Source organism: Apium graveolens, chromosome 11 (genome assembly GCF_009905375.1).
Source record: "Apium graveolens cultivar Ventura chromosome 11, ASM990537v1, whole genome shotgun sequence".
NCBI classification, from domain to species: Eukaryota; Viridiplantae; Streptophyta; class Magnoliopsida; order Apiales; family Apiaceae; genus Apium; species Apium graveolens.
The window spans coordinates 180,031,116-180,103,204 of NC_133657.1; the positions used below are offsets into that span (position 1 = coordinate 180,031,116).

Sequence of the window (72,089 nt, forward strand, 5' to 3'; positions counted from 1 at the left end):
ATCCATATTCTCGAGGAAAACCTAAACATACCTTTGCTATCCTTTTGAGTACAAACTTCTTCCCCAGCCAAATTATCCAATACTTGATTCATAACTTCCTCTTGACACTTTCTAATTTTTTCCATCAATTCTGGCTGAAAAGTGATCTCATACAAATGCTCTTTATTATCTTCTGGCACTCGAACTTCAATTTCCAGCTTTTGCAATTCTTTTGCTAATTCCTCAGCAACCTTGATCATATTCAATCTTTCCTTCCTGCTCAAGGCATCTACTACTACATTGGCTTTGCCTGGGTGATAGTTAATGGAACAATCGTAATCCTTAATCAGCTCCAACCATCTCCGTTGTCTCATATTTAAGTCCTTCTGGGTGAATATGTACTTTAAATTTTTATGGTCCGTATAGATCTCGCATTTTTCTCCATAAAAATAGTATCTCCACAGCATCAACGCGAACACTGTTGCTGCTAATTCCTAATCATGTACTGGATACTTCTGCTCATGGGGTTTTAACTGTCTAGACACATAAGCAATAACTTTATCATGTTACATTAACACACAGCCCAAACCTTTCAAAGAAGCATCACTGTAGATCACGAAATTTCCCGTTTCATCTGGAAATGTTAGCACTGGTGCTGTCACTAATCTCTTCTTCAACTCCTGGAAACTTTCTTTGTATTTCTCAGTCCAAACGAATTTTTCATTCTTCCTTGTCAGATTGGTCAATGGAGTCGCAATTTTGGCAAAGTCTTTTACAAATCTCTTGTAGTAACCTGCTAATCAAAAAAAACTTCTAACTTCTGTCGAGGTCTTTGGTTGTTCCCATATGGATACAACCTCAATCTTTACGGGATCCACTTTGATATCATCCCTACCCACAATATGACCCAAAAACTGAACTTCATCCAACTAAAATTCACATTTCTAAAACTTAGCGTACAACTGCTTCTCTCTCAGCCTTTGCAAGGCAATCCTCAGATGTTCGGCATAGTCTTCTTTAGTCGTTGAGTAGATAAGGATGTCATCAATAAATATAATAACAAACTTATCCAAGTACTCCTTATACACCCGGTTCATTAAATACATGAAAGTAGCTGGCGTATTGGTCAATCCAAATGACATCACCAAGAACTCGTAGTGTTGATATCTGGTCCTGAATGCAGTCTTTGGTATGTCCTCAGGCTTGATCTTCAGTTGATGATAGCACAATCTTAAATCAATCTTTGAGAAACAGCACGCTCCTTTAAGCTGGTCAAATAAGTCATCAATCCTGGGTAGGGGATACTTATTCTTGATGGTTAACTTATTTAACTCCCGATAATCAATACATAATCTCATACTTCCGTGTTTCTTTTTCACAAATAACACTGGTGCACCCCACGGGGATACACTTGGCCTAACTGCTCCTTTATCCAGAATTTCCTGAAGTTGCTTAGCTAGTTCCTTCATTTCTACTGGGGTCATACAATAGGGAGCCTTTGAAACTAGTCCTGCTCCAGGAATTAGATCAATAGAAAATTCGATCTCACGGTCTGGTGGAAATCCTGGCAACTCATCTGGAAAAACATCCGGAAATTCCCTTACTATTGGAATCTTGCCCAGATTAGGTGCCTCTTTCTCAGTGTCTACAATATGGGCTAGGTAAGCTTCGCATCCATGTCTCAACAGTTTCCTTGCCTCTAGTATCGAGAGAAATTTCTTTTCCCGCTTCTGCCCTTGATATTTTATCCTAACATTATTCTCTGTATCCATCATAATCTTCTTTTCCTTACAATCAATATTTTCCTTATGCTGGGATAATCAACCATTCCTAGAATCACATCGAATTCCCCTAACTCAAAGGGTATTAAGTCTGCCGAAAAAGAATGCTCGTGGATCTCTAGTTGACACTTAGGATAAAATTGGCTCACTGAAACTCTATCCTGATTGGCCACTTCTACGGTCAAGGGCTCAACTAAGTCTTCCAATATTAAATTCATTTTATTTACACATTCTTTTGATATAAAGGACTTCAACGCTCCTAAATCAAACAAAACCTTAACATGTACAGAATTAAGAGAAAGCGTACCTGCAACTACATCCGAGTCCTGAGCATTGGATCTCTTGCTCATTTTGAAAGTTCTGGCTCTAGCTGTGCTGGTTGCCGATCCTTGGGATGCACTACCTCCTACGCTGCCTTGAGTAGCGACCTTACAATTTCTGGCAATATGTTTTAACTTTACCACACTTGAAGCAAGTAACGTCGGGTTTCCCTGAACTACACTCCGGCGCGTAATGGCCTTTCTGATCATATTTGAAACATTGGACGACCTTTCTACATTGGCCACTGTGCCACTTGCCACACGACTAACATTCCACTACTGGCTTGATTGACTGGGCGGGAGTATAAGCAACTGAGGTGGCACTTGGCCTTACCTGGGGAAAACCTTGCATTATGAATCTCTTGTTCCTATTTCGGCCAAATCGCTTCGAAAACTTCTGACTAGATTCTTCTTGATCCGCCTTGTCAGCAACGCTTTCAAACTTTCTCTTCTTGTCACCCTTTTCCTTGACGGCCAACTTCTGATCACTCTCAATTACTAGGGCGGCCTGAACCACGGAAGGGTACGTCTTGAGTTGCAACGCCACAACTCCACTACGAACTTCAGGCTTCAATCCTTGTTGAAACCTTTTTGCTTTCTGAATCTCCGTACTCACATATCCAGGAGCTAATCGGGCCAATTCCGTGAACTTGGCCTTATATTCTGACACACTCTTTTCACCTTATTTTAACTCCAGAAACTCAACTTCCAACTGACTCTGTAAACAATCTGGAAAATACTTCTCCAAGAATAACTCTGTAAACAATCTGGAAAATACTTCTCCAAGAATAACTCTGTAAACTTGGTCCAAAAAACAAGACCCTCTCCTTCCAAACCACGAGTGGATTGCCACCAATAATTCGCTTCACCATTAATAAAATATCTCGCATAATCCATTTTGGAATCATCACTTACTTGAATGAGGGTAAAAGCCTTTTCCATATCCTTAAGCCAAATTCTAGCAGCAACAGGGTCTACTTCGCCCTTAAACTCTGGGGGTTTGACCGACTAGAAGGATTTGAAACTAACGGTTTGGTTCGGTTCCCTTTGCCAGTATTGTTCCTGATGCTGCAGCTGTTGTTGTTGGATTTGTTGGTGCTGTTGTTGTATGAATTGTTGTTGTTGTTGCTGCTGTTGCAGAAATTGTTGTTGCTGCTGTTGGAATTGTTCTTGCTACTGAGCCATCTCATTAGACAGTTGGCGCAACAAATCTAGCAATTCACCCATGGATGGACCCCCAACAGAGTCTCTACTAGAGAAATTGGACGGGATATTCTTCTTGGGTGGCATTCTCCTGAAACACAATAAAAAGTTTAATATGAAAATTTTGCCCCCGGGTAGCAACATTTTTATGCGTCAGGAGTACGCTGCCACAATAAAATATTCCCATCCTTATTTAATTGGGGTCCACCCATGATGCACGACTAAATTTAACAAAACCAACAACAAATACAATAATAACAGTAATAGCAATAATAACAGTGCAAAAGTTTTATAAAAACCAACAACTACTTTTATATAAAAGAACTACAATACAACAGCAGTGCAAATATCCAACTAAATAGCTATAGTACAATGCTGATAATAAAACTGAGTACACAACAAAATTGGCTGTCATAATAGCCTCCGCCTAATACATGTTATAACAACATAATGTACATATTAAACAACTACAGAACTCTTGATGAACCAACTCTGAGCTCTGCTCATCACTGCTGCAACTCTGCTCTAGCAACTACCACTGCCACCAATCGATCCCAACTCGAACACCAACCAGTTGACCAAGTCCTAGTACTGAATAGCCCTAAACTCAGAGCTAATAAAAGGGTCAATAGATCTAGCTCGCTCAACAATAGTCTGAGTCAAAGTCTTCACTCGGGCCTGGATATCGGGTGAGGGAATAGGGATGCCCTGAAAGGGTCCAACTGGTACTTGATCCAGATGTACGGCTAGCTCTGGGCTCTGCTCTCTAATAAAAGATATGTTCACCGCCCAGTAAATATGATAGGGAATCGTGGAAGAGGTACCTGTAGGAGTAGAAGGAGGGACTGAAGGTCTAGGGAAAGAAGAACTGGGTCCGCAACCCGGTGGAAAATCCCTAACAGCTGACACTGATCTCTGTACCCAACGATGACGGGCCCTAGGTCCAGGTATATCTCTCAAAACAAACTGAGGCACCGGTGGGGGAGGCAAATGAGTCTCATCAGCTACAACATCTAGTGTCCTCTCTGAGTCTGAACTTTCTGAATCAGATTAGTTATCCCGGGATGGAGAACTGGATATCATTATGGGCCACTGTCAACAATATACATATACATGAGAGACACAATAAGGTTAAGGCAATTCTATCAAAACATCAATAGATGTCAGGGTAACGCCTTCGGAACCCTCGACTAACTCTTAGGTTTGCTCCTCTAAATGAGTTGCTAACTCACATCTTAGGACACAATTTCTATACCTTTTTAACTCAACTCCAAACCTAAATCAGGGACTTGAACCTGTAGCTCTGATACCAACTGTGATGGTCTCAACCCCGGGGTCAGGAGCTGATGTCACTAAAATATAACAAACCACAATTATAAATTATAAATTTAACATTATTATACCAACACAACCCCAAAACCAAGATCCGGTCCAGGTTCAAGTATTATTTAGGTTACAAAACTACAACTAACTTATTCAACAAGCCTGACACTCTAACTTATTACAACAACTCATCAGACCACATGGTCTGATACAAACTAACTCAGAGGAGCCGGGACCGGAAGGGGCTGAAACTATGTTCTGACCGGGTCTGATAGGTCTTCTAGGAATCTGCAATATATATATATATATACATACACAAAATAAGCTGCAAGGGTGAGCAATCAATTGCTCAATAGTACTACTATATGAATAGCAAGCAAAATAGTGTATAAAAATAGTTATAGGAACAGAACTCATAACTCATTTACAAAAATAAACTGGATATTAACATCTAGCATGTTGTATAAAACGTATCATCAGTTGTGTGTTGTGTGAATACCAGAGTCAAATTTTAGCATGCTATTTCCATATCTAAATCCACCGTTCCTTTACATGAACCACAAAGTCATCTGTTTCGTTACGGGAACCGCAAAACCAAAATCAGATATATATTTGACGAATGCTAGGGTCAGTTGATCAGTCTATCCTACAATAAACCTGTTCTGGAACTCAGAAACTAGTTAGGTCTCTGTCACGCTGGACTAAGCGGTTCAAATAGAGCGCGCAACCGACTTAGCCTCTTACGCAAACCCGTTGGGCCGTTACGGGAATCTTACGCAACCAACCAATATCTGATCCGTTTATCCAATTTCCAAAATCACTTATACCTATCTCTTTTAAAACAATTATATCACAGCACACTTTCCAAAACCTTTTCAATTTTATTCACAAGTTAGAGATAGGCACTTTCAGAAGTTATTTTCCCCCAAAACATAATTTAAACGAATATTTTCAAATACAGGGGATACGTAACTCAAAACGTTCTGTTCCACTACGAGAATAAAATAACAGTTTATTTATATATGCTGAACCATAAAATAATGGCCAGAGGTACTTGCCTCGCGAAACTTTTCAACTAACACTAGCTCGACTTCAAATTGACTTTAACTTTCGAGTCCTTCGACTGGAACCGGAAATATCCGAGTGAACGGCGACATACAGGCGGGAAACAGACGGAGGAACACGGGGAAACATGGAGAAGGAGGAGAAATTGAAAGAAGTAAGGAGACGAGCAGTGGAGAGATTGAGAGGACAAAGAGATTGAAGAAAAGAGAATGGGAGATTGATGTTAGTTAAAAAAAATAAAATAAGAATAGGAGTATGAATTAACATTTATTCTGCTAAAAAAAACGTATGTAAAAATTGATGCCACGCAATCTCATTTTAAGCCATATGTCCACACTTCTGCCTACAAGCCGGTTTTGTCCCGAAATTTGCAAATTAACGGACCGAGTTGTGAGTAAAATTAACTCGGAAAATTACCAAAATAGTCTGAAAATTCTCAGAATAATTAAAAACACACAAACTAAAATTTTTATAATTTTTAAACCATTTTTGAAATGCAACTTATACCCGCATTTGACGATTAAACGAATCAACGCGCGAGCTAATTTAATTTCAAAAATTTCCAAAATAATTTTAAATTTCTCAAAATATTCCAAACTTAATAAAATATGAGTTTCGTAATTTTTGAAGCATCCTGAATTAATTACCGATTTTATAAATAAATGTAATCAGAAATTCATTTAAAGATAAATAATTAATGAACTATTGATTTCTAAATTTTATAAAATCCCAAAAAAAATTATTAAAATTATAAAATAAAAAAATAATAATTTTAGAGACAATTCAAATATTTATGCAAATAAATTTGCAATAAAACCACTTTTAAAAGTGAAAACAAATTAATATAGCTCAATAATTAATTATGCGAATAATCCATGTACACGAATAATCAAACATAAATATTAACAAAACAACACCCAGTTGACAGACCCAATACACATATGCTATTTATTTAATCCATCAATAACAAAAATACACGAGTCGTTATAAGAAATCGTTCGCTTTTGTCAAGGTAAGGGAAGGACAAAAAACGAAATTTGCAGTTATTACCTGAAGGATGAAGCCACTTATTGGTGGGAGTTTGTCAAAGCAATGGAAGGTATAGATGTTATTACGTGGGATAGATTCAAAGAGTTGTTCTTGGAGAAATATTTTCCTCAGTTTGTTCAGGATAAGATGGAGTTAAGAATTCTAGAGTTGAAGCAGGGAAATATGTCAATAGCGCATTACGAAAGTAAATTTGCAGAATTGTCCAGGTTTGTACCATCTTATGTAGACACAGATAGAAAGAGAGCTAAAAGGTTTCAGCAGGTTTAAAACCATGGATTATAGAAAAGGTAGCTATATTCGAATTGAAAACGTATGCAACAGTGGTTTAGAAAGCCATGATTGTAGAAACAAAAAGTGAAATGTCACAAAAAGAAAATGAAAGTAAGAAAAGAAATTCAAAGGAAAATGAAGGATAGTTACAAGAGGGAAAGTTTCAAAAATTTAAGAATCAGAAGAAAGAGAAGTTCCAGCCAGGGAAGAATTCCAATTTCAAGAAGCAAAATATAGGCAACGGTGGACAAAGCAACCGTCCAGCCATTGTGAAAGGCATATGTCATAGCCTATTCGTTTATTCGAGGATTTAACTCAACTCAAATAAGAATGTAATAAGTAAATAGTGAATCTATCGTCAGAGAGATCTCACAGAGTAACATCTGTCAAAGGGTTAAGAAACATTATTCATCTACAGACTTGAAGACTTAATTCACTGGAAGAAGCTCAAGAAATTGATCAAGCCTCAGTGATATAAATCAAGATTGTGGATTTAATCAAGTGACAAAGATCTCGTCAGGGTATCAATTAATTACAAGGATTGAGTCTGAAGAAAATCAAGAGTATCAAGGTCAAGGCTTGAAGAAACGTCACAGAAGTTAGTCACTCATGAACCAGACAGTACATCGAGTGTCAACATTGAAGTGGTGGAATTGATTCATAATTGACAGTAATTTTCAGAAGATTTTCAGAAGAATGGTTGCTGCTCAAGAATAGTATTAATTCTCTATTAATTAATTAAATCAAATAATTTAATTAAGAAAATAAATTATATCTGTAAAGATTAATTTATTGATTAATTGAATTAATTGATTAATTAATTCAGAATTAATATTAAGGATTTTCAGAATTATTATTAGATTAAAATCTATTAATAATTCAGTAAGACAATTTGATTTGAACTACTATGACAATCGGTATGACAATTGATAGTCATACCGAAAGTCTTGCTAGTTCATTCTAATTGTCTTGCTAGCTATTGGGATTGTCTTGCTAGTTCAAAAGGATAGTCTCACCGAAAGTCCTACCAGTTCAAATGGATTGTCATGCCAGTTCATTTGATTGTCTTGCCGAAAGTCTTGCTGATTCACTGGATTGTTTTGTTTACTTAAACAACAAAACACAGCAGAAGACAATCATGCAATTATTCAACAAAAACACAAGTCAAGAACTCAGCAGAAAAAAAAGGCTCAAACATTTTATTTTTCATCTGCTTTATTCAAGATCAAAATTCTAGATTGAAAAGTTAAATCCAATCCACTAGAATTATTTATCTTGTTCTTGTGTATCTATCTAGCGGATTAAAATCCCTAGAACTTAATCTCAAATCGCATTTAGCATTTGATCTTTTAATTGCAAAAATAGAAAAAGTTCATGTCGAATTTATTCTAGATTTGTAATAATTGATTTGAGATTAATCCCTTGTAACCGATACCGTAGTTGTAACACCTTTCAAGTTTAATAAAAGTTTTATTTAACTTGAATTTTGTTTCACATTTTTATTCCGCATTTTATTCGATTAAACGGTATTATTTGCATTCAACCCCCCCTTCTACAAATAAATTGGGACCTAACAATTGGTATCAGAGCCTTCTGATTAACGTACAAATCTAGATCCTAGACTTTTGTGTTTCTTTCACTTCTTGAATTTTTTATTCACTCAAAAATTCATAATAACTACACAAAAAGTTGGAACCGTTAAAATTCCACTTTTCGATAAAGAAAATTATGTTATGTGGAAGAAAAAGATGCTACTGTTTTTACAAGTGGCTAATCCCAAATATTTGCAAGTGTTAAAGAAGGGTCCAAAAATTCCTATGGTTATTGAACCAGAGGTAATAGAAAATGATGTGGTGATCACCAAAGCGAGAACTTATGTGAAAGATCCTGAGGATTTCTCTCCTGCTGAAATAGAAGAAGCCTCCCTGGATGCTAGCCTTCAATTAATTTTAGTAGATTCCCTTAATCCCTTGATGAATAGACATGTGATGAATTGTAAAGATTCCAAACATATCTGGGAAACTATTGAGATTATTAATGAAGGCATAGAGGAAGTTAGGGAGAACAAGCTAGAAATCCTAACCTCTGAGTATGAATACTTTAAATCCAATCCAGGTGAAGGAATCACTGAAGTGTTTGAGAGGTACAATGCATTGATCAACAACCTGAACATTAATGGTAAATACTATTCCATCAGGGAGGTCAACAAAAAGTTCCTTTTAACACTGCCAACTCATCTCGAACATAGAATCACTGCCATAAGAGAAGCAAGAGATCTGAGTGAGATTTCTTTGGAAAGGCTCTATGGTGTGTTAAAGACTTATGAGTTGGAGCAGATTCAGCAGAAGGAAGTTTACGGGAAAGGAAGAGTGGTCAGCACGTCTACTGCTCTAGTAGCTGATGAACAACAACAACAACCACAATATCAACAACAATCTCAACAGTCAGAAAGAATGGTACAGTCTTCCAAGGTTGAAGATAATGTGATAGTAGCAGAATTTGATCCTCCTACTACAAATCAATCAGGAGATGATTATTATTCCTTAGAAGAACTGGAGCAATTGGAGGATGAGTCAATGGCCCTGATTGTCAAGAGATTCTCAAATGTCTGATTCAAAAGGAATCCCAAGTTCAAGTACAAGTCCAACTACAATAGATTCCAGAAAGGTGGATCTTCATCCTCTAACACCAGCACTGGTGGGTATAAAACAGGGATGGTTGATCGAAGCACCATTCGATGCTTCAACTGCAATGAGTTGGGACACTTTGCCACAGAATGCAGGAATCCAAAACAAGCAAGGAAGAACTCTTACGATTCTAATCAAAAGAGTAAATCTGAAAGGGCTTACCTGGCAAAGGGAAGAAGCTGGGATGATACTGACAGTGAAGATGAAGAAGTTGGGAATCTTGCTCTCATGGCTAGTGATGCAAACACCTCATCGTCAAGAAAAGAGGGCATTAAACAGGTACAACCGGTAGTGTGGATTCTTGACAGCGGATCGTCAAGACATATGACCGGAGATAGAGCACCACCCAGTGGTTACCTTTGGAGATAACAGCAAAGGTTTAACGGAGGGATATGGCTGTTTGCTAGCTGGAAATGTTATCATTGAAAATGTATATGTTGTGCAAGGACTTGAACACAATCTGCTTAGCATTAGTCAGTTCTGTGACAACGGCTATAATGTTTTATTCGACAAGCTGAAGTGTCAGATTCTGCACAAGAAAAGTGAAAAACCCTCCTTAATGGGAATCCGGAAAGGAAATCTGTTCGTAGCTGACATGAACTCTGGAAGCAATCCTGAAGTCAATTGCTTCTATGCAAAGGCATCGTCAGATGAGAGTTGGCTATGGCACAAGAGACTTTCTCATCTCAATTTCAAAACAATGAATTCTCTTGTAAAAAGAGAATTGGTAAGGGGTCTGCCTCAGCTGGAATTCTCTCCAGAAGGACTATGTGAGGCTTGCCAGAAAGGAAAGTCAAAGAAAGCAAGTCACAGAGGCACTGACACATCTTCCATAACTGGTGTTCTACAATTATTGCACATGGATTTATTCGGACCAGTTAATGTCCTTTCGATGTCAAAGAAGTGTTATTGTCTTGTGATAGTTGATGACTATTCCAAGTATACGTGGGTTTTATTTCTTCACTCTAAGGATGAAACACCACAAGTTGTGATTGATCATATCAAGATGATTGAGTTAGATTCTAACGTCCCTGTTAGAGCAATAAGGTCAGATAATGGGACAGAATTCAAGAATGCACTTCTCAATGAATTATGTACAGATAAAGGGATTACCAGACAATTTTCAGCTCCTAGAACCCCTCAGCAAAATGGAGTGGTAGAAAGGAAGAATCGTACATTGATTGAAGCTGCAAGAACGATGTTAAGTGAATCCGGTCTTCCAATGTACTTTTGGGTTGAAGCTGTAAATACTGCATGTTATACTCAGAATCGAACTCTAATCAACAAAGACTTCATGAAAACTCCTTATGAGATTTTGAATGAACAGAAACCTTCTATCAAATACTTTCATGTATTTGGTGCCAGATGCTTCATGCTCAAGGATGGAGATGCGCGTCGTGGTAAATTCGAGGCAAAGGCATATGAGGGTATTTTTGTGGGATATGGAAGAAGATCATACAGAGTATATATCATTGATCAACACAAAGTAACTGAAAGTGTCAATGTTACATTTGATGACACTAAACTCCCTAGTATCCAAACTGAAGATCCTTCTGAGAAACTGAAGTTTGATGATATGTCAGATTCAGAATCAGAACATGGTCAAGAACCTGAGGTTGTTGCTGGTGAAGAACCTGTTAATCTTGATGATACTCAAGGTAATAGTGATGGAAACTTTGGTAACAATGGAGATACCACTGCTACTGATGGAGAATCTTCAAGTCAACATGGCAACAACTCAGGGGGAGATGCTGAAGGATCATCTAGTAGGACACAACATCACAATGAATTTCAAGGCGAATCATCAAGATCAAATCTTCCAAGACAGACTATCTGGAATAAAGCTCACCCTTTTGAGTTGATTATTGGTGATCCAGATGTTGGAGTCAGAACTAGACGTGCTACTCAAAATGAATGTCTGTTCTCAGGATTTCTTTCTGAGATGGAACCTAAGAAGATTGAAGAAGCACTAACTGATCCAGATTGGGTGATTACTATGCAAGATGAACTCAATCAGTTTGAAAGTCAACAAGTCTGGAAACTTGTACCTAGACCTACACACAAGAAAGCTGTTGGTACTAGGTGGGTATTCAGGAATAAACTAGATGAAGATGGTGTGGTTACAAGAAACAAGGCAAGACTGGTAGCAAAAGGGTATTCTCAAGCTGAAGGCATTGATTATGATGAAACCTATGCTCCAGTGGCTAGACTTGAGGCCATCAGGATATTTCTGGCATTCGCAGCATTCTCAAACTTTAAAGTTTATCAAATGGATGTCAAGAGCGCCTTTCTGAATGGAAAGCTGGATGAAGAGGTATATGTAGAGCAACCTCCTGGTTTTGAAGATCCAGATCATTTGGATTTTGTCTTCTTTCTTTTCAAGGCTATCTATGGGCTAAAACAGTCTCCAAGAAAATGGTATGACACTCTCTCTGAATTTCTTATTGAAAATAGCTTTATTAGAGGTGTCATAGATAAAACTCTCTTTTCTAAAAAACATAAGAATGATACTATATTAGTCCAAGTCTATGTGGATGATATAATATTTGGGTTTACTAATGATAATCTCTGTAAGAGATTTGCTAAGTTAATGCACATCAAGTTTGAAATGAGCATGATGGGAGAGCTGAAGTTCTTTCTTGGATTACAAGTAAATCAAAGGTTAGATGGAACATTTATTTATCAATCCAAGTATCTCAAGGAACTCCTCAAAAAGTACAATCTAGAGGATTCTGCATCAGCAAGGACTCCATCAACTACAGCTGTCAAGCTTGGACCATGTGAAAACTCCATTAAGGTAGATGTCACAAGCTACAGAGGTATGATTGGCTCGTTACTCTATCTTACTACAAGTAGACCAGATATTATGTATGCTACATGTTTATGTGCAAGGTTCCAAGCGGATCCTAGAGATATTCATCTCGTTGCTGTTAAACGAATCTTAAGATATCTTAAGGGAACACCAAATCTAGGTATTTGGTACCCTAAAGAATCTGGTTTTAACCTTGTTGGATATACAGATTCAGATTACGCAGGAAGTGTTGTTGATAGGAAAAGCACCTCAGGGAGTTGTCAATTCCTAGGAAGCAGGCTAGTCTCATGGTACAGCAAGAAACATCAAACAGTTTCCAACTCAACGGCCGAGGCTGAATATATTGCTGCTGGAAGCTGCTGTGCTCAGATCTTGTGGATTAGGAACCAGCTACGAGACTATGGCTCTGTATTGAACAAAATTGCTATTTTATGTGACAATACAAGTGCAATAGCCATCACCAACAACCCTGTGCAGCACTCGAGGACAAAGCACATTGACATCAGGTATCATTTTATTAGAGAGCACGTCATGAGTGGTACTGTTGAACTATTTTTTGTTCCAACAGAAGAATAAATAGCAGATATTTTCACTAAACCACTTGATGAATCCACATTTACCAGATTAGTTGGTAAATTGGGCATGTTGAATAGTTTTAGTGATTAATTTAGTTAATATCTGAGATCTGTTCTTGAATGAATTTACAAATGAATTTTTCATAAATGAAAAATTCATTTGCAAATTTATTTTATCATTTTATCATATTTCTTGCTTATTTCTATGGAATTTTTATTATCTTATCTTATTTATTTACTCAAATTGTTAATTTTAATGTCTCAGAATATTTTATTTTCTCTAAAAAATATTTTTCTATGAATTTAATTTGTTAAAATTCAAAAGAAATCTATTTTTGGACTGAAAATATTATTATCTCTGAAATATTTTAATTATTTTAATTTTGTAAATATTTTATGAATTGTTACTAAGTTATATAAGTCTTTATTTCAGTACATATTTATAAATATGTGTGTTTCTGTGTTTAAAGCTGATATGACAATCGGCAAGACAATTGAATTGTCTTGCTGAAAGTCATTTCAGTTTAAATTTTGTTTATTATGTTAATCAATATAGTTTTATACTGGCAAGACAATCGGTATGACTATCAATTGTCTTGCCAGTTATAAACCTTATATATAATTATTTTCCTTTTAGTTTTTTTACTGGTATGACAATCGGTATGACTATCAGATTGTCATACCAGTTATATATATTTAGTATTTATTATTTTTATTACTCCTATTTCTTCTATTTTCTAATTTGTTTTTGCCTTGTAAGACTATCGGTATGACAATCGGTGAGACAATCCCGGATTGTCATACCAGTTACACTACTTAACCTGTTTTTGTGTGTGTTTTTAAGTTTCATCAGTTCATTTTCTTTGTTTTTCAAAAATTTCAACAATTTTTTTTCCTTCTTTCTCTCTCTCTCTTCGATTCAACCACAGTCACCATTGTTTCTTGCTCGAGTTTTTACTCAGCATACAAAAATCATCACTCCTGTGATATATACATACAAGTATATACATACAGAAGTGTTGTTGGATTTTTGTTAAAAGAAATCAATCAAATCAAAATCAGTTTCTTTTTTTTGATTTTGGGTATTTTTTTATTATTTTATTTTGTTTTTAATTTCTGATTTGTGTCTTTTGGTTTTTCAAAACTGTGTTTGTGAGTTAGGAATATTAACGAGATACATTCCTGTCTAAATTTTTCGATTATAATTAATTTAATTCGAATTATTAAATTAATTTAATTAATTCGAATTTTCTTAATATTATTCTTAAAATTCTGAAAGTGTGTGTCTTATTATTATTTTAAAATGACTCTCAATTTCCAAATTGTCGCGCATAATCAGGTTGGTTATTTTAATCCGGAAAAATGTGATGTGGAAAAATTTAAGCCTTGGATTAGATTTTTAAATGACCATTCGATTGTTAGCTCTGCTATTAAATCAAATGTGATTTTAAATGTCGATCTGCTTAGACTGATTTGCACAACCTCTACTGTGGCCGATGATTCAAAATCTTTTTCATTCACCGTGGCAAACACATAGTATGTGGTTGATGAAACAGTAGTCAATCAGGCGTTAAATTTTCCATTGGACAATTTCTGTAATTTACCCTCTGAAAATGATATCACAAACTTTTTCCATGCTATTCACTATCAGGGGGTGATCAATTTAACCAAACTTTCAAAATCCAATTTGGTGTCTGAATGGGATATTTTCTTCGATACACTTTCTAAGGTGTTTGCCAACTGCACTAAATCCAACTTTCACAACATCACTTCCACTCTGCAGTATATTGGTCTTGCGGTTGTTTTCAATCAAAGGATCAATTTTGGCAAACTACTTTTTCCCATTCTCTTGAGACGTCTCACTACTGCTTTACGTGATCATTCTACAAATCGTAGGGTATCATGTTACTATGCTCGTTTTCTCATGCTTATAGCAGATCATCTTCTCACACCTGAACACAAAGCCCTTTTTGTTAACTCTGCAGTAACCGAACCCCCTCCAGTAAGCAAAAAGATTTACACCCGCCAAGACACAACCTTTAAATTCATGCAAGTTCCAGTACTTGTATCTGCTTTCATGGCCACTTATATTCCTTTACCTATTTTCAATCTTCCCGGTCATGAACAGCAACCTTAACCTCCAGTGGTTCAAGCCACCCAGGCTCCTCGAACATCAGATGCTCTTCCTTTACAGGTAGTAATTCCTCACTCTCACTCCATTCCTACTTCTGTTGAAAGACCCTCAGTGGTTGATAGGGCTGACCATGAAGTTGTAGAACCACAGCTTCAATCCCAGGTCATAGAGCCAAACACAGAGTCACATTCTATCTCAACCTCTCCCCCACTGTCTAAAATGTTACCCAGGAGATTAATAGGAAGTAGTGCATTGTTAAATGTGAGTGAACCCTCAGCTCTGCCTCCTCCAAAGAAAAGAAGAACTTATACTGAGGCATCTGAAAGCCCATCCTTGTCCTCCTAACAGGACATGGACTTTGAAATGGCCGATGAACAGTTACTAGAGACATTCTCTCAACAGGATGAATCTATTGAAATTCGCCATAGGGCCATGGCATCTTGTACTGAGTCAAGCACAATTCCATTACTCACAATGGAACCATACATATCCACAGATGATACTCAGGACACAGAGCGAGGAGTGCACATAGAGTCTGTTACAGTGCCTGCCATAGTTACGGCAGAAGAGCAGTCACATGCTTCTGAGGGAAAATCTGACTCTCAGCCACCTTTAATAGAGTCATTTTCTCCCCTCCCAAATCAAACACCTCTGGCTCCCTCACAGGATTCTCCACTCGCAGATTTATCTGGAGAAAGTGGAGGGCAACTCGGTCAATCTATCCCTGAAGCAATTCAGACATCTATTTCACATGAAATGATAGGTTTGACTGAGGATCGGGACTCGCGAATTCCCATTGCACCACCACTGACCTCTCTTGAAGAGGCTAGGGTGATTTTAACTGCAGGTACAGAAGAACAGCAACAGGAAGACTCTTCAGGAGCAATTATATTGAGAGAAACACAAGCACGTGAGGTGAGTGAACCAAACACGAGTGAAATTCAGGTGAGAGCACACACAGACACTGATACTGTAAACCTGTTAGCTCAAATTGCTGCTCTAAAAGAAGAACTTGCTAAAAGCCAAGCTGAAGCTCAAGCATTCAAAGCACAAGTGGTTGAACGGTCTTCTTCTTCCACCTCTGTCAACAATCAGTTGGCACTCATAAGAAATGATATCTCAGATCTCAAGAACACTGTCACACCAAAGCTCAATTCCATTCAGGAAACTCCAACTTTATCATCTGATGACATTTCTGACTTCTGTTCTCTACATACAAGGATGACTTCTCTTGAAGATTTGGTTGAAATGAATCATTCACTGGATTCCTCTAGATTTCTGAAGATAGAGACAGGTATGGAACATTTGAATGAAGGGATGAAGCACCTGTACTACATGATCAAAAATTCTCACTGTCCCAATGAAGAACAAAGGACTTACTTTGAAGGGCCGTCTGGTGGAGGCTCAGGCTCGGGAGGTGATGGAGGTCATGAAGGATCTAAGGGAAAGTCAGTAGAGGATCCCTCAACTAAGGGGGAGAAGAAAGGGAGTAGTGGAAAGGGGAAAGAAAAAGATACCTCTGCTGGGGACAAATGAAAGGCTGATGATGTCTATTATAGTGGAGAACAGGATGACTTTGACATTTTTGACATTCCCACTGAACCAGTCTTGGAAGATAAAGATGGTTTATTTGAAGCTGAAGAGGAAAGTGATTTTGGAGATTGGGAAGAGGAAGCTACAGTGGATCCTATCTTTGAGAAAGAGTTTCAGCAGCACCAGTCAGAGATGAAAAGAAAAGAAGCTGAACTCAAAAAGGTCTCCCAGATCATTGACATGAGGAAAGACATACAAAGAATAGAAACTCTTCAAAAGCAACGTCTTCATGACATTAAGGCTCAAGAAAGGAGAAGAGATGTCAGACTGAAGATTGGTGAGAAATGGGATGAAGCTAGGAGAGTACTTGATATGCCTCAGCTGAGCACTAACAATGATAGACAGTTCCTACATCTTCTTGACAAGCTGGAAATCTCAAATCCTAACAATGACATGTGCATGAATGCTATCAAGACTGAAGTCTCAAGGATCACAGCTGCTTTTGATAGATCCCTAAATGAGATGAGCATTTTTGTATATTGTCAGAGTGAAGGATCTTTCAAGGTGTCACTTCATCTGTTTGAGAATCGTTCTTTGTCAGAGATTTGGGTTCTTCTCAACAAGATAAAAAGAAGCTCAGAGTTGAATGAAGTTCTTCGAGAAAGGCTTAAAGAGTTTGCCAGCAGGGCTAGTCCTCAAGTGGTCAACAATCCTCATCAGGTGAGATTCTTTAAGTCTGATTGTCTTCAAATCTGTCAGCTAGATGTACAATCTCTTAAAGACTACTCAGCTAAGCATCTGGTCTGGATGGAACATCATTTAAGAACTGCTGGATACTCATCCATGTTGAAGACTCAAGCTGCTGATTTGATTCAAGCTTATTGTGAAAATAATATTAAAAGGTACAATCAGATCAAGAATAAGCTGAAGTCAGTTGGAGTTCAACCAGTCAGACCAGCAAGCTTCACTTCAGAAAAGGATCGTGTCTTTGACAAAGAGTTGCTTCAAGATTTAGAAGAAGGTGAAGTCAGAAGAGAAGACAACTGAAATCAATTAGCTCAAAACTCAATGTAATATGATTAGAGCTTTATGAATCAAGATAGTCTAATGTAGTTATATGTTCAGGCTAGAGGAACATCTATCTTGTATTCACTTGTAAATTTCTTTTGGAATCTGGAAAATGTTAAATATAATCCAGAACTTTTCTGCTATTTACTTTGCATTACTGTTTATATCTTTTTCTTATTTGTTAGTTGAGTTATCCTCTAGGTATTTGTTGTTATTGTCTAACAAGCAAATAGGGGGAGATTGAAAGGCATATGTCATAGCCTATTCGTTTATTCGAGGATTTAACTCAACTCAAATAAGAATGTAATAAGTAAATAGTGAATCTATCGTCAGAGAGATCTCACAGAGTAACATCTGTCAAAGGGTTAAGAAACATTATTCATCTACAGACTTGAAGACTTAATTCACTGGAAGAAGCTCAAGAAATTGATCAAGCCTCAGTGATATAAATCAAGATTGTGGATTTAATCAAGTGACAGAGATCTCGTCAGGGTATCAATTAATTACAAGGATTGAGTCTGAAGAAAATCAAGAGTATCAAGGTCAAGGCTTGAAGAAACGTCACGGAAGTTAGTCACTCATGAACCAGACAGTATATCGAATGTCAACATTGAAGTGGTGGAATTGATTCATAATTGACAGTAATTTTCAGAAGATTTTCAGAAGAATGGTTGCTGCTCAAGAATAGTATTAATTCTCTATTAATTAATTAAATCAAATAATTTAATTAAGAAAATAAATTATATCTGCAAAGATTAATTTATTGATTAATTGAATTAATTGATTAATTAATTCAGAATTAATATTAAGGATTTTCAGAATTATTATTAGATTAAAATTTATTAATAATTCAGTAAGACAATTTGATTTGAACTACTATGACAATCGGTATGACAATTGATAGTTATACCGAAAGTCTTGCTAGTTCATTCTAATTGTCTTGCTAGCTATTGGGATTGTCTTGCTAGTTCAAAAGGATAGTCTCACCGAAAGTCCTACCAGTTCAAATGGATTGTCATGCCAGTTCATTTGATTGTTTTGCCGAAAGTCTTGCTGATTCACTGGATTGTTTTGTTTACTTAAACAAAAAAACACAGCAGAAGACAATCATGCAATTATTCAACAAAAACACAAGTCAAGAACTCAGCAGAAAAAAAAAAGGCTCAAACATTTTATTTTTCATCTGCTTTATTCAAGATCAAAATTCTAGATTGAAAAGTTAAATCCAATCCACTAGAATTATTTATCTTGTTCTTGTGTATCTATCTAGCGGATTAAAATCCCTAGAACTTAATCTCAAATCGCATTTAGCATTTGATCTTTTAATTGCAAAAATAGAAAAAGTTTATGTCGAATTTATTCTAGATTTGTAATAATTGATTTGAGATTAATCCCTTGTAACCGATACCGTAGTTGTAACACCTTTCAAGTTTAATAAAAGTTTTATTTAACTTGAATTTTGTTTCATATTTTTATTCCGCATTTTATTCTATTAAACGGTATTGTTTGCATTCAACCCCCCCTTCTACAAACAAATTGGGACCTAACACATTGAAAATCAATTGAGTCAGTAAATGATTCATTTACCAGAATGCCAGGTATGTGGAAAGAGACATGGAGAAGTTTGTAATAGATTGAATGTGGTATGTTATAAATGTAATCAGAAATGACACTATTCAAGGGAGTTCCAGAATTAACCAGCTAGACAGTAAACACATAGAGAACAGCCTACCAGAAATCAAGCAGGCAAGACTCCATCAATTGGGTTTACATGTTTTAAATGTGGGAAACCAAGGCATATAGCGAAGGATTGCAAAATACCATCCCTAGTTAGTAATGCACTTATAATCATGGGATCTACTCCGATAATGAATTAGCCCCCTAGAGCTAGAGTTTATGACATGTCTATGAAAGGTGCTATTCAGGATGCTGATGTGGTGGTAGGTACGCTTACTGTGAACTCTTTATGTGCTAAAGTATTAGTAGATTCGGGAGAAACTCGATCGTTTATTTCTCAAAATTTTGTTGATAAGTTGAATTATCCGGTTGAATTATTAAATGAGATCATGAAATATAGAGCTAGCGAATCAAGAACGTGTTACTGTTAACCAGCTATGTACCAATTGTGAGATTGAGATTTTTGGAAATAAGTTTTGCATTAATTTGATACCTTTTAAGTTAGGAGAATTTGACGTTATTCTAGGGAATGGATTGGCTTGGATTGACTATCTAAGAATGATGCTTAGATAGACTATCGTAACAAGAAAGTGACTCTGAAGATGCCAGATGAGAAAGTGATAACGTTTAGAGGTCAACGACAAGTAAAGATTTTTTTAACGATGATTCAAGCTAAAAGATTACTGCGACAAGGATGCGGGCATTATATCTCCCATGTGATAGATAGAATTCAGGAGCCAACAAAACTTGAAGATATTTCAGTAGTCAATGAGTTTCCAGACATGTTTCTAGACGAGTTACCAAGACTTCCTCCAGATAGAAAAATCGAGTTTGCGATCGACTTAACACCTGGAACGGACCCCGTATCCAATTTTAATAATTATTAAAAAGAAACTTGGACCTCTGATTCATTTCACTTGATAATTGTTTAACCTCAGTTTATTATTTATACTACTTGCTGAGTTAGTTAGCTCACCCTTGCGATCCATTGTGTTCATTTCCAGTTAAGAAGGAAACTGTCGGTAACGAGGATCCCCAGGCCAGTACTCGGACAAGGATTCCAAGTTGAGTGTTGGAGAGTGCTATCAGGAGTATTATGATATGGTTATAAGTTGTTGCAAGTTTGTAAGGACGTTTTGTTGTAAGTTATAACTTTAAATAGTTGGGATTTGGAACGTTGTTATATAAGTTAAGATTGAGGCTTGTTTTATACTTCAACCTGTTGCGATCCGTGGATGTTTAGGGTCATTGCATATAGTATCTTATATACAGGTTTATATAGTATTGTGACCCCCGAGTCTATGACCCGGATTTTGAGGGCGTCACAGTAAGGACCAATTAATATTCGTGTAAAAAACCAAAATACCCATCATTTGAGGCACAAATATCCCAAATGCAATTTGAGGATATTCCGCCTAAAATACCCACCGAATACAGGAGATGCGTGTTCACCTTTTTGAAAAATAGCAAAGGAATGCGTGTTCAATTTTGTCTTATAGTTTCCCTTATTATTCTATATATGGGTATTTTGGGTATTTTTTCCTAATATTCTATATATGAAGCGAGTGTAGCGGAAGAAAGTAGTTGTTGTAAGAGAATATATTTAATTTTTATATTATAAAATTTTATTATTTTTGTAATATATTCAATTGATAAGCACGTTTCGAAAAGAAAATTGTATATGAATAATCGGGTTCGAAGAAAATATTAATTAAAAAGAATTAAAAACCGGGCCCGGATGGAAGTAAAATGGGGGTGGTGGTCCTAAATGTCACTTTGGGGTTGAAAATAGTCATAAATGTCACTTCAAAACGGTATATCGTATAACGTTTATGCAAAAGACCTAAAACGTTAGACAAAGTGCCGTTATGAACTGACATTTCGTGCTTATTCTCAAAAGTGATATTTTGGGTCATTTAAGACTGAAAAATGACATTTTGATCCCGTCGAGTATAAAGTAGCAAGTGGATGAGCCGAACAAGAAGAAGAGATGATGGCACTTGCACCTTCCAGTAGTGTTCTTGTCTTCCCCTCATCCTCTCTCCTCAACTCTCGCCTCTCTCACTTTCCCTTCTTCTCCAGGTACTCTCTCTCTCTCTCTCTCCCTCTCTCTCTCTCTCTGTGTTTGTGTGTGTACAAACATGTTATAAAAAAACAAATGTTGTTTCCTGTGTGTGTTTCAGAAAGCAGCAGGATAAGATAAGCTCATCCAAATGTGGTTTACCGATGAAAATTGTTGCATGCTCATGTATTCCTTCAATACCCTTTTTTGAGAATGGCCTTTCAAGAAGAGATTTAATGTTGTTTGGCATTTCTTCTACTGTTGTTACAGTTTCTTCACCATTTCCAGGTCACCCCATTATTCATTCTTCAATCTAATTTCTGTTTCACATTTTATTTTTTTGTATTCAAATACTAGTGTTGTTAGGTTGTTCTTACTAGCATACTACAATTTGCAACATATGTTCGGTGATTGTTGGGGAATAAAAAGGGATAAGGGAATGATGAAGTTATTATAGTAAATCTCCCCCCAGTAAAAAGTAATACGACACTAGCAAGGAACAAGAAAATTAATCCCTATAGGGAAAGATCTAGGACGAGAAGATTGAGGGGGTGATTTTTTATTTTTGCAGTCTATTATATTAAATATTTATAAATTCTATGTACAATTTTAATGTTTTGAGGGGGTGATGTTTTAAATTACAAAAAAAAAAATCTATCAGATTATAAATATGAAAATATAATTATATATTAATACTAAGATCATCATTGATGAGTTCATTTACAAAAAGGAAGTTTAGCAAGGTCCGTGATAAGAGCAGCTGCTATTATGTATTTTACTGCAGTTAGTTAAATCGGAAATCATGTTAATTTTCATGGGCTGAAGCTATTTACCTAACTAAAGGTACTCTGTCACTACTCACTAGTAATGATACTAAAATTTGCCCATGTAAGCTTAGCTCATTCTTAGGCACCGACAGTATGTACGCCTCTCTTCTTTTGGAGGAAACATATGTATCGAGTATCGTCTACTTGAAATTTGAGATATTGGTTACTACCTATCTCTTGAGCAATATGCTAAATTTGCGTGCATATGTGCCTGTAAAATTCGGATGATTATCAAATCATATTTTACTAGTGCAACACAATTTATCACACCTATAGTTCCATTCCAGTTGATAGGAAGATGAGATGCTTTTAAGCAGCCTAACTATATTTTAAAATTTGTAAACAATATAAATCAAAATTCAAACTTCATAAAGGACAAGATATGTATAACCAACATACTATGTTATTATTTGTTTTTGGTCTTTCTTTAATGTCGTGAGAATTTTATAACAATGTCATTGTCATCTCTATCTGTATCATAGAAATCAAGTTACTAATGTTTTAGGTTATGGTGCGGAGGAAGAGGTCAAAATGGTGTCAGTGGTCGATGATATAAATGCTTATACCTATTCATATCCTGTTGAGTTTCCTTCTAAGAAGCTGACCTTTAAATGGTAAGTAGATATTAACATAACATTCATCCATTTGAGATCAATTTTCTTTGAATTGTTTATTTTATGGCCTTAGAATGTCACCACTTAGGAAAGAACCGTCTTAAAGTGGGCGTTGAAGTTAATGTTATAGTGTATATTAAGGCTCAAAAGATGACAAGTTCCAAAAAGGTGCTAGTTTGCTGATCTAAATGTAATTGGTTTGATCACCTTTCCTGATCCTGCACATTATCGGGAATCATGAATACAAGTTTCCAAAATTTGTGGTCTCAAGCATCTAGCAAAAGTGAATGCTTTTTCAGTATGAAATAATCAAATAACCACAGTTTTCAGCCACTTAAATTCTATCCCTTTTCTGGACAATGCTAATTTCCTCCAAGTTCACGGTACCCAAAGTTAAAACCTAGAACTCTGGACCTCATATTTGAGCTTACCCAGTAATTCTAATGTTTATATATCTAATCTTATTCAGTAATTAAGCCAATTTCCTCTATATTTTGCATTCCTGAAATGCAGGAGTCTGACATTTTTGCATCTATTTGAAGGGCGGAGTCCAGAAAACCTGAACGCTATTCGTCAGCTGCGCCACTTTCACGTAAGTATAAAGGCCTTCTGCAAATGCAACGAAATTCAAAAGAAATATGCGACATCATTGTTTTATGTCTATAATCTGTTTTGAGTTTTCTAGTGTTAACTAGTAGAACAAGTAATTCATAGAATTTCAATTATAAGTTGACAGTATGTAGCACTACTAGAAGATTTGCACCAAGGCATTCAAATATGTACAAGTATCACTTTAGGTGTTTATGCAATCAAATTATTTTTGTTGGAATGACCTGAAAACATGCATCTTCTAACATGATACAGCTGATGCACGACAACGCATTGTCTCGGAACGTGTTGATCTTGTTGACAATCTCATCCTTTCTGTTTCGGTAATGATTTTATATTTTCACTTTACCATTTATCTCGTGATCATGTTTTTTTCTCACTTTTATCTTGTTTTCATATGTAATATTTTTTAAATCAGATTGGTCCCCCAAATTCACTATTCTTAAAATCAATGGACAAAAGTACGTGGAATGCAAAAGATGTTGCAGATTCTGTTCTATCTGACAAGTCCGCTTTGGTAAGTATTTCAATTCCAGAAATTATCAGTTTTACAGTATTGTTAATAATGATAGATTTAAACGTGAGCATTTAAACAAAAAGTTAATTATTATGAAATTTGGTACAAAGATACATTTAAAAGAAGATATCTCTTATATTAAAGTGATAATAAATAATAAAGAGTACAGATTAGTGTGTTTATAAAGATTGAGAGTCTACATGTGTTTTATCGCCCAAGGTCAGGGAAGGCAAATTTCTTTTGTAACTATGAACATTATTGCATTATTTCTAAAGGGTCAATAAGAACTCGAAATTGCAGGAGGTATTGGTATTTAGATTACTTTGAGCTCTAAACAGTCATGTATCAATGTTGAGTGCTTCTTTCTTGGCATGCATGCACCACTGTTTCTCTGAACAAAACTGAAGCCATTAATCCTTTACAGACTAACATGCTAAACTTGTGTACAGAGAGTTACGTCAAGTCAGCGAAAGGCTGAGAGTTCGATTCTTGATGCACATTCCTCTGAAGTAAGTTTACCAATGTGTTTAATAGTAATGTACTAGTGTCTTATAATGAATGTTGCAGTTCAGATGCTTAGAGCATCTCAAATGGGGGAGGCCCCTTATCAATAATATCATAAGTGGCATAATTTTTAGCAATTGGTGTACTCCACTTGTAATATGTAAAATTAAACCCTTAGCAAAAAAAATAAATTAGCTCTTATGGATGGCTATATCTAGCCAATCTCTAAATGCTGGTAGCGAAAAATATATAGACAATATTTATAGGCAATATCATTGGAGTTGTACCGCGTTTTCGTTATATATATTTGAATCAATCATTATAGGCAATGAAATATATTTGAATCAATCAATATAGCCAATGAATATAGATAACGAATTTAGCTAACCCCGTTGGAGATGCTCTTACAACCCAAACATATTACAATGAAGTACACAAAAAATTAAAAATATATCTGGAGGTATTAATTAAATGACAAGTTAATATTTATTGATTTAAAGAGTATTTTTACGATTTAACAAATTTAAATTTGATAATACAAAAAAATACCATTTATTCTAACTCAATTATCATACTTCATAAAAAAATAGAAAAAAAGTTTCTTATATTATATTTGCATGAAAGTAGCATTTACCATATTTTTAAGTAGTCATTCTACTGATGAATTAGGTAATATTTAATACAATTCACTGTCATCTAGAGTTTGCCAAGCTAGATTCATGTCCAGCTAATATGATAGAGGCATTTCTCCATAAACAATGTAAATACATATATTCAATATATAGATATTCTTAATTTTACATGAGAGAACAAATGACATATACATGTACTGTGTAACAGAAAATAATAATTAATGTGTACCAAAGTTGTTAAATCTTTTGGTTATAGGTGAACTCTCAAGAGAAAAATCTCTAAAATCTCGAACCAAGAGAACCATTTAAAAGTATAAATTAAAAAATCAGGAATTTTTTAAATAATCCGACATGTATCCTCCATTCCAAAAACTGAATTATTATTATATTTATAACCATATATTGAATATGTAAGGATTATGACAAAAATATGATTTTTTTTTAAATCTTAAACTTTCAAGAATCTGATTTAAAGTTTTAGAATTTTTGCATGAATCTCTTTTAATATCAATCAATAATTGAATTATTGATTTAATAAAGGGAATGCATTCTTTTTCCAAAAAATCTCTTTATGAATCTCACTTTTCTCGATTTTCTTTTTAAGGGAGTTCTTTCTTGAGCCTCATTCAATATACAAATATGTAATTTAAAATATTATTTATTTATAAAATTGATGGGACAATATATATCTAGGGGCCTTCCAAAAATTATTATCTCGTCATGTTTTAGAAATTACTAATATTTTGAACTCGCCAAGTCGGACAGAGATTATTATTGTATAGGTTATCATGTTATGGAGTTTTACTTTGACCTATAAGGCATTAAATCCTTATGTTTACTTCTATCTAAATTTGCTCCTTATTGTAGGTTGATGGTGAGACATATTGGTATTATGAATACCTTATTCGGAAATCACCTACTAGATCAGTGAGTTCTCTTTTTTTTTTAAAAAATAAAAATTAAAAATTATGCCCCCATAAAAGTGCAACTTCTGGTAGTGTTATTATAATATTCTTGTATAACAATGCAGGCGGAAGAATCAAATGTATTTAGGCATTATGTTGCTTCCACTTTTGAACGAGATGGTAAGACTTTATCTCATAGACTGGTGTTTGGTGTTAATCTTTCTTTTGTATATTTGCACTTCAGAGGCTGTTCATTAAATTTTTAATTCCTTGTACAGGGTTTTTATACTCTTTGAATGCTTCTACTCTTAGTAAGCAATGGAATAAAGTAAGACTTTCTGCCTTTTCTCGTCTTCTTTTTCTTTTTTCTCTACTAGGGATGTGAGAATACTTGCATGTTTTATCATGGTTGATACTATCTACTTTTATACGTATTACAAAGTTTGGACCTCAAATCTTTAAGTTATACCCCGAGTTATTTGAGTTTTTTCGTGAGAGAAGAGAAGAGTCAGAGATTTTTTTTTAAATATTCTCCCTATAAAAATTTCTTCCCAAGAATGTGATGATCGGGATAAAGCTCTCACATATCTTCTTAAACAATTTCCTCCATTTTTTTCGAAATTTTATCTTCTCTTTTACAAAAATCCTTGGGAGCATACCAGGGAACATTGCTACAATTTCTTCTTTTCATTTCTTTGCCAAACGGCCCATATTTACACGCTTAGCAATTGGGTATCCCAAATTTTTATTTGTTTTAGATGCTGGATACCCATTGTAGCAATTGCTTTATCCCCCTTTTTTCCTGAGATACACATCTGCGGATCAATCATACCTATTCAGTAAATTCAACTCCCAAAGGCTAAAATCAGCCAATATTTTAATTATGGTTATTTTTGCCATTTTTTTCCGACATAATTGGCTATATAAATTATTACGGATAGGAAGGTAACATTTCTAATAACTATGACAATTAAAATAAAATCATTGAAATTGCTTATTTTTGGTTGGAAATACTACCTTTGCTCCCCTTCCCTTGTAGTCTACATTAAGATAACTGTTTTCCATATTAGTCTGAACTGCATTAGTTCTCTCAAAATTTGCTATCCATGTGAAAGTTAAAAGGCCGACTCTTCACATGATGCACATGTACCTGGACTAACAATTTTTTTTGCTAAGTAATAACTAACAAAATTTAGAAATGCAGACTGCTGACAGCTTAATGTTGAAATGATCAACTGTAATAAACTGGTGTTATGATAAAAATTGATCTGTCATGGAAAATATGTATTGGGACATGGATGGCTTCGGCAGCTGCTCATTTTTTAAACTCTGGATTTATTATCGCTCTGCTTTTTTGCAATATGAAACTATAAAATGTTGAGATAATAAGAAAAAAAAGGAGAGAATGTTCTTAAACATTTGGAGCAAGACTGGTGTGAATATTTTGGTAATTTCCTGCAGATGGGTCCTGTTTTGGAGAAAGCTGTTAGTTCTTTCCGGGTTCTCCCTCCCACTGAAAGCTATGTTCCCCCATTCAAGGATCCTTGGAGATTTTGGTGATAAACTATTATATTTTTTAACATTCTTCCACCTAAGCCATTGTACTCTTTAATATCAAGTAGATGTAAAAATCCTCAAGCTGAGAAAATTCTAGTGGCAATCATGTTGCAGTTTTGTAGATATTGCTAATATCATAATAGAGTAATATATGTTATTAAATATTTGACTATTTTTTCTGTAGTTTTCATATTGATGAATTGTATTGAAATACAATACTCACAATAAATTGCCTTTTTTCATTCAAGAAAGTTTATCATATAATCAAAGAACACGCAACGTGAATTTACCAGGGAAGGGACTAGAGAAATTAATCTGGGATCAGCCAGTAAATAACTATTGCTTGTTAAGAAAACTGGCATGCATTAAATTGCTTATATAGTTACAATAGCAACTAAATCATTTACAATGAATTTGATTGCCATTGTACTGCATTCACTATCATATCATTTTATCGTGCATATTGTCACGGCTTTAGAATAAAAGAACTGTACCATATACAATTGTGAATAAAACAAATATTGAAGATACCCGGACTCTGGCGCAAGAGAAGGTAACATTTAGTTATGCTCGAACTCTACAAAAAACAAAGAGCCACTCTCTATGTTGTCAGAGAAAGAAAATTGACTAGACCTGCAGTGAAACTTTAGCAGCATAGATTTTCCAGAAAGATACCACAAACCTTTCTTAGCATCTGAATTCAGAAAAAGTTTCACATAGTACGTGATTTACAGTAAAATAAGCGGGCATACTGGTAATATAGAACTTGATGAAATTTTGAGTCGTCAGTATATAAAATTATGAACAAGATTGATGAGGCCGCAAGCTTATTTTAAGTCTACAGAGATTTTCTAATCATAACTACTAGCACTTACTTTGGTACTGGTAGAGGTGAGGCTTCACTAATGACTACTGAGACGTATAAACAATTCATTCATTTTCTGAGCAAAGAATGGTAGATATTTACAATATTTACATTTACTTGTGACCTAAAGAACAGAAAAAAAGAGGCCGGGCTGAATATAGGTGTGACTAACTACTGCTACATTTCTACAACACGATCTTCACCAAGGAGTTTTTGCTGCAAATCCCAAAGAGGCTATGTCATAGCTTAATCTTGTGATGTGGTAGAATATTCAAAAAGTAGACGTTTGTAGGGAGCAGATTGCAGAAGTACTCGTAGGCGGCTTGTAAGTTTGTAAATTAAAGTCCATTGCATGGCCATCTCCGAGTCCTTCATTTGTCTAACAATAGAGGCCTGCAAAAAAACAAAATGAAGGGCACATATATGTATCATGCTTCAAGACCAAGATGTAGAAACCTGATTATTAATCATATATCATACCATGCCTTGGCGAAAAAATTTAGTAAGTTCCATTAAAGTTAAAGTATCATCATTCTTCAATAGTCTAGCAAACTTGGAGTATATAAACCATCACTCATTAAGGTAGTTATATAACTTTCACTTATTACTATTTGTTCAATCTTACACCAATCAATACCAGGCAATGAAGTATGGATGCGGACAGAAAGATGGACAACATTTTGTATCACACCAATTTTAACATAAACTAATAATGTAAGATGTGAGGAGCATGATATGGATCATATATATATTCATAGTAAATTTGCCACATATAAACAGTTAAAACATAAAAAACAACAGTGGCAAGAGCTCGCATAACAAAACAATAAAAGTAACAATTATTTGTAAGAATTTAGAAAAAAAAACAATTATTTGTCAGATATATACTGTACTATGCATTAAGTGTAGTCGCAGGAAGTCGGAACTACAGATGAAGCCATTAAATCTACAGTACCACTGGTTAAATAGCCGTACCATATTAAAAAGTAGTTAAAAATATAAATGTTAAAAAATATTCATAAAGCTTGTTCTTTAAACATTTAAAAACCATATCCTGCTGACAGCCATCCAAAACTATACCTGTGCGTCGGTATAGTAGCACGGACATCATTGATAAGGTTCTAATCTCGTGAAGCATAAATTTATAGTTATTCTTTTCTTTTTGAAAATTGTGCCTCTTTGTTTTAAAAATCATATTTTTTGCATAATTTAATCCCCCCCCCCGGGTTGCACATTCTGATGTAATTTTAAGTTTTAACAAACAGGACACTAGTCAATACAGTACTCTAAAAGCCTAGCCATCCATGAATTGAAGTTCTGCGGGATAAAGGAACAACTGGCAAAGGTATTGAAATTAACCTGAAGGCGTTTCCCAAGCTGGACTTCAACTTCTGTACCGAATGATATATTGTTGGCAAGAGATTTAAGAGGATCAATGGTAGGATCCACAGAAAGTAAACTAGGAATCTGTGGAGCATATACTAGCCTCCACCTTGCTTGTCCAAATTCTCCCTTCCCTTCTATTCTAGGCATAAGAGTTTCAAGCGTAGCGGTAGCAAGCTTCTTAAATGCAAGCTGACCATCACCTTCCAAGATAGACTCTGCCAATTGACTTTCAAAGACTCTAGCAGCCTAGTCAGAAAAAAAAGTTATCAGTATGTTACAAATAAGATGTTAATCACTGATTGACTTTTCACTGGAAGAATCATATGTTGGTATGAGGAAAGCTAACATAAAGGATATTGTCTGCGCAGAATCACACTAAATTCCACAAAAAAGTACCATCTGCTTGACGAATTCGGTTAAAAAATAAAACAAACAAGAAATGATGGAAAATATAGACAACAAAATTGAAATACAAGTATTACATACAACATTTTGTAGTGCCCCGAAAACCTTATATCAAAAGATCACGAGTTTTACATTTTTAAAAATTGCTAGTACTCTGTCTATCCTATGTCACTAGCAACTAGCAAACAAGCTCAGCATACATATTACGATGCCTGCCATACATATTGCATACAAACCAAGAAAATTTAATAATAATAAATATAACATTAGGATATCTCAAAAAGTATTCATAGATATAATAATAATAATAAGAAAATTATTTCCTCAACTCTTTTAAGAATACACGAGACGTTGCAAATATGGTGGGAATGAAGGTAGTACAACATTCAATTTTTTTGGATACTGAGTGAATATGTACTTAAGAGAGTGAATGTTGCGATTCAGGAATTGTTGCCTTCTTGCCACACACATTGATGTACTAATTTCCACAGGATATATTATATAATACACTCATTAATGCCCAAAAAAGCGAGTGATTATTTTTTTCAAAACAATATACCAGGTTTAATGTTGATGCATATACCAATTTGTACAGCATACGGAGAATGGGAAACAATAATGTGATCAAAGTAGCTTACATCTACCGCTATGAATAAAGACAATAAGTATTTAGCCAAAACCAAAACCCAGAGAACAGTCATAAAAAAATTTGGGTTTTAAACAAAACTTTAGTGTTTTACCTAGAGAAAGCTACCACAACTTAAATTTAAATGTAAACGAAAAACAAGCTGAGAATCTGAATGAAAAAAATTCATACAAGAGATAATACTAATATTGTTATAGTACAAACACCAGAATTGAGCATAAATGCATAACATCTATTACCTCGGTGGGGGAAAGGACATCCTGTTCCACTGAACGTGTCGAGGTCACTACCAAACTGTCCTGCCATTTGCTAGCTCGACTTTGAATCCTAAATTGCCACTCTGATCCAACCAAAGCTAGGTCCAACAATGGATTTAGTCCATTTTCAGGCTCAAACTTTGCAATATTAAGATGCTCCCGCTTCAGCCTCACCTAGATTAGAAAAAGTCACTTCCAGAATTATCTTCTCGAAGAAAATTGTAAGCCCTTAAGAGATGGACAGCAAGAAAAAAAAAAGAAGCCACATCGACAAGCTTTCACCTGTGTTGCAACGAGATTGACGTCACCATTCTCAAATGTCAGGATACCTCTAGGTTTAATCCATTCGGGATGAGCTAAGCCATTTAACTCAAGCTCACCACTAACCGCAAAGTTTAGAATTAGAGGATAAACTATCCTCAACTCTGGTCCAAGAACAATCTTCAAGTCACTGAGGCGAATATCAATTTTGGGCTTACTACTCACATGCCCCATTTCCTTTTCAACTTCAGCCTCTTTATCTACAAAAGACACATATTTGATCTCTAAGAAGGTTAAAGAGTAACAGAGTCTTTAAACTAAAATTTATTACATTTGCAATTCATGTAATCTTCTTGATTTTCTCAATTTTGAGTGGCATTGACAACCATTTGATACAAAAATCCATGATTCATTGTGCTTTTACCAATACTTTGCGGGGATAGGTCATAACCCCAATTTACTGCACTCTGCTCTCAGCCTTGTCCTACATCACCAGAACTTTAAATACTAGGTTGCCTTGCCATACCAAGTTAGTATCTTTTATTATAACATGTTTCACAACACCTCACTAGTGCTATACACATCAGATCGAGGATGAGGAACCAGTAACTTTAGACACTAGAAGTCCTCGGGACCTTGCATGATATAGAAGAAGGAATACACAAAAGACTTCTAATGAGTGATTTGACTTCGATAATGATAAACATCACACAATTCACATATATAAAGTAGCAATTGTATAACCATGTTAGTTTTTCATTAGATTTCTTCTCATGACTCAGCTTACCTGATAGCTGATTAAATGAAGTATTTGAAGCAGCAGGCTTCAAATTTAGAAAGCGTGAAACATATTTTGAAGCAACCACCTGATTGTAACCACTAGGAAAATTTGATTGATTGGAGACATCCCGATTGATTTGAGCAGCTCCGCCGCCCTTGTCATGTGGTAAATATGCTTCTCCACGGCTCAATTTGATCTTGCCAGATATATTTGGCTGCATTATGGAACCCGTTATTTGCAGCTGGGTGTCAACCTGACCACTGCAGTTTCAGAGGCAAGTCAATTCTCAATGGATTCATGAAAGGGAAAAGAGAAAGCTAAATCACATGAGCAGTAAAGTTTACATCAGTCTACATGTGTGTATCCGACAAATTGGCTGTACATCAGACTACTAGTCCGTGCAGTGCAATAAATGGTGTAATCCCAGAACCCGGATATATTAAAATGCAGAAGTAGTTTAGATAAAAGCGCATAAAGAACATCACAATAAATTTTAAAAACTCAATCAAATATGAAACTGCTTATGATTGTTCAATTAGAAAATAAACACTTCATTTAAAATATTATATCCACTACGTTTTAACAATGAATGAGATTGCATCTAAGAAATATTATGCATAATATTGTTTTAAAACTACGTCGTTTTATGCACCTAAACCATGTGCAACCTAATTCATTCAGGGCGGAGGTAGTGATACACTATAAAACAGAGATTGACCATAGGTGGATGCAAGAAATTCTTGCAAATAGCAAATATTTCATTTCTTTGGAACTTGGTAGGTTTATGCACCTAAACTATGCGCAAGGCAATTCAGTTGGGACGGAGATAGTAATAAACAATGTAAAAGAGACATACCTTAGAATATTCTTTGCACGGACTTCTAGGTCTTCACATTTCAAGTCAATTTTATCACCAAGGGATGCTTCTGTATTCCTAAGAGGGAGATTCCCTTTCAGGGATAGCTTTCCTTTTCTGCTCACCCTACTCTCCAGTGAATTGATGCACAATCTATTTGAGTCCATACGAAGTAGACCGCCAAAGTTTGTGAGTGGTTTCCGAAGCACTGGTGAAGATATAGTTGCCCTGTGGAATGATGCAGATCCATCAACCACTGGTTGTTCAACTGTACCTCTAACCTATATATGTTTGGACAAGAAAAAGGTGTTAAATGTTATGCAGCTGGATTACAATCTACTTGAATTTTCGACAAGGCTTTCTCGATGAAAGCTAAAGCACTGACCAACCTGAAGCATAACTTCCGCATTTCCATTTAGCCAGTTGGCATATGGAGATAAAGCAGTCAGCAACATCATGCCACCATCTTTGATATCAGCATCAACCCTAACTTCTCCAGCATCCAGTACATTCCAGTTCAAGCCTTTAAGACCTTCCGCTAGCTGAGTATCCCAACCTTCTTCAGTTCTATCTCTTGTTGCTTTCTTATCTCCAACTTCATCTACAGATCCTTTTCCTTTCTCCTTGGCCCAACCCGGGAACCATGTTGCTTCCTTATTGTCTCTTTCTAGTTTTTCTTCTTCTAACAAATTACCTTGTACAAAAGTTACAGGAATGCTTCCTTGAACATGTACATGACCATTTTGGATGATGGGTTCAAATTTTGCATTAAATAAAAAACGACTAGTTGATGTCAAGGAAGCAACAATTTCAGCTCGTCCAAGATCAATACCTCCCATAGCCCCATCCAGGAGCCTCACTTGCACATCACATTCTGGTTTGGCAAGACTACCTCTAAGATCACCTTCCATGTGCAGTATACCCTTTATTGGTGCTAAAAGTTGCCGCAATGGATGAACAGCATCAGTGGCTGAAGATTCAATAACCTGCACCACTGTGGGGACTAAACTGACTGGAAAGTTAAGAACAGCAAAATGCAAATTGGTTATGGGCCCTAACAAAGTTCCATCTGCATGTACTGTGGCATTATCCTTCTGAACAAACATTTTCTCTAGACGCAGGCCATCATCGTTGCTGTACAAGCCAGCAGCTAGGACACGCTGTGTTTTGTAAGTTCCCCATTCCCACTCCTCCCCTTGAAAATCAAACTCAGCCTGACAAATAGATGGATTAAAAAATTGTTAAATAATTGCAGAATGAAAAATTAATTAGTGCACAATGCTTCGAGAACACGCTAACCTAGAAAATGAAAAAGTAAAATCAAATAGATAAAGATCAAACTTTTGTCGAGCTTCAATTATCTCTAATGTTTTATCAATGCTATAGAATACAAAGAAACTGAGGTATTGCAAGTCCACACACTCTGTACAAGTGAAGAGCAGGATTGGAGGAGCAGTTCTCTACACTGGTCAGTGGAAAATGTTCTTTTTTTGCTATAAGGGGCAAATGTTACCTCCAAGTGCATGACATAAAATAAGCCTAAAAAGAACAAGACGAAAGAACACAATTTTCACCCTCGCTCCAAATTTCCTAATAAACTAGAAAGTTACATTTTCATAGTATTTCCAATCCTTCCATCTTCCAACCTTTGAAAAAAAACAAAACATAATGCTTAGTCTATAAGGTACAAAAACTACTTGCATAAAAGAACTAAATTCTTTTTAAAATAATTTAAAGAAGACAAATTTAAACAGTGACAAGCAGTAGCTCACCAAGTAATTATATATAAATGGGAAGGCGCTGAAATACGACATTTGAAGATATGCATGTGCCCGTGTCATTAATTCATTTGAATTATTGTAAAATTACATATTATGACCACGTGTGTGAAGCCTATTTTCATATTATTGGATGCCAACGATTATATTGCTTCTCACAAGTCACAAGAAAAGATAATCTACTAATTTATCGTTAGTCAAGGTTTATTCTATTTATTGATTGGAAATAAATACAACATCATTTTTTTAATTTCTTAAAATGATCAAACAAGTTAATGGTGGACAGGTGGAGTAAAGTTTATATTTTATGTTTCTGCACTAGGATGAGATATTTCAGAGGTAGGTATCTACCATTGTGTCCCCATTGCCCCCACCGCTTGCATCTAAAGATCCACGCCAGCGACCTTTGAGTTCAGCTAAAGCTGGAAGACTCAACTCTTCAAGTATCACTTCATTTGGTAGAGTAAAATGGGCACGGAACTCCTAAGAAAAAAAACATGAGCATCAAATAAAATAATACGGAAAAATTGCTGCTGGGTAATGCGATCTGAATACAGGATTGAAATATCATCAACTAAATTAGCTCAAATATGTTCAAACAGCTCATATCTGAAATGCAAATATAAAACACTGATATACATAATGATAATGGTGAACTTTTGAGAGGTCAGCTCTCTCACAGTAATAGAAAAAAAATCGACAATTCTCTCTACACCCCTCACAACTTGCACCTAGATTCCCCTCACTCCCTATTTTACTTTTCTTTTCTACCCCTTAAATGCATTTTTTCTTTTCTACCCCTTACTTCTGGGATTGACCTTTTTACCCTTCTGCTTCTTTCTAACATGCGCCATGAGTATTTGCGGCTTGGGAAATTCGTCAAATTACAAGATATGCACTTTCCATTTACGTGTTTATAATGCACCTTACACACAAGATTGTGGTGAGGAGCAACAATATTACATTTTTTAAAGAGACAAGCCCATTCATGTCCTGTTTCATATAGATTACTAAAACTTATTTAAAGACTATTACAAACTTGTCTTATTCTTTCAAAAATTGAGGCAAATAATGAGCGGAGTACTGAACAAAATAGTAGAGGTTTCATCATCGTAATATCGTACCTCAAGAAGATTTTGAAGGTTTTCAGCATATACCCCAACTGACTGGAGAGTTTGCATGAACAGGTCCTGCAAGTACAGAGTGTCATCAAGATTCAACAAGGTATGATGCTTAATCCATGCATCCTCATAAAAAACATTAGTATAATATTTTTGAGTCCTGTTTAGGTTCATTCATTATCTATAATATTTCCTAGTACAAGAGAAGGGTAAAAGTCAGCATGAAATGCATCAATTATCAAGAAAAGGTAATTTTACAATTAGTCTAGATATTGATGCAGGTCGCAGGATCTTTATATTCAGCGCTTAATTATTTTCTGGAAACTACTTCTGCCTTCTTGAATATGTTTTCCATACTTCCTTGACTTCTCATCAGATATCAGTATAGAACATAGCATATATTGTCAACTGTCTACTTTCATCCAACTATAACATTTTTTCAGCAATGCAAATAAAAGCAACAGCTTACTCTACACAATGAAAATTATAATTCACCAGGTAAAAGCATTGGTAAAGCTTTCATATACAAATATTGTGGGTACCTTTAAGGCAGGGAATTTTCTGGGGAGTATATTAGTTTGCATTTCTCAGGATCTAGCTTAGATCCTGAAAGTAAAACTACTCGAAGATACAGTAGATAAATCAGAAACATATAGAGAGAACAGGGCATAAAGATAAATCTAGAGGAAGAGACTATCAGACAGAAGCTGGAGAGAGTCTCGAGTCTCGACATCATATAGCAGGATCAAAACATTTTTAATATTACCTGTCTATACTAAACAATTACAAAGAGACATGAGATGCTCACAAGTACACCTTAATGACTTAACCTTCACCTCCATCAATTCACTTAACTACTTTGTACACTTCTCATTTGTCAGCTAAGACTCTAGGTAATAAGTTGTTTAGTTGTGTTCTTAACAGTATCTGAAATGTTTTAACAGTACAAGAAATCTAATTCTCTACAATTAACAAAAGAAGTGAGTTGATGCATAAACATACGATAATTATTATAGAAACCCTAGAGAATGCACCAACAATTCTAATTTGCATAAATAACCCCAAGTAAGCCATCGCACACGAGGATAGATGTAAACTTTGAGTTACCCTGTATCAACATACATTATAAAAATGGAGAAAAAAAGTACCCCTCAGTAGCTTACTATTAGGTATCTAAGTTGATTCGACTTGCTATATGATATAGCTTATACTTGGTAGTTGTATCAACAGACCCAACATTAATCAACCACTTATCATTAGGTATTTACTCTAACTAAGTGACATACAAACCTTTGATCTATACTGAACAGCAGGATCAGTACTTCTAGAAAGAAGTCTCGCAAGTGGAAGCATCTCGGCAATCTCAGCTCGAGGAACCTCTAGTCGCATTCTCCATCTGCCCATCGAAGATATTACACTACCCAACTTACCGGCCATTGCTCTCCTGAGCAAATTTCCTTTTTCCACTCCAGCAGGGCTACGATCACGTGTTCCAGGCAGCACATATTCACCTTGAATTTCATATTGGCTATTACTTTGTTCCAAAGCAGCTTTTTCGACAGTAATCTACAAAAGATATTGTCAACCAGAAATGAATATGCCAGATATTCAAGAATTGCACCTAGATGATAAATTTGTAAAAAAGTAAAGCATACAATTAAATGAAGTTATACTATTGTTGTTTCCAGCGATATATCATAAAAAATAATAGGAACTGAAGACAAGACGCAAGAGATTAGATCCTGCAAATAAAAAGAGAAAGAAGTGGGTGCTACTACTATAAACACGTAGGTTGACATGCATTAAAATTCAATTCAACTAAGAATCAAGAGTTATAGTCAGTTTCACAGTAAAGAATGCATCATCTGTAAAGTGCAGCATAAGCTTATGGGTCTAATTGGCAATTTGTAGAGACAAATGATACAGAATATAATAAACCAAGTCAGAAAAATCACGATAAAAAAATATTAAGCATACCAAATAAATAGACAAAATTAGTTATCCAGAGTTCTAAAAGAGAAAATTCTGCTACTGGGATGGAAAAAGTGCATCTCATTTCCCCTAAACTTTATATGGCTGGCCTATACAATGGTTCACCCTTTCTTCGAAGTTTAAAATGTCATACAATTAACAAAGGAAAAAACAGCCACATCTTGCAATCACAATCAATTCAATATAGCGTCTCAACCAAAGTAATCAAAACACAAAATATAAACAGTAATATTGGTAATAAACAAACCATCCCCAATACAGTATCTCACTAACTGTCTATAACATCCCCAATTCAGGAAAGATAACAGCGGATATTCTAATAATATCAGAGAATGGTACTCACCACATCCCCACTCCATCTAGCGGCCACATCTAGAGCTTCCCCTAACACGCCACTGAATTTTGGTTTAAGTACAGATAGCACACCATGGCCCCTTCTTTTTTGAAAGTTCAATTGAAGTTCCGCCTGAAGCAGATCGGAAAGAGGTTTAGCAAGTCAACAATGTTAACGTTAAAGTATAAAAAGATCACAGTAAATCACCTATTTTGATGGTCAAACATTCTAATGGGAAAGAGTTCATTTTAAACAGCCAAGTCAATTGCAACTTATGACAGAGATAAACAGACTTGTAACTCTTCAATTTATTACCAACTCCCCAAAACATTAATATTTTGTACCCCTGTCAAATACGATAACATGACCATCAAGTTGCTACCAGACACTTCATACTCTACATGTCCAATCCAAATAACAATACAAGGCCTCTATGCAATTTATTGTTGAAAGTACTGAGGAGAAACTGTTTTAATATTATCTGGTTGATTTTATGTCATGCATACTCAAATAATTAACTGCAACAAGTTTACTGGAATTAGACACTACTTTTAAAAATAGTACATAAATAAGTTTCTACAAGTACACTTGCATGTCAATATCTGTCATAGAAGATGCAACATGCAATTTACTCATACAAAATGCTACAACAAAATATCTGTATATATTATAAAAAACATCAGTGCATTGCACGGGTAATAAGCTTGTGTTTACAACTTAATACATACATATATATATAACTAAATTTAAGATTCATACTATCTGATTCAGTACTATTTAAGTCATAAAGATCCGATGAAACAAAGTTACTTGCTAAAATCTACTCCGCCTTATTTAGCTTCAGGAAAGTCTATCGTAAGATCACATTAGATAAAGACCACAAATATTTTCTAACAATTGCCTCATGCATATATCTCTTCATATTATAATTGTTCTGAGTAAGACATCTCACCCTTTGTATTGTACCTCGAAGTGAAGCCAGCTCCAATTCATCAAGTGGCAAATTGCGTACCTAATTGAGCTCCAAAACGTGAGTAACATTGTCATGAAGACCAGAAAAAAGTAAATATTCAAGTGAATTAGCATGACAATGCAAGCACCTCCAGGCTAGCAGAATGCAGTGGTCTGTAGCAAACATTAGCTCTTAGATGGCCCTTCTGAAGAGAAAATGACAACATTTTTCCAATAATGCTCTCTTCAGCACTAGGTTGTGATGGTCTTACAACCTCTACTAAAAGACTTTCATCTGGTCTGCCTGTAGCATCCAACTGCATCAACAGAGAGTTCAGAAGTTTAAATTGTTGGCCTAAAATAGACATATGTTGCTGATAAAATGTAACTCAGCACACCGTCTTACATAGAGTCTTCACAAGAAGTGCAGCTACATGAACTTGAGAGGTAAATATTTAAATTGTTTTTGACACACAAATCTCCTATTCTGAACTTGCTCACCTTAAGAAGTCATTCCAAGAGGTAACCAAAATCAGGTTTTTAATAAGTCTTCCCTACTCCCTAAATCAAGTAATTCTCTCACTGTCAAAAGATGTAGCTAGTAGAAGTGATTTAAAACAAAAAATAGTATCAAGCACAAAATTAACAAAATTAATACAACCGCATTGAATGCAGCTAGCCAGCTATTGGTGGGAGAGGGAAAATGATCAGGATTTGGATGCAGCCTTATATGGGACCGGTCCAGGCCAGGTTTTTCTATGATTAGCATAAGACCGGGCTGGTCCTCAAGTCTGCATCCAAGTAAAAGGCATGACATGACTACCATGCTCTGTAAGCTTTAACTCCTGTGATACCTGATCTCAGCAAGTCTCGCACTAAGAAAAGGCAAGGTGGTCCTACGCTAAATAAACATCTCTACTATAAAGTTGCACGCAAATTAGATCATATGAAAAGGCATATGCCCACATTTTCATGCACTAGAAAGTTAAATCCTAAAGACTGACTGTTTAAGAAGGGCCAAAACAACATAATATAAGTTGCTTCCATGGAGTAATAAAAGGAGTCACTTTGTCCTGCTAGTCTACTTTCACATTTTTAACAAAATAAAAAAAATGCTGTTTGCAGCATGATGTTACTCTGGCGAGACAAGATCGCAGAAAAACTACCAAGAAAAATACTAAAATGAGGAAAGTAAGTTTAAGGCGAACCTTGATGCCCTCGTGTGATATGCTCATAATGCCACCCAATTGAGGTGCAATCATCAACTGATTCAGTTTAAGACCTGAGACTGAAACGTCACCAACAAGACTGGGTGTATCTTGTACAATTTCCATAGGCACATCTTCATTTTCCTTTGAAGTTGAGACTTGCTCATTACTGATGCTCAATGGCTTGACTACTTTTCCTTGAAACTTGATTCTTCCGGTAGCTTTCAGATGTACTGGCCGTAAAGAATCAAAAGCATGTGAAGAGACCAAGCTGAAAAACTCAAAACCACGCATGCGCAGATCTAATTCAACTCCTTCCACGATTAAAGGCATGCCATTCCTCATGTCTGACTCTATCTTATCTAACAAGGACTCATCAAGATAGTCTGTAAGGACTTTGGTATAAAGTTCAAAAGCCACTGATGAAGAACTAACAATAATGTAATCATGTGAAATAATGATATCTCCTCGAGCATCACTAAATGATCCTTCAGCTTTAGGTGCTGTCCACTTAATGTCAAACCTTCTGCAATTGGTTTATAATTCGATAATATATGATATTAAAGAGAGGAGCAGATATAAACACAAATCCAATCATCTATGTAAATGTCAAGTCTTACGGTCTCAGCAAGGATCCAGAAAGCTTTGTTTCCCCATTCAAATCCCCTAATTTAAGTGGCATCAAATGAAGCGAAGCAGGTAGATATCTATGCATAATTTTATCAAAAGAAAGATTCCCCGAAAAGTTTACATCCATTGCTGTATCGTCCTCTTCACCCTGCAATAAGGAAGCGCCAACATGAGAACTGATATAAATTTGTAAAAAGCATAAACACTTAAGTTTAAATTATTGGTAAAACTCTATCTTTATTCACAATAAAAGAACACATGCAGATGTCCTATATTAAAAATTAAGTGAAAATATTAAAACAACGTTCATGCATGGTATGTGCACCTCGCAGTTGCTTTCCAAAAACTCGGGACACACTTTACCAACATTAAGGCAACAGTACTTATGTTATCACAATTAGAAACTGGGATGCAGTGACTCTGAAGGTGATTATATATAAAGTTATTTATTGAACAAGTTAGTTAGCCGCACGATTTGGTCCCTCATCAAGGGTTAGCTTTTGTCCTTGCCATGTTGGACAAACCTTGGGCTGCTGATGTTGTTTAGCCTGCAACTGTATGTTTGGTTTTGGGGGGACACTCAATGGAATGAGTGACAGGCATCCTTATCTAGGCTATTTTATGGCCCACAATGAAATACAATTTTTATATACCTCGGGACAAATCCATGCATTTCCTGCTCCACGAATTTCACCACCGTCAACGAGGCTAGCTCTGATTCCATACAAATCAGCGACCTATCACGTTCAATGAGCTCTTTGCTGAATGTTCAGATTAAAAAGTTTAACTTGCACTTCACGCAGGATATTCAAGATTAGGACATACAACTTACACAGTTATCAGTGTTGAAAGTAAAATTTGCAGAAATATAGGAAAATGGAACTCGATCAACTGCTGCCACTGCACCAGCCTCTTTATTCTTCATCATTGTCTCATAGGCAGCTGATGCAGGAATATCAGAAACTGCACTAGTTATCTTCCTTGAAACTAATCCACTTCCTACAAATGTCGGAGCATCCAAGGGACCTTGGCAATTGAAAACTGCTGTTACAGAACCAGCCAACTACAACAAAAGAAGAAACAAAAGCCAGAAAATTTTGGTTAATATTATGCACAGGCATTTGTACAACAAATTGAATAAGATTGAACAATAGATTTCTTGTAACTATTCAGATCTAGACAAACTAAACTGATGTACATACTGGGAACAAGAAAGGCTTCATCTTGAATGTCTTCATCAGGGCATTAACTTCAACAGAAGGGACCTGGAGATATAAAAAATTCAAACTGTATGGCGTGCACTTCGACTCAGCAACATCCAATAATTTAGAGCATAAATATTTTCACATTAAACCAGCATAGCTCATAACACATTTACCTGAAACATTAGGTGAAATTCTCCTTCCTCGGGCTCAATGCCAAAATCTCCTGAAGCTTCCAAAGGCACACTACCAAACCAACCACTCGCATTTTGTAGAAATATTCTCTGAGCACGGAAGCACAGGCTTGCAGTTATATCCTGCAAAAGGAACATGTCCAACATTCACTTAACAACTCGGAATAGATAAAAAAACCTTTCAGTATAGGTGTATTATTAAAATAGTTAGAATGAACAGATACAACAATGAGAGACTGAGAGGTTTACACAACAGAAAATTATAAAAAAATCTAAGAGATATTGCTTTTGTGTGGGAAAGTAGACAAGGAAAGGAATAATGAGTTGAGAAACCTGGTACGGAAATTATTAAACAGCAAGTAGCAATGCCTATTAATCCACTATGTTCTCACTAGTAACAACCACATTAAAGTGTCACATTAGCTACCCCCAGGCTAACTTCACCAAAGACTATGCCTCCTGAGCTTGCAACTAAATCGTTTGGCACAATGAAAGATAAAACACACAGAGATTTTGAGAAAAATATAATCGATGTAATCTAGTAATACTAACAAGTTAGGTATATATACAGAGCATGCTGCTTTGCACACCATCACATAACTCTTCCACATAATAACATTTAGAACAGAAGTAGACACAAGCAAAGGGACCATGAGCATATAGCTAGTTAGCTACACATAATAAACAATCCAAAACATGACCAACATTGAACTAGTAATATAACCCACTTATTACCTTAACAATGTAAGGAATACATCATACAAAACAAATTGAACAAACATGCTGTAAACTTGCCACCCTCTGCAACAGAATTGCATTTTGTTTTGTCACCTACTACTACTAGTTATCAATAGTTGAATAACTAATTGTCCTCATTCCACTTATATAGTATGTGTTCAAATACATTGATATAACAAATTTAATCCCGTGCAATGCACGATTAATTTGTAAATCTTTGTTTAAGAATCTTTTTAAAAAATTTATGCATTGTACTATTTTTAACTCAAGAAAACACAAATCATATTATATATATATATATATAGAGAGAGAGAGAGAGAGAGTCGCGGTCAACTTAGAACCAATCCTTAAAATAGAACCTTAGAACCATTACACTATAGGGCGACTTCTGTTGCAGAACCCTAAATTTTAAATAGACTCTTAAGATCTAAATCTATATACATGTTTTTTTGCATCGTTGTGCTTGCTTAAAATTGTTTTCAAGATATAATACATAAACATAACATTTTGCATGTGCAATTCTGTTGCCGAACCCAAATTAATACTACAAATATGGCAAAGTTCTACAACTGAACTCTATGTAAATAGCATATTAATACTATAGAATAGAGAATTTTGTTGCAGAAGGATATTTTCTACACCTGAACTCTACGTTAATAACACATTAATACTACATGATAAAGCGAATTCTGCTGGAGAACTCCAATTAATACTACAAAAAAGGCAGATGCTACTACAGAACCCTAAATTTTGAATGGACTCTCTGAATTAGTAGTTAAATATCTCATAATTTCAAAAAAAAAAATACAAAGTTCAGCCGAAAAATACAAAACTACGAAATAAGGCTGGAGAATCTTAGATAACTTGCCAAATATGTATTAGTTTAAGAGTTCTTAAGTTAAGGGTTCTAAAAGGAACATGACCCTATATATAGATATAGTTTTAACTCAACTCCTTCCACAACTTTTTCCTTTAGTTCTCTTAGAATTCATAAAAAACACTAAAATATTAAGTAAAACTGAAAACAATTGAGTATTTTCAAAGTTTATGAACAAGAAATGAAGTTCAAATTGTTTTTTCATGCACACTATGAATTTGCATATGTACACAAGTAGTTACAACTAAACGCTAAGAAATGAAATCTATACCTTTTTTTATATTTAAAAAAATCGAACTATTACCTCTGGTAGTACTTTGGATAAGATCTCTCTTACCATCATTATATAGGACATAATAACTAAATATGTTATAGGCAAGACGTGAACCCTTGACCTTTGGCCGTACGACGACAGACCAACTTTATGGATAAGATTCCTATGCGGCTTAGTAGAATAGAATATAATCTGTAATATCCTTGAAGTTATAACAAGTTACCATAACATAATTATGAAACATATTGTCAATAAATATTACTACTCTTGACACCATTAATGATAATTTAAAAAAAGCTAAAGCAGAATTGAGAGAAAGGAACATAAGTGATAATAAGACATACAAGAAACTCTGACGGAGCATCAAATATTTGAAAGGCCAAGCTTGTCACATCGAGCTGCCCGTGAAGATTAGGAAATACTTCTCCATTTGACATGCATATATGGACCTATTAAAAGAAATATGTTACTGTTAAGAAGAAAAGGAAAACTAATAAAAGCAATGCTGGGCATAGCAACCGTGCACATGTTGTCAAATTCCAATGAACTCAGAGTTTCGCAGAGAAAGTAAACTCGAACTTCTCGTGTACAGACTTAAGACTAAATACTCTTAGTAACTAAACAAAAATGGATTCTCTGCATGCTGAACCGTTAATAGTGTTACTACTCTATTTGATAATTGAAAAACACAGGATGACAATATGAGAATACTGTACGAAAACAAAGTAGAATTCGAGAAGCACCTCACCGCTAGCTCTTCCTTTAGACCAGGTAATTGGGATGTCTAGTATCCTCTCAAATAGCTGCACAAGAAATTTATAATAAAGACATTATATCGTGCAAAGCAGGTTCCTTGAAGACTTGTGAAAACTCAAAACGAGGGTAGGGAAAAGAATAGGCAGTCGGAAATTTACAAGTTTCGCCCTATAGAATATAATTAACAATTATTCACATCTGCCTTACAGGAACATAGAGGTTCAAAACTTTCAGATTGGCATGCCATTTCTGCTCATTGACATCAACAAAAACATCTGTAGACAACCAGCCACCATCTTCAGATGTTACATCTGATTTCCACATCTTGCAGCTGCCACTTAATTGTACATGGACACGATCATAGTCATTCTGAAATTTAACATGTCCACTTGCATTCTCCATTTCCCTACAAAACAAAAAATACTAAAATGAGTACTGATTACAACAAATAATAATCCAAGTTCTTTGATACTGGAAATCAATGCTTCGGTATGCCCTTGTAGCTGTCTAATGAATGTTTAGATTGTAGATGAAGAATATAAAACAATTAGCCATAAGTCTCGTCACCTACCTCTGAAACCAAAGTAATTGTTCGTGATAATATTTTTTCTGGATGCACTGGAAACCAATGTCATTTAGGTATCCTTGACGTAAATCATAAGAACAAAGTGCATTCAGTTTTAAACCTCCAAAATGTTCCAAAATTGGGTTGTGTTCTTTGCTATCTTTTTGATAATTTACATCTTTTATCTCAATGCATTAGGTTTAAGGTGCACAAGGTCGGGGTGAAAATCAAACTATGGAACTCATCTAGCAGTAGAAGCAGCTTTGCCAAAGTTTATTCCCTCCTAATTCACAACATGTTACATCTTTATTACCAAACACAGTGATTGCGTGTAAAATCACTCTTAGTGGCTGAAAGACCCTGGACACATTAATGTTGTAACTTGTAAGTTTAACATTGCTTAAATAAAAGTAGTCCAGCCAGTAAGTATTAAAACCACACCATGTCATTTAAAAAGTGCTAAATCTGTGTATGTTGTCCAGTGAAGTACAATGCATTACAAGTAATTGATAAACTTTAAGGGAAAAAGAATGCAGCTCACCTGGGCTCATTGTCACCATAAGCAAGTAGCATTAACGTTGCATCTTTGAAATGAACAGAATCCAAAGTTATTGGAAGCATTTTTTCGAAACTTAAGGTCTCCCCTTCATCAACCTTTTCAACAAGTTCTGCAACAATATCTTTAACTTTTGGGCTGAACTCTAACTTGAGACGTTGGATTGGGTGAGTAACTATGAATGACCAAACGTCTCCCATTCCACTGCTGAAAGTATTAAAACTTGACTCTAGGCTCCAAGGCCGTACAGAATGTGAATTTTGTACCTCGGTAAAAGGTCCAGGGTTAAGTGATTTTGATATTTGGGATGTAGGGACTCCTTGATCTTCTGAGTTGCTTTCTTCATACTCCAGCACCTGACCACTATGTACACTTAATTTATCTTTGCTATCCATGTCCTTATTCACGAAAGCAACTCCCTGAATATCTTTTCTTAAATTAAAAGCCTCTGTTTTCACACTCGCAAAATCTCTAATAGAGCTTTGAACTCCATTTACGCTTTCTTGAGTTGAAAGAGATGGATGACCATTAAAACTGGCTCTCATGGTATTGTCACAATAATGGTTATTTTCAAAAAATATTTGGTTTCCCGAATTTACGGTACTTGCAGTTGCATTCTCCATATTGCTATTCAGGTTTAGGGTTTCCTTGTCAGTCAAATATGTTTTCTCGCCTTCAAATTTTATATTCTCACTATCTCTGTTTCCTCCAATATTCAGTCCTGCAGTCTGAGTCTCCATAACCATTTCATCCGAGCTATTCGAAATACAAGAACAGGCACCAGTAGTATCATCTTCAGGCTTCACAAGAACCTCTACAAGATTCATAACAGCAGTACCTCTAGACAAGTGATTAGGTTCTCCGCATTGCGATTCCCCCAGGAAGTATGCACGTGCTGCCGAGGCACTGCGCTCGAGAATTCGCGTTTTTGCTGAATTACCAGCTGCGGAGATATCCCGCCCATTAGCCCTTCTCTTGAACTTACGCTTAATAGGTCCTGGTATTAATTTAGGCCAAAATTTAATTCCTGATCCAGGAGTATTTACTCCAAAAGATTTTTCTAGGTCAGCATGCTTCATATCATACTCTACACCTGCATCCATGCAATGATGATCTCGCCGGTGCAATCTGTCATCCATGCAAAAAATTGGTTCAGAAGTCGCCACTCCTGTTGGATTGCTTGCAAATGCTTTTGTGATAGCAAACTCAGAAGACCTTGCACCTCCATCAGAAAATATATAACCCGTCTTTGCAGCCTCTATAGCTGCATTATCTCTCTCTTGGACCATGCGAGCAAATGCATCCTCTCTAGCAATCCTCCTGGTCTTTGTACGATGATCAATTCCTTCTTCAGTTGACAAGTGCCTCGGTACAATTCCATCGGTAAACGGAATACCCAACCAAGTATAGTTCTTCTTTTGCACGACTAATAAACTAGGATTGTGTAAAACCGCATCAACAACAATCTTCCCCCTCCGTAAACTTGCAAAAGGAAGAACACGTAGTTTAACAGTAGGAACCTCACCACAAGAAAACTCCTCCACGTGAGGCCCAAAAGAGCACGACTCCAACGTAATGCTCAAAGGTGAAATTCTCCTCACTTTCCCAAAGTCAAGGTCCCGCTGAATTTGTTCACTCAGTGCTGCACAAACAGAAGGCAAAAGCTTTGTTTCCACAAAACTCTTCGCCTTCACCTGCCCATACCATAACAACAAACACACCCCAGACATAACCGCACAAAAGACAGAACACCTAACTATCAACAAACCCTCTTCCCATACCGGCGCCAACCTCTCCTTAACCAAAGTCTTACTCCTCACAAAAGGATCCTTAACACAGTTCACCATCAACCCACTTCTCAACCCAATATTCTTCCACAACAATTCCACATTCCTCCCACAAAAATGCGAAAACTTAACCCCTTTCGAAACCCAATCATTATTCTTAGCCCGAATAACACATTTACGAGAACCCCTTCTCCCTACTCCCACCCCAACTAAATTCCCATCACTATATCTTCCATTTCCATAACATTGAACCGGAACACCAAGAATCGAATTACGCAACGAGATACTCATCCTTACAAACTCCTACAAACTCTTAACTCCTAACCAACTTCAAGATTCATTCATGGGGGACTAAGAAACATGTCTTAGTCCCCATAAAACACATATTTAGTCACAAAAACACTCAAGATTCTAATAAACAACAAAACCCACCAATAAAATCTCAAAACAAAACAAACCCATCAATCATTTAAAACATACTTATGTAAACAAACCTGACCAAAGCCTCTGTGTTTTGTCCCACCGCACTGTATAAGACCTTAAATATCAGACAGTTTGTATGTATATGTGTGTGTATTTTTGTATGTGGTTGTTAATCTTGTGTGTTCCGACCAAAATTCACATGGTCCTGAGATTAAGGATTGTTAGATTTTTGAATTTAAGGTTGTGAGCTTATTATGGGAATCAAGTTGAGTTTCCCAATTCATTGCCCAAGTGTTCTTCGTGTGTCCGACCCGGTCCGACCCGGTCCGACCCGACCCGACCCAGATATAATTTAAGTGATACGTACGTTATACATTCTTTTTGAAGTGTACGGTTCTGAAAATAAAAAACAAACTTTGATGTGTACGCTTCAAAAGAATAAACAAATCAAAGACTTTGAAGTGTACGCTATGTAATATACTCCTAGTTTTTAAAACAAATTCATTGGCCATCTTAATAAATATACTTAATCTGCAAAAACTACACATGCATAATCAGATCAGTAAGAGCACCCGCAACGCGGGACTAACTCTCTTCTCGGGATAAACAAAGTGGAACTGGGTGAATGAATACTTGCTTTTGAGCGTTGGAGTACATGTGAATGAAGTGGGCAGTCCCACCATAGTGGGCTGTCCCATTTCTTCACCCCTTTTAGTAATATATTATTATTTTTCTAATTCATTGCATAGAATACTTAAATGTTCAGATTATCTAGTTTGTACTTCAACAGCTAGTTATTTCTAACGTATTTATTTCTAACGTTCTTATTTCTAACGTTCGATTTTCTAACGTTAATATTTATTTCTATAAATACTCATTTCTTATATCCTATTATTTACATTCTTCACATCCTATTTTTTTTTAATTTTCATTGCTATCAAAATATGAATCCAAATAATCTCCCATCTTCAAATTCTCAAAATCCAAACCCACAATTTTCATATCCATATCCAAATTCTTATTTTTCAAATCCACAAAATTTTAATTTTAATTCTCAAATTCCAAATTCTCAATACCAATTTCCACCTTCTCAGAATTCTCAGTTTCCATTTTCATATCCTCAAAATTCTTTGTACCAATTTCCATTTCATCCATTTTCAAATCCACAATTTGAAACCCAACAAACACCCACCAGTAGTCAAAATTCTCCATGTTCACAAGTGCCAGCCTTTAATAACCCAAATTTTATTGATCTAAACGATGATTGTGAGGAAACTGAAGATGTTCGAGAAATTACTGGTCAGTGGAAGTGGATTGAAGATAAACTCTTAATAAGTGCATGGTTGAATGTGTCAATTGATCCATTGGTTGGAACTGATCAAAAAGCTGAAGCATTTTGGGAACGAATTCATCAATATTGTGAAGAAGATAATCCCGGTGTTATCAAAAAAGGAGTTGTGGCTATGAAAAAAAGGTGGAGCCGGATAAACGATGGTGCTCAAAAATTTGGAGCATGTTATGAAAAGGCAATGAAGATAGTCGGGAGCGGTTCAAACTTGGTTACTATATCTGATAAAGCTCATGAAATTCATTTAACTACATACAAAAAGAAGTCTAATTTTGACAGGCATTGGTTTGATCTTCGTACACAGCCTAAATGGAGAACTCCTTCAACTACTGAAAGTTCAAAAAGAACTAAATTAAGCAATTCTGGAAATTACTCATCATCGGGAAATAATGATACACCAACAAATGAAAATGTTGTTGAATCTCCGATTCGTCCCCAAGGTACAAAAGCGGCTAAAAGGAGGGGAAAAGGAAAGGGAAGAACCGTAGAAGCAGATGAAGAGTACGAAGAATTACGAGGTAATGCATGCAGAAAGTTGAACCTGATGCAAGAATTAAATCAAACCAAACAACTAGAACTTGAGACTCGACAGAAAGAGATTGAGGCAAAGCAAAGTGAGATGGATTTACAAGTAATTTTGGCTGACACTACCAAAATGACTGATACTCAGCGGAAGGCTCATTCAAAAATGCTTGAGAAGATTTTGGCAAAAAACTAGCCGTTGGAAGCTAGTGTCTCTCTTTATTCGTTTGTAATCTAGCCGTTGGAAGCTAGGTATGTCTTTATTCGTTTGTAATCCAGCCGTTGGAAGCTAGAATATATTCCTTTTTACCTTCTATATAAACTGATTGTCTCACTTCATATAGTTCACTTTCATATGAATCAAAACCCTCACCTTCATATGGATCAAACACCCACACTAGAAATTCTAACTGAAGAATTTATTCATGAGTTCTGCTACGATCATACTGAAGATGATCGTCTTCTCGAGCTCTATCATGAAAGGCATGGACAGAGCTCAAGATCCATGCCTAGAAAGAATATATTCAGAGATCGTGAAGCAGGTCATCAACGTTTGGTGAATGATTACTTTTCACCAAATCCGGTATATCCTGAACAAATATTCCGAAGAAGATTTCGTATGGGAAGGCATATTTTTCTACGTATTGTGAATGTTGTTTCAAATTTCGATCCATACTTTCAGCAAAGGGTCGATGCGCTGGGAAGAAAAGGTTTATCACCTTTACAGAAATGCACTGCGGCAATGCGTATGTTGGCATATGGAATATCTGCTGATGCTGTTGATGACTACGTTCGTATTGGCGAGAGTACTGTGATTGAATGCTTAAAAAAATTTGTCTCTAATGTCATCATGATATTTGAGAGTGAATACTTGCGAAAACCAAACTCTAACGACATACAACGTTTATTACAGATGGGTGAGGCTCGTGGTTTTCCTGGTATGATGGGCAGTATAGATTGCATGCATTGGCAATGGAAAAATTGTCCTAAAGCATGGAAGGGGATACTACTTAACGGATGGAATATATCCCGAATGGGCAACATTTGTTAAAACGATACCACGTCCGCAAAGTGAGAAAAGAAAATTATTTTGAAATTATCAAGAAAGCCAACGAAAAGACGTTGAACGAGCGTTTGGTGTATTACAGTCTCGTTTTGCAATTGTACGTGGTCCTGCACGATTTTGGGACAAAACAGATCTTGGAAAAATTATGAGGGCATGCATCATAATACACAATATGATTGTTGAAGACGAGAGGGATACTTACGCCACTCAATTTGGTCCCTTACCGATTTATGACGATGCAACAAATGGTTTATCGCAACCAAATTTAGGAGAAGAGCCATTTGTTCCGTATGAAACGTATATTCAAAATACATTACAAATGCGTGATAAACGGACACATCGTCGGCTACAAACTGACTTGGTTGAGCATATTTCGCAGTTTCATAATAATCGTTAAGTTTTCTTATATTGTAACGTTTAAATTTAACATTTTCTTGTGTGCTATTTTTTATTTCATGATTTTAATAATATGATGTATTTTAATTACGGAACATGTTTTTTATTTAATAATATTTTTAAAAATTTTAATCACTTTAATTTGATTATTAAATTTTAATACTAAAAAATTAAATTTGAAATTAAATCTAAGTCATTTTATTAAATATATATTATAATAAGAATACAGAATGTCCTACAATACATAGAAAATGGGCTTCTACCATTGTATGAATTGGAGTCACTTTTTTAATAAACCCACTTTGAACTGAGGTGTTCAGCAAATGTCAGTTGGGAAATGGAATCCGACCCTAGGCGCTGAAGATGCTCTAATAGGATCAATTTTAAATTAGGAACCACTTTCACGTTAAGATTTCAACTAAGTGTTTACATAATCTTTTTTTTTCGAAATAATAATTCATCAAAATAGTAAGTTGCCATTGATACCGACACACATTATGTAACAGCCCGCACTTCCGGACTATTAATTCTAAATCAAAACTAAAATAAAATACAATTATTAATCCACAATTCTATTACAATGACGACTATTACAAAAACGCAGCTAACAGAAGCGGTCCAAAAGTCAATTTACGCCAAACTATGGTTCTCGAACTCCAATGTTATTCAACTCGAATCTCGGACAAAACCTGAAATTGTAAGGGGTGAGCTACAAAGCTCAGCAAGTACGAATTGACTAACTATTTAACCGGAGAACAATGGGTGTTCTAATAAAGCGATTTTTCTCAAAACAATAATAATTTTGTAAAACAATTTCTATAGTAGATCCAACCCAAAGTTTTATATTTTAAAATTCAGAATTTAAAATAGAACAGAGCATATTTTATAACAGATCATAACAGAGTAAAACAGAACGAAACGATAATTCTTATAAATACCACACTCTTGATCTACGGCCACACTTTGCCAGTAGCCGACATCTAATTCTTATTCTTATTCTTATTCTTATATACCACACTTTGTCAGTGGTCGGCATCAAAAGTTCAATAATTACGCGCCCTTAATAGATATCTAAAGTTGCACACTTGTGCGCCTACTAAGAGTATCTAAGACTAGTTCCGGAACTATAGCGTAAATTACGAACGTGTTCGAAAACGTAGAGACTGGGTTTCAAAAGATTCTCGTATCTTATTTCTTATACAGTTCGAAACAGAATTCTTATATCTTATACGAAATTCGAAAATCAGAGTATCAAAACTTTTTCGAAAACAAAAGTAAGTTAAAAAGTACTTACCCCAAAGCCTGACCAGATTTGAATATAGCCTTTCTGACCCTCTAAACGACATTTTCTTGGAAAACACAAAATACGAAAGTTATAGAGATCGAAAAGACCTTTCCGAAAAGTCCAGGATCAACAAATTCTGACTTACGATGAATTTCCTATGAATTTTACAAGACTGCTGAATTTTATGACTAAAGGTCTACGAATTTTAATGATTAAAATGAGGAAGACGAATAGAATGTATTTATAAGGATACAAAACCCTCTTTCTTAACCTACAAATTATCCATATTAGAATCTGATCCAAATTTTAGGCCCATTAGTCTAATTCAAATTTTAAATCCTAGTTCTTATCCAATTTTAATACTTTTTTCTATTATTCAATTATTAATCGTTACCTAAAAATTACGGGAAATTACATACTACTCTCCTTAAAAAGAATTTGGTCCCCAAATTCACAACAATCCTAAAGTTCGAGACACGTTTACCCCTTGATCTACTAAAGGTCAAACTATGGTCCACAGGAACGCATCCCAGAGAAAGTGCTAGTCCCATACCTAATACACTCCGAAAGACAGCCTGCTCTTGATACCAACTGTAACAGCCCGCACTTCCGCACTATTAATTCTAAATCAATACTAAAATAAAATACAATTATTAATCCACAATTTTATTACAATGGCGACTATTACAAAAACGCAGCTAACGGAAGCGGTCCAAAAGTCAATCTACGCCAAACTATGGTTCTCGGACTCCAATGCTATTCAACTCGAATCTCGGACGAAACCTGAAATTGTAAGGGGTGAGCTACAAAGCTTAGCAAGTACAAATTGACTAACTATTTAACCGGAAAATAATGGGTGTTTTAATAAAGCGATTTTTCTCAAAACAATAATAATTTTGTAAAACAATTTCTACGGTAGATCCAACCCAAAGTTTTATATTTTAAAATTCAGAATTTAAAATAGAACAGAGCATATTTTATAACAGATCATAACAGAGTAAAACAGAACGAAACGATAATTCTTATAAATACCACAGTCTTGATCTACGACCACACTTTGCCAGTAACCGACATCTAATTCTTATTCTTATTCTTATATACCACATTTTGCCAGTGGTCAGCATCAAAAGTTCAATAATTACGCGCCCTTAATAGATATCTAAAGTTGCACACTTGTGTGCCTACTAAGGGTATCTAAGGCTAGTTCCGGAACTATAGCGTAAATTACGAACGGGTTCGAAAACGTAGAGACTGGGTTTCAAAAGATTCTCGTATCTTATTTCTTATACAGTTCGAAACAGAATTCTTATATCTTATACGAAATTCGAAAATCAGAGTATCAAAACTTTTTCGAAAACAAAAGTAAGTCAAAAAGTACTTTCCCCAAAGCCTGACCAGATCTGAATATAGCCTTTCTGACCCTCTAAATAACGTTTTCTTGGAAAACACAAAACACGAAAGTTGTAGAGAACGAAAAGACCTTTCCGAAAAGTCCAGGATCAAAAAATTCTGACTTACGATGAATTTCCTATAAATTTTACAAGGCTGCTGAATTTTATGACTAAAGGTCTACGAATTTTAATGATTAAAACGAGGAAGACGAATAGAATATATTTATAAGGATACAAAACCCTCTTTCTTAACCTACAAGTTATCCATATTAGAATCTGATCCAAATTTTAGGCCCATTAGTCTAATTTAAATTTTAAATCCTAGTTCTTATCCAATTTTAATACTTTTTTATATTATTCAATTATTAATCGATATCTAAAAATTACGGGATATTGGTGTTTTAATAAAGCGATTTTTCTGATTTAGTTGTAAAATTTTGATAATTCAATCATTTATGATTTAGTTGTAAAATATTTTGGATGTGTATCCTACATCTGAACCGAATTTTTTCTGATTACATAATCTCTTTCTAGTTACTCTAAAATAACAAATACGAGGTTTTGCTTTTAGCGACAACGTGCTATTCGGTAGTGATTTTAGTTATGGGATCAAAATACTACGTTCTAAGATGAAATATTTGAATATCAATCTCATTGATCATATAAGTATCATACGAATGATAAAATATAGAGACAAGCACTACTAGAAATCAGTCAATAGATATCAGCTAAAAAGCAATGTCTTTTAAAAAAGTAAGCGATGTCTTTACATGTGATGAGAAAAGTAGGGGTTTTACACATCGTTTTTTAGCTAATGTCTATGGTCGTTTTAGACATCGTTTCTAGTAATAATCTGATGTACTTTAATTCATTTTTTTACCTTGACTAAAATATCAAATCTGCTATATTATGACAGGTATATCAATTTAAACTTATCACATGTACAACAAAATGATACATTAACATCAAATCTCTTTTTAAACCGATCTGTATCTACTCCTTTTACATCAGTCATGTCTATAAAGCGATGTAACATCTTAAATAACCCGATGTCTTTAAATATATTTTACATCAGTTTTATGTTATGGTCATGTCTATTTTATATTTTTACATCAGTTTTGTTATAGTACACTGATATGTTTGTCTGCTTATGACATCAGTCCATTTATTTGGTTTATGTGGTGATGTGAGTTTTATTTTTGAATTTAATGAATTACCTGTATCAATGAAATGCCAAATTTTCAAAAACATGCCAAAAACTAAATTACCATTTCAAAACAAAAGAACCAAACCAATGTCACTAATACCATACTAAAACAAAATTACCATACCAAACCTAATAACTAAACTACAACGTCGCAAACTAAACACATTCATTAAGAGAGAAAAGTATAATTTTATTATTATAATTTGACTTATTATCGATTAAAATAAAAAAGGGCTTATATAGCCAACAAGTAAACAATGATAACGAAAAACATCCTAACAAAAACTATTATAATAATTAGATTATATATGTTAACATCCTCCCCTAAACTTGCGATGTTGAATCGAGAGTTTTTCAAACAAGAAACTGAGCCATATAATTAAACAATCCAAAGCTACAACCGAGAAAACTAAAGTATCTTAATGAATCCAAACATAGTCACAAATCCAAAACAACCAAAAGTTTCCAATAGAACGCAAAGTGCAGTAACATAAGAGAAATCGTCCAAAGACGCATCAACACAATAGAAAACATAGATGTGTATCCGAGAAAGCACCAACATGCAAGAGAAAACGTCCAAAGATGCAGTAACACAAGAGAAAACTGAGCAATCCAATCAACAAGAGAAAAAGAACTATTCATGTCACCCAATGATCAACAAATTCAAAAATAAAACAAATTTGCAATAATCAAAATACGAGTCAAATCCAAAATCAAACCCAATAATCAATCCAAACAAATTCCACAAAATTGAATCTAAGTCAATAAATTGTATTCAATCCTCAACAAAATAAAAAACTGTATCCAAATTCAAACTGTATTCAAATCTAATCAAATCCCGTGAAGGGTTAATGTGCATAGAGTATCGGATAAACTAAATCAATAGAGCACCAAATAAACTAAAGTAATCCCCCAAAGGACCAATGTGCCTAGAGCACCAAATAAACTAAACCAATCCTGCAAAGGACCAATGTGCATGGAGCACCAAATAAACAAAATCAATCCCTTGAAGGGTCAATGTTCTTAAGAGAACCAAAATAACCTAAATAATCCCTCGTAGGGCCAATGTGCCTAGAGCACCAAATAAACTAAACCAATCCCTCAAATGGTCAATGTGCTTAGAGCCCCAAATAAACTAAACAATCCCTCGTGGGGCCAATGTGCCTAAAGCACTAGATAAAAAAAGATGGAGAATGTAATAACTCAAATTTTTGAGACCTTGTAAAACATTTAATGAATAGTAACCCTGACGGACGGGAAAAACTTTTGAGCCCACACTATGTAATGCATGAGAAAATGAGTTTTGGAGTTGATATTACGGTTATACGTACCAAATGAGTGTATGTAAACGCTATTAGTTTTCGAAGAAAATGAACTTTGAAAAACAATTGTACCTATAACTCATCGAGGATTACGGGAATCACAATATAATTACTGTTGGATTTTAATCGCAGCGGGGGCATGGTAAAACACTTTTACACACATAAAATCCAAATAAAAGCATATAAATCGTGGTAAAAATGTAGGGATCGATTACTAACCTTTAATATGCGATCCAAAAACAACGATCGGAGATCCTTAGCAGCTGCTCCTCAAACGTGAAGCACTCCACCGGTATCCACCAAGAAAACGACGTTAAGGAGGAGGAGGAGGTGGAGAGAATTTGGTTTTCTAAAACTTTTAGGTTTTAGGGTTCGAATGAAAATAGGGTCTATAATAGTATATTTATAGGCAAAATTTTCAGCTGAAATTTTCCCATAAATATTATTATTATTATCCCATTTATTATTCTCATTAATAATTAAAACACCTTTTAATTATTAATCCTTTTTCTAAACACTTTAGAAATAATTCTCTCTCTTGATTTAATTTCCAAAAATTAAATCCTTTAATTAATAATATTAAGAACTTTTCTTAATTAATTTATAATCAATTAAATCTCATTTAATTAATTATTAAATTTTCCAATTAATTATTTATTTCATAAATAAATAATTATCAGCCATTATTAATTAATTCCTCCACCATTAAATCATTCTCTTTTTATGGTGTGACCCTGTAGGTTCAATATTAAGCCGGTAGTAGAAATAAATAATAATAAAACTATTTTATCATTATTTATATAAATTCTATAATTTATTAAATATGATTAATTAATTAATCACATTTATTCTACATCGTGAGGGATATTTCTCAGCATATCACGACTATCCGGATAATATGAATTCACTGCTTAGAATACCAAGAACCTATTCAGTGAATAGTTACCGTACAATAAACTCCTTCTACCCTACAATGTCCCGATTAAATACAAGGCATGGATCTCGTGTCAAGCCTATCTAATTTAATCACTTGCTTACCATTTACTATGCTTAGTTCTATGCAAATTAGAAACTCCTTTCTAATTTCATTCACTCTGGCCAGAGATTCCTGAACTAGCATAAGTGGATCAGCCTTGAACATTCGCTTCCTTCACTGGAAGGGGTAGATCCTTTATTGATCATACACTATCTTCGTGTACAAATTCCTATACCCAGTAGAGCCCTAATAATTGTCCCTGGAGACTAAGAACTAAACCAAAGCATAGTTCAGTGTACACAAGATGACTATGATGACCTCAAGTCTAAGAATACTTGTACAACTATCACTATGTGAACAACTGCTGACACGTGAGTGAACTCCATCAGTTATTCAGCTGGGCGAGTCATGTTCAGTGAACTTATTCTATAATAAGCACCTACATATTAGCTATAGTGTCACCACACAAATGTCTATGAGAACAGACATCCTTCATAATGAAGCAAGCATAGTATGCATCAATCTTTGCGGATTATTAATTACCAGTTAGTAATCCTACGACCAGGAACTATTTAAGTTTAGAGTTATCATCTTTTAGGTCTCACTATTATGATCTCATCATAATCCATAAAAAGCTTTACTCTAAACTATGGTATATCTTATTTAAACACTTAAATAGATAAAGCTCGTAATAAAAACAAAACAAGTCTTTTATTAATATCAATAAAATCAAAACAGATTACATAAAAGTTATTCCTAAATCCTCATACATGATTGGACTTAGGACATATTCCTTTCAATTACAAGATTAAAACCCTACGGATTTATATTCAAGTATGATAATTCAAAATATAAGGAATAAATACGAAAGGAATTACGTCGCGAATCATTTACGAGTAAGTATTACGAAAACGCTTAAGCGACCGAGCGAACGCGTAAATGATTGAATAAACGTAATGCACTAACTAACCATGGTAAGAAAGTAACCATGGTTACTTTATCAAATAGTGATCTAAGCTTAGGATGTTCAAGCAAGCTAGCCAAATAGTGTGCTAAGGAAGATAACAAATATAGTTTAGCTTGTAAGCTAACAAGCTACTTGGATTTGTCCCCAAGATTTGCAACAAGGAATAAACCTAGGATTCTATACTAGGAAGAATAAAAATCAATAGAAAGATATCACCATCCCATTTCCTAGAAGCAACCAAGAGAAGCAAGCATAAAACCCCCCCACCCCTTCATTTTTCCATTCGGCTTTCTTAAGAAGAAGGGAGGAATTCAAATTTAAATCTCAAAATCTAGCCATGGTAAAATCATCCCATTAATTTTCAAGCTTTCTAACAATCAAACTAAGGTAAGAAAATTCTTTCATCTCTTTTTATCAAGGTTTGATGGGTGAGATAAAATCAAGAAAGTCACTAGTGAATAGTATGAATAGTAACTCCTCTTTGGTTTCTTAATTTCAATGGTGGTTTTAGGTTCCAAAAATCATACCAAGCACTTTCAAGACTCCACCATCCTCAAGAACACATCTCAAGCTTTTAATAAAGGTAAAAATCTTTGGCCCAACTTTATTTAAGATTAATTTTCAAGATCCATTTAGTATGTAGTTATAAACCTAATTTTAGAAGTGGTAGGGATGAAATCTTGATATTTAGTTAAGTAGATTTAAGGTTGATTGTTGTTGCCTCAAGAACATGATGTTCTTGAGAGGAGTTTGTGTGTTGATGATGAAATGATGATTGTTGGTGGTTGTGTTAAGAGTTAGGGCGTAAACGAAACCCCGATCGTAAACGTAATTCCGTTAAAACCAACAAATCGTAACTTTAAGTTTCTGCAGAAAGTCCAGGAGTTGTAAACTGTAGTTTCTTGAAAAATAACCCTTTATTATGATATACAATGTTATAAGTATCTTTTAGGCGCTTGAATCGCTTGATTCCGATATACGGATCAAAAGTTATGGTCGTTTTACTAAAAGTGATTTACGCGACAAAAACTGCTGCGAATTACGAACTTTGAAAATATAAAGGGTAGACTTTAAAGTGTTCATAAATCATTAAATTTTTAAAGAGAGTAAAATATTGAGTTTCATAACTTCTATAAAAAATTATAAGTGAAAATAATGGTTTTTCAATTTTATAAAAATATCGGAGCCGAGGCCGCGCGATTAGAAACCGTAGAATCCATAAGCGGAGCCGACGTCGATAATGAAAATAAACCTAAAATACTTAGAGAAATGAAGGGACCATGATGTGAATAAGGACTTAAAGGAATAATAAGGGTAGTACAAGTTGAGAGGGTGCATAATAAGTAGCGCATGAATGCGAGTCGCCGTAAATTAGAACGGGACCTAACGAATTGTGTTTATGATTAATAGATTTCCGAGCGAAACCTAGAGCATCCTCCACCTCGAGATACCCAGGCAAGTTTACGAACCCAACTCCATTTTTACTGTTGTGTTGTGAAGGGATTGTTTTATTATCATTGCATAAATTAATCCAACTGTTATAATTACAACTATGTTGACAAATCTTCATTATCAGAACAATGCCACCCCGTAGAAGAGGAACCAGGGCATAGCCCGTAGAGTAAGTTAACCAACAACGGAATGAACCTGACCCTGTAGTAGATAAAGAAAGTGAAGAGGACCTAGACTATAATGAATATAATGAGGAAGAATATGTAGAAGAAGAGGCCGAGGATACCCATCAGGGAGGGAACCCCATGAATGAATTTATGGAACTGTGAAGAGCAAATCTGAACCAACAGCCTATTCCACCACAACCACATGCTGCCCAACAGACTGCAGCCACTGCCTTTAGGGCCTTCAAATCTCTCAAACCCCCAGAGTTTCTAGGATCTGCCGACCCCGTTGAAGCACGGTCCTGGCTCAAGGAGATAGAAAAGTCCTTCGAGATACTAGGTGTTGAGGAACGACACAAGACCATTTTCGCTTCTTACATGCTGAAAGAAGAAGCTAACTACTGGTGGGAGTCCAAACGAAACATAGAGACTGATGCTGTGATCCCATGGGATAGATTTACCCGACTGTTCTTAGATAAGTATTTCCCTAGGTTTATGGAAACCCAGATGGAGATTAAATTTCTAAAGTTGAAACAGGATAAGATGACTGTGGCAGAATATGAGGCCAAGTTTACTAAGTTGTCGAGATTTATGCCTGAGTTCGTGAATACCGAAGAAAAGAAAGCGCGAAGGTTTCAGCTTGGTCTGAAATAGTGGATCCAAAACCGAGTGGCGATGTTAGAGCTGACAGACTATGCCACCTTAGTGCAGAAATCCTCGATTGTTGAAGCTGGCAGTGAGCAGAGTGTGAAGGAAAAGGAAAAATAGGAAGAGGAAGATAGGAAGCCAATGAATAGGAACCGGGAATAGGAGCCTTCCAAGCAGGTTCGTCAGGGGAGTGGTGTCCCAACCTGCGCGAGGCCCCGGATTCAGAAAGGCCCCCAGCGAGAGTGTTGGCCAGGGCGGCGGACAATCTAGGGCAACATTTCATAGCCAACCACGTGCCCTAATACCAGAATGTCAGACATGCGGAAAAAGACACCTTGGAGTGTGTACCCAGGCAAGAGCCCCTCTTAAGTGTTACATGTGTGACCAACCCGGACACCTTGCCAACAACTATCCCCAATATATCAAGACATGTTTCCAATGTGGGAAAGTAGGACATATGAGGAAGGATTGCCCGATAATGAAGCCCCCAGTCTCAGGGATGAGCAGAGCTGCATCCAACTGTTAGGAATATGTGTATTAGTTTGATGATAAGTTGAACAAAACACTTAAGTAGAAATCTAGTGTTTGTAGCCTCAACGGATAAGACCATCTTGGCTATCCATTGAAGGAGTAGCTTTACTTAGCAATAAGTTTAGTATTGTAGCACATTTCATTCTCTGGATTCAAGTTGTAATTCTTAGATATTGTAGGAAAGTATCAGTCATGTTGACTACTAGTGGATATGCAAATAGGAGGGCTAATTGCAAATATTTCATGCCTTGTAATTTTGTATAAGTGAAGAAGTATCAACTGATATTGAAGACCTTCAACGGATAAGAAACAAAGCTTCAACGGATGTCTCTAATGCTTCAACGGATAATATCCATCAACGGATAAGTGCTTCAACGGATAAAGACCTCAACTGATAATGCATCAACGGATAAAGCTTCAACGGATAAAGCCTCAACAGATAAGGCATCAACGGATGCTTAGTTCATTAGCAGTTGATAGTGACAATTCATAAGCTGACAGAGGCACATGGGTTGACAGAGACAAACTGGAATGTGGAAGCCTCTAGGAGGAATCAAGAAAATGCAGCATTTCCATTCTGGTGTAAACAAGGAAGTATTCAAAGATTCACAGATTATCCTAGATTGCATTGGATAGAGAAATGAAGAAGAAACATGTGAAGAGCCTTTTTAATTGTATTTTACAGTTTTGTCTTCACTTGTAAACTTGGTGATATATAAACCAAGTAGCATCTAGTAATTAGAAATGAATTTTCCTGAGCTGTTTAGAAATATCCAGAGAGAAAATCATCTAGTTTGTACTAGGAAGCAGCTGTGATTTAATTCTTTGAATCACAGATTTTCTGAAATAACACATCTCTGGTGGAACAACAAATCCACCAGAAAAGTTTTTAAGTTCTTTGTGTTCTTTACATTTGTGTTTGAATATATATCTGTCTGCATTAGCTTCAAGCCATTCACACACATTTGCTCACTAAAACACTTAGCCTTAGAAACTACTCAAAACTTGAAAAAGTTTTGAGATTTACATTCAACCCCCCTTCTGTAAATCTCATTGTTAGTCCACTGGGAATAACAATTGGTATCAGAGCAAGCTCTTAACATACAAAGAGTTTAAAGATCTATTCTGCTAACATCATGAGTGCACAGAAGAATCCTTCTGCCACCATCATGAGTAGGAAGGATTTTGGTATAAAGATTCCAGTCCTGGAAAAAGATAATTATCATCACTGGAAAGTGAAGATGCACTTACATCTTCTTTCTCAAGATGAAAGCTACATCAACTGTATTGAAAATGGTCCTCACATCCCTCACAAAGTGGCCACAGCTGCTACTGCAACAGTTGTTGTTGGACAGTCCATTCCCAAGCCAAAAGCAGAATGGACTATTGAAGACATGGAAGAAATCCGCAAGGACAAGAAAGCCATGAACATTTTGTTTAATGGCTTAGATCAAGATATGTTTGACAATGTCATCAATAGCCAAACTGCAAAGGAAGTTTAGGATACTGTACAAATCATCTGTGAAGGTACTGAGCAGGTCAGAGAGAACAAAATGCAGCTTCTTATTCAACAGTATGAATATTTTCACTTTGAAGAAGGTGAATCATTAAATGATACCTTCAACAGATTTCAGAAACTGTTAAATAGATTGAAGTTGTATGGTAGAGTGTATCAAGTCAAGGATTCCAACTTAAAATTTCTTAGGTCTCTACCAAAGGAATGGAAGCCCATGACTGTCTCTCTAAAAAATTCTCAAGATTATAAGAACTTCACACTTGAAAGATTATATGGAATTTTGAAGACTTATGAACTTGAAATGGAGCAGGATGAGCTGTTGGAAAAGGGAAAGAGAAAAGGAGGAACAGTTGCACTTGTAGCTGATAGTGAGAAGATTGAAGCCAGGAATGAGGAGAAGACAATGCCAAGTCTCAAAATTGGCACAAGCAAATCAGAATCAAGCAAGGGTAAAGAGCAAGTAGCTGAGGATGAAGACAATTCCAGTCAGGATGACTCTGATGATGTTGATGAACATCTGGCTTTTCTGTCCAGGAGGTTTGCAAAAATGAAGTTCAGGAAAAATACAAAATTCACTAAGCCAAACAAAAACATGGTGGACAAATCTAAGTTAAAATGTTATAACTGTGGCATTAGTGGACACTTTGCAAGTGAGTGTAGGAAGCCAACCTCTGATAAGAAGAAATTTGAGCAAGTTGACTACAAAAGAAGTATTTTGATTTGCTCAAACAAAAGGAAAGAGTTTTTCTCACTCAAGATGATTGGGCAGCAGTTGGAGTAAATGAAGATGATGATATGGAATATGTCAACTTAGCCCTGATGGCTAATTGTGATGAAAACGAAACTAGTTCATCAAGCAACCAGATAATTACTACTGATCTCTCTCAGCTTTCTAAAGATGAATGCAATAAAGCCATAAATGATATGTCCAATGAATTATATCATTTGCGTGTTTCCCTTAAGTCACTAGCTAAAGAAAACACTAGGATCAAAGGGAATAATGTGTTTTTAAGTGATAGGAATGCTGTGTTAGAGGATCAGGTAATTGAGCTTGAAAAGATAAAACTTAAATGCTTGATCATTGAGAATGAACTAGAAGAAGCTGTTAAGAAAGTAGAAATTCTTTCTAAACAGTTAGAAAGTGAGCAAGAGGTAATCAAGGCCTGGAAAACATCTAGGGATGTTAGTGTTCAGATTGCCAAGGTTCAGGGAATTGAATCATTATGTGAGGATGCCTGGAAGAAAAACAAAAAGGAGTTAGAATTAATTGATGGATTATCAACGGATGTGGAATCAACGGATGATGAAAGTTATCCGTTGAAGGAAGAAAAGGAGCATCCGTTGAAGGCTCATCAATTAAAACAGGCAAGTAATTTTAAAATTAAAAACCTAAATAAAAAGAATGATTCAACTCTCAAGAACTTTGTCAAAGAAGGAGCTAGCACATCCAAAGATGTCAGTAAGGTGAATATAGGACACATGACTTTAGATCAGCTGAAAAATAGTCTTAAGTTGGTTGAGGATAAGAAGGAAACTAAAAAAAAATCTAAAAGAAATGGGAAGGTAGGGATTAATAAACATAACAGTTACACACCTGATAAAAATGCTCCTAGAAAAAGCTGTGTGCATTGTAAAAGTGTTAATCACCTATCTGATAATTGCAAATCTGTTAAAAATGCTCCCATGCCTTCAAATCCCTCCATGCCTAACATGTCTATGTCACCTCTGCATGCTATGCCTGTTATGTCTCATCAGAATCCTCATGCACATTTTACAAACATGCCATATTTTAATAATCCTTATTTTACTGCATTTAGTATGCCTCACATGCCATACAATATGCCTATGTGGAATAACATGTTTGCACAATCTATGCCTTATCAATCAAATGTGCTAAATGACTCTGTGACTAACCCTACACTTCAACCAACCACATCTGAGATCAAGGTTGACCCAAAGTTACCTAAGTCAAAAGATGCAGGAGGAATGAAGTCTAGGAAAAAGACTAACAAGGCTGGACCCAAGGAAACTTGGGTACCAAAATCAACTTGATTGATTTTATTGTGTGCAGGGACAAAGAAGGAATCTATGGTACTTGGACAGTGGCTGTTCAAGACACGTGACAGGAGATTTCACCCTGCTCACAGAGTTTAAGGAGAGAGCTGGCCCTAGCATAACCTTTGGAGATGACAACAAAGAATTCACTATGAGATATGGCTTGATTTCAAAAGAAAATGTCATCATTGATGAAGTTGCATTGGTTGATGGTCTCAAACACAATTTATTGAGCATCAGTCAACTATGTGATAGAGGGAATACTGTTTCCTTCAATTCTGAAGCCTATATTGTCACAAGTAAGAAGGACAATAAAGTGGTTCTAACTGGAGTTAGAAAAGGAAATGTGTACCTAGCTGACTTCAACTCTACAGATGCAGAATCCATTACTTGTCTTCTCAGCGAAGCAAGTGCAGTTGAAAGTTGGCAATGGCATAAGAAGCTGTCCCATTTGAATTTCAAGACAATGAATGATCTAGTCAAAAAGGACTTAGTTAGAGGAATGCCTCTAGTGGAATTCACAAGGGATGGACTGTGTGATGCTTGTCAGAAAGGAAAGCAAAAGAAAGTATCATTCAGTAAGAAGCTTGAATCTGCAATTGATGAACCACTACAACTGCTACACATGGATCTTTTTGGACCAGTCAATGTATTGTCAATTTCAAGGAAAAGATATTGCCTAGTGATTGTAGATGATTTCTCAAAGTTTTCATGGGTTTATTTTCTTGGATCAAAGGATGAAGGTAGTGAAATCATTATCAATCATATCAAGCAAGTCAACAATCATCCTGATTTCAAAGTAAGGAATATTAGGAGTGACAATGGAACTGAGTTCAAGAATTCAACCATGAAGTTGTTCTATGAAGAAAATGGGATCATGCATGAGTTCTCAGCTCCAAGGACTCCATAACAAAATGGTGTGGTGGAAAGGAAGAACAGATCACTTATTGAAGCTGCAAGGACAATGCTTGAAGAGTCAAAACTCCCAACTTACTTTTGGGCTGAGGCTGTTAACTGTGCATGTTACACTCAGAACATTTCTCTAATCAATCAAGCAAAAAGCATGACTCCTTATCAATTATTCAAGAGAAGAAAACTAACTTTAAACTTTTTGCATGTCTTTGGTTGCAAATGTTACATCTTAAGGAATCAATCTGATCACAAAGGGAAGTTTGATGCAAAGGCTGATGAAGGAATATTTGTTGGTTATTCTGCTGGAAATTCTTATAGGGTCTACAATCTAAGAACCAACATTGTCATGAAATCTGTGCATGTTGTGTTTGATGATAAAAAGATTGATGGACTAACAGATGAAGGACACCATGAAGGACTCAAATTTGATAATATTGAGATATATTGTGATGATAGTGAATATGAGAATGATGAGGAAGGCATCTCAAGAGGAATTCAAAATCTGCCTTTGGATAATGCACAGAATGCTGCATCTGTTGAAAGTCATAATTCAGCTTCCGTTGAAAGAAGCAATGCAGCATCCGTTGAAAGACAAAGTGCATCATCCGTTGAAGTTCATAATGAAGCATCCGTTGATCACAGTCTGTCAACGGATAATCAATTCACTTCATCAGTTTATAGAGCTCCCAATTCCTTTCAAAGGATCAGCAACTCAGGGGGAGTTTTAACCAATCAACATTCTATCTCACATCATGACAATACTGAGGCAACCTCATCTAGAGCTAATCTACCACCTCAAAGGAAATGGACCAAGAATCACCCTTTTGAACTGATCATTGGTGATGCTACATCTAAAGTGCAAACTAGAAGGGCTACTCAAGATGAATGTCTGTATAGTAGCTTTCTATCACAGGAGGAACCTAAGAGAGTGGAAGAAGCTCTATTGGATCCATATTGGATTTTAGCAATGCAAGAGGAGCTAAACCAATTTGAAAGGAACAAAGTATGGAAGATGGTACCCAAGCCAAAGAACAAGAGTTCTATTGACACAAAATGGGTATTCAGAAACAAGATGGATGTAAATGGCATTGTCATAAGGAATAAAGCCAGATTGGTTGCTAAAGGCTATTCTCAACAAGAGGGAATAGATTTTGATGAAACATTTGCTCCAGTTGCCAGACTTGAAGCCATCAGAATCTTTCAAGCCTATGCAGCTAATGCCAATTTCAAAATCTATCAAATGGATGTCAAGAGTGCATTTCTAAATGGGGAATTGGAGGAAGAAGTTTATGTAAGCCAACCTCCAGGATTTGAAGATCCAAATTTTCCAGACTATGTGTATTATCTGTTGAAAGCACTCTATGGACTAAAGCAAGCACCTAGAGCCTGGTATGAGACTTTGTCAAAATTCCTTCTAGATAATCACTTCACAAGAGGTACTGTTGACAAAACTCTCTTCTTTAGAAATGTTAATGGCTCTAAAATACTTGTACAAATTTATGTAGATGATATTATATTTGGATCTACAGATGATAAGCTTTGTAAAAAGTTTGCTAAGTTAATGCAAAGTAAATATGAAATGAGCATGATGAGAGAGCTAACTTATTTTCTTGGTCTACAAGTTAAACAAGTTAGTGGTTGAATTTTCATTAGTCAAATTAAATATATTTATGATCTTTTAAAGAAATTTGACTTAATGGATTGTTCACCTGCAAAAACTCCCATGACCACTGCCACCAAGCTTGAATTAAACAAGGCTGAAAAGTCTGTGGACATTTCAAGTTATAGAGGCATGGTTGGCTCACTTTTATATTTAACTGCTAGTAGACCTAATATAATGTTTTCTACATGTCTCTGTGCTAGATTTCAAGCTGACTCTAAAGAATCTCACTTAGTGGCTATTAAAAAATTTTTCAGATATCTCAAAGGGACTCCAAATCTAGGAATTTGGTACCCTAGAGAGTTTGGTTTTGATTTAATTGGCTACTCAGATGTAGATTATGCAGGCTGTAAAATAGACAGGAAAAGCACAACTGGCACCTGTCAATTTCTAGGGAACAAACTTGTGTCATGGTTCAGCAAGAAGCAAAATTCTGTTTCTACATCAACAGCTGAAGCTGAGTACATTGCTGCTGCTAGTTGCTGTGCACATATACTATGGATGAGGAATCAACTATTTGACTATGGTTTGACTGTTGACAAAATTCCTATTTTCTGTGACAACACAAGTGCCATTGCCATTACTGAAAATCCAGTGCAGCACTCAAGAACCAAGCACATTGACATCAAGTACCATTTCATTAGGGAACATGTGATGAAAGGTACAGTGGAACTTCATTTTGTTCCAAGTGAAAATCAGATTGCAGACATATTTACCAAGCCACTTGATGAATCATCATTCACAAGATTAGTAAGTGAGCTAGGTATGCTTAATTATTCATAAATTTATGTCCTCTATATAATCTGTCTTGAAGCCTGAAATGAATTTGCTGCAAGAACAAAGTTGGCTTTAAGTAAGACTTATCCTATCAACGGATATTCCCTATCCGTTGAAAGCCAAAATTGTTCTATCAACGGATGTTCATTATCCGTTGAAAGACAAATACATTTCTGGTAATTTTATCCCTCAACGGATAAAATAGTGTTGATCATCAACGGATAACTATTTACCTTATCCGTTGAAGTGTCACATCAGTTACTTTAAGTGAGTCACAGCCGTTGATTTCTTTACTTAACCGTTGATACAGATATACACTGTTGTATGTATTTGTATGTAAGGCAGTTTTCAGAATTTCTACAGTTTTATTTATTCTTGAACGGCTGCAACTTACTTAAAAGTATCATTTAATCATTTTATTTATGTTTTAATTCAAGAAAGTATAAAAGCCCATTGAACTCTTATTTTCACTTTATGCTTTCTTGCAATTTTTATTCTCCTTCTCTCCCAAAATTCTCAAGTTTTTCTCTGCAACTTCTACTCACAACAATGGCACCAGTAGTCAAAATTATGTCTCAAACAGGATTTGTTTATGAAAAGAATAATTTTGTAGCCTTGGTTGAAAAGAATGAAGCCCATTCTGATTATCACAAGATGATGGACTTCATCAAAAACTGCAAACTAAGCTATGTAATGCTGGAAGCCCCAACCATCTACTGTGAGGTGATTGAGGAGATTTGGACAACTGCAGAGTTCAACTCCACAGATATGACTATTGCCTTCTCTCTCAAAGGTAAGGATTATTGCATCAACTGTGATGATATACAGTCTTGCCTTAAGTTGCCTGAGAATAATGCCATGACACCACACACTGATAAAGATGTATCTGCTATGCTAGATTCCATAGGCTATGCTTTTGATTCTACTAGTTTAGGTAGTATTAGAAGGAAAGGCCTTAGGAAAGAATGGAGTTTTCTTGGAGATGCCTTTATTAAGGGTTTCTCTGGGAAGATTAGCAATTTTGATGCCATAACTTCATCTCTTGTTAATATGCTCTATATGTTAGTTTCTGATAGGTACTTTAATTTTAGCAACTGTATTATGCTAGAATTAGGTTCCAGATTAGGCAACAAAGCTAATAGACCACATAACATCTACTATGCTAGATTCTTTATGTTATTGGCTAACCATGTTGCTGAAGGATTGATCATATCAAATAAGAATAATAAACTCAAATGCTGGGCACAAGAGAAAAAGGTCCTTGCAGACCTTGTGAGAATGAACCTCAACAGCCAGGTGCCATTGGTATATTTGCCAATCATGAATGCACCACAGGTAAGTGAGGCAAACACTTCTATAACTCCTACTATTTCCAACCCCATTGTTTCTTTGCCTTCTAGTGTGGCCATGGAATCTATGTCTTTGTCCAAACAGGTTCCTACCAAAGCCACCAAAACTAAAGTTTCAAAACTCAAGTCAAAGAAACCTACCTCTGTTGTTTCTCAAAAGACAACAGTTGTAACAACTACCATAAACCCTGAAGGGAGTGAACAGGGTGTGAGTGGTGAGGGGAGGGGTGAACATCAAGAAACCCCCCAGGATAAGGTAGGAGAGGTGAGTGGTACCCAAGCCAGCCAAACCACAGTCTCTCAAAAGACTGTGGTGGTTCAAAAGGAGTCTAACACATCCCTAGTTGCATCCTCCCAAAAGGATGTAACTATTGAAAATAGTCCCCAACCAGGGACACAGAACAAAAGAGGGAGAGACACTGAAGCCACACATTCACCAATTAAAGCCTTTTCAAGGAAGAAGAAGGCCAAGACCCTAGCTTCCACAGATGGGGCACACACATCACAGATACATCCACCTGTATCTGTGCCTTCTCAAATTCAGCTTGATGTGATTCCAGCAAATGTGGAGTCAAAGCCCCATTCTCTCATAATAGAAACACACCAATCATCAAACTCTCCATCACCCTCTCTGGATGTGGATATGATATTCACATCAATTCCTGATTCTCCCTCATTAAAACTCAGGGAGGAGCCCCACTCAAAACCTGATGATCATCATCTTTTAGATGATTTGTTGGATCATCAGCCAATTCTTTCAGATATGGTTGAGGAATCTGTGTCACCTCACTTAAAATCAATTCACACAGATTCAACAATTATGTCACTTTCTATATCTACATCTTTTCCTTCTTCAACGGATATCTCTCATCCGTTGACAAGTGGTTGTTCTTCAATGGATAAGCTTAACAGCAGTTATACGTTGATACCATCAGTGTCCACTTCAACGGATACTCCCTATCCGTTGATGGTCTCTACACACTTAACATAAACAATTCCAACTGTAGAGGACATGGTTACTGTACAATCACTTTTAGGTTTGAGGGAAGGGAGTGATCTTTTGAGTGAGAGGCTGGGTTGCTCCCAGGCAAAAGGAGAGGTTGAGAGTCACCATATGCATGCTATTTCTTCCAGCAAGGCAAAAGTGAGTGAGAGGAGTGCCACCTTAGAAGGTGAGGGTGAGGATGTGAGGGTGTGTGTGAGCTAGGGGGAGCCCCTGATGCAAGAACATAGAGAAAATGAGAGAAAGGCAGGTACAAAAGCTATAAGGGTGGATCCAGCCATTGCTAGTGAGTCAATGAAAGTGGATGATGCAGAAAAGGAAAGACAATTTCAGCAACATTACAAAGCTGTAATTGATAACATTTCCATGGATGCTGACACTTTTACTCATCCTGTTTCAGCCTATCAATTGTTGGCTGCTCAGGGCAATGTGGAGGCAGAACAGACTTTAAACATTGTACACACTTCAGAATCTCTTCTCAGAGACAAAGCTGTTGTTAACAGGCTGCCTTCTCAAGCTGGTGAGCCATCTGAAGAATTTGGAGTAAATTCTAATGATGATGACTCTGATTCTTTGGATGAGAGCATGAACTTAGGGGGAGTAGCAGGCCCAAGTTCTGTTCCAGATCTTCCTGAATGGGCATGGACAAAAGCATCAACACCAGGAGAGTGTGGTGTCACTTTGGTCAGACAAGTCATGACAATTCAGAAGGCCCTTCAGGAGACTACAGATGCTGGTACCAAGGCAATTCTTCAAGCCCATCTGGAATCTCTGCATCTCTTACAGTTGCAGCACTTCAGACAGAATCTAATTGTGGATGAGCTCAAGCAGGACATTGCTGATCTGAAATCCTACAATGCTGAGAAGTTGGATTCAGTCATACTTTATGGTACTATACAAGATTTATTGGGGAGACTGAGGAAAGAATCTGATGCTGACAAGAAACTGGCCAAATTGGAATCCGGAGTTCAGATCATTGAAGACTCTATGGTCAC

At 35.7% G+C, this 72,089-nt stretch overlaps 3 protein-coding genes and 1 pseudogene across 3 annotated transcripts; 3 read left to right on the forward strand and 1 right to left on the reverse strand.

Annotated features, from left to right (window-relative positions):
- The first annotated feature begins 21,416 nt into the window (after positions 1 to 21,416).
- Positions 21,417 to 27,877, forward strand: LOC141698410 (psbP domain-containing protein 5, chloroplastic). The gene is made up of 11 exons (XM_074503098.1): positions 21,417 to 21,559; positions 21,661 to 21,827; positions 22,872 to 22,980; positions 23,523 to 23,572; positions 23,845 to 23,912; positions 24,008 to 24,106; positions 24,556 to 24,615; positions 26,110 to 26,169; positions 26,273 to 26,327; positions 26,426 to 26,475; positions 27,609 to 27,877. Exons 1-11 carry the CDS (start codon positions 21,468 to 21,470, stop codon positions 27,705 to 27,707), a joined length of 909 nt encoding a protein of 302 aa, XP_074359199.1. The 5' UTR covers positions 21,417 to 21,467; the 3' UTR covers positions 27,708 to 27,877.
- Positions 27,878 to 28,624: 747 nt separating this feature from the next.
- Positions 28,625 to 48,898, reverse strand: LOC141697199 (protein TIC236, chloroplastic). The gene is made up of 23 exons (XM_074501480.1): positions 46,323 to 48,898; positions 45,424 to 45,622; positions 45,204 to 45,263; positions 44,805 to 44,909; positions 42,554 to 42,694; positions 42,378 to 42,440; positions 42,008 to 42,238; positions 41,829 to 41,912; positions 41,166 to 41,323; positions 40,546 to 41,071; positions 39,487 to 39,654; positions 39,339 to 39,398; positions 38,396 to 38,518; positions 37,351 to 37,626; positions 36,064 to 36,129; positions 35,291 to 35,422; positions 33,551 to 34,375; positions 33,162 to 33,442; positions 32,312 to 32,565; positions 31,546 to 31,784; positions 31,246 to 31,437; positions 29,929 to 30,201; positions 28,625 to 28,962 (listed from the first exon to the last, which is right to left on the reverse strand). Exons 1-23 carry the CDS (start codon positions 48,413 to 48,415, stop codon positions 28,816 to 28,818), a joined length of 6,696 nt encoding a protein of 2,231 aa, XP_074357581.1. The 5' UTR covers positions 48,416 to 48,898; the 3' UTR covers positions 28,625 to 28,815.
- Positions 48,899 to 49,491: 593 nt separating this feature from the next.
- LOC141696203 (glutathione S-transferase T3-like) lies at positions 49,492 to 50,613 on the forward strand. Its single transcript, XM_074500379.1, has one exon. The coding sequence runs from the start codon at positions 49,492 to 49,494 to the stop codon at positions 50,611 to 50,613; it is 1,122 nt and encodes a 373-aa protein (XP_074356480.1).
- A 183-nt stretch (positions 50,614 to 50,796) lies between these two features.
- LOC141696204 (uncharacterized) lies at positions 50,797 to 51,880 on the forward strand (annotated as a pseudogene).
- The last annotated feature ends 20,209 nt before the right edge of the window (positions 51,881 to 72,089 follow it).

Coding starts and splice junctions, on each gene's coding strand:
- LOC141698410 (XM_074503098.1), top strand. CDS start 21,468: ATGATGGCACTTGCACCTTCCAGTAGTGTTCTTGTCTTCCCCTCATCC. Junction 21,828..22,871: donor AGTTTCTTCACCATTTCCAG/GTCACCCCATTA, acceptor CTAATGTTTTAG/GTTATGGTGCGGAGGAAGAG. Junction 24,107..24,555: donor TATCTGACAAGTCCGCTTTG/GTAAGTATTTCA, acceptor ACTTGTGTACAG/AGAGTTACGTCAAGTCAGCG.
- LOC141697199 (XM_074501480.1), bottom strand. CDS start 48,415: ATGAGTATCTCGTTGCGTAATTCGATTCTTGGTGTTCCGGTTCAATGT. Junction 44,910..45,203: donor AAGGAAGAGCTAGCGGTGAG/GTGCTTCTCGAA, acceptor TTCTTTTAATAG/GTCCATATATGCATGTCAAA. Junction 41,913..42,007: donor CTTTCAACACTGATAACTGT/GTAAGTTGTATG, acceptor TGAACGTGATAG/GTCGCTGATTTGTATGGAAT.
- LOC141696203 (XM_074500379.1), top strand. CDS start 49,492: ATGAATCCAAATAATCTCCCATCTTCAAATTCTCAAAATCCAAACCCA.